The sequence below is a fragment of the Sminthopsis crassicaudata genome, chromosome 2 (genome assembly GCF_048593235.1).
Source record: "Sminthopsis crassicaudata isolate SCR6 chromosome 2, ASM4859323v1, whole genome shotgun sequence".
Classification (NCBI taxonomy): Eukaryota; Metazoa; Chordata; class Mammalia; order Dasyuromorphia; family Dasyuridae; genus Sminthopsis; species Sminthopsis crassicaudata.
The window spans coordinates 625,898,615-625,970,703 of NC_133618.1; the positions used below are offsets into that span (position 1 = coordinate 625,898,615).

Here is a 72,089-nt window from a genome sequence, read left to right on the forward strand (position 1 = left end):
AGTGATATCTTATGTGGAGAGAGAGAAGGAAAAGGAAAGAAGAAAGAAAAGAAAAAGGAGTTGTGTTGCCCAATTGGCCAGTTCCAGTTGGGTCTCCAGTGGGACAGCTCCCATTCTTACTCACAGAGATTGTTGTTTGTCCTTCATTCTCTAAATGACCACGACATCAGGGAAACCATGCTATGATGATATAGCTGGTGTAGACACCAGATGATGGCAGGCACCAAAATTTGGGGTTCTGAAAAGAATTCACAATGGTCATTCTCTTTGGCAAAAGGTAGATTTGGGGGAAGAGTTACCGACAAAATGAAGGGATACAATAGACATCAAGAATGGTAAATATAAAATAGAGTGGGAAAGCATAGAAAGGTATTTTAATAATTCATGATGGAAAGAGCAAGTTCTCAAATGGAACTTGTCACTTACCAGGAGAAAGGAAACACCCCATGAGGTTGTAATTTGCCCTTAGCTGGTAAGCTAAATCCTAAAAGGGACAGAACACCCCAAAAGAGTTAGCTGTAAGGAGGAAGAGTGGGGTCGGGAGAGACATAAAGCGTGGTGGGGTTAGGAGACATACCACATAGCATGGGGTGGGATAAGGAGAAAGACACATGAGCCAGAGTGTGTGGTGGATTGATCCAAAAGAGGACAGCAGCCAGGTGTGGTCTCTAAGTAGATTTCATAGGGAAAATTTAACCTCAGGGACATGACTGGGATTTCTGACAGGACATGGCAAGGTGAGGTTGCTTAAGACTCCTGATGAACCACAGGGATTTAACATAACTTGGATTTCTGACTGGAGAACCTCCCAAAAAGGTGGGACCTAGGATCTAAATTGATCTCTATCAGTGCTTCCTCCCAGCCTACCTCAGGAATTAGTTTTTATCAGTTCCTCTGCTAACCACACCCAATGTTGAAGATCTCATCAATGATATGAAATGAACTGAATTTTAGTTAGGGAGAGCAGTGCAAAGTCACCAACCTCACTTTCTCCTCTGGAGCCATGTGGGTCCAGTGGCAAGATATAGATTAGGGCTGCAGAAGGCTCTGGATGCAGTGGGAGACTGGGCTTTTTCTTTTTTTCTTTTTATTTTTCTGAGATAATTGGGGTTAAGTGACTTGTCCAGGGTCACAAGCTAGTTAAGAGTTTGAACTCAGGTCTTCATGACTTCAGGGCTGGTTCTCTATCCACTATGACACCTAACTAATTGCCTCATAACTGGGCTTTTTTAAGCTAAGGTCTCAACAGGTCTCCTTTATTAGCCAGTTATTGGTGGAGTCAGCCTGAACAAGCATCTAAGCAAAAAACACAAAACAGGAAAAGATTTATTGTTGTGTTGATTGTCAATTTAAAAAAGAGATGGAGAAAATGTTAATAATAGAGTTAACATAAAAATCTATTGTGAGTACATTTTTTTCAGAGAGCCGGTTGTTAAACATTTTTGAAGACATGGAGACAATCTTGATTTGTGAAAGAAAGTGCTAGGAGAGGACTTGCTTTGTGTGGCTGGTTCTGAAAAAGCAGCTAAATGTGGAGATCCCCAACATGCCATATTTTAATCCTTAGCAAGTTCTCATTGCAAGTTTCTGAACAGGGAAATTTTCCTTAGAAAGATTATTTTTTGGCAGCAATATGGAGATCAGTGTAAATGGAGAGATTAGAGGCAAGGGGACTAATTAGGAGGCTATGTTACAATAAACTAGATGAGAGGTACCAGGACCCAGTCTGGAATGGTGGTTGTATAAATGGAGAATCGGAGAATTCCATGGAAGCTGGAAGGGACCCGAGAGACCAGGCAATCTTCCACATAGAAGAAGGAATTTCCACCGTAATAAGTGGACAAGTGGTTATCATACTCCTTGATAGCCACCTAGGAGAGAGATCACACCAATTTTCTAGGCAGTTTCTTTTACTTCTGGACAGCTTTAATTATTAGAGAGGTTTCCTGACATTCAGTCTAAAGTATTTCTTTGTACCTTCCCCCACTTCCCTTGAATTCCAGGTCAAACTGAAGTTAAATTCCACTTACACATACTTAAAGTCAGTTAGCATGGGTCTCCGGAAGTTTTCTTTTCTTTTTCCTAGTTACCTCAGCTGCTGGTTGTTTGTCCTGAGTTCAGTGCTCTTCACCATCCTGGTGCCTCTGGATTTTCCTGTTTATTAATGTTCTTCTCAAACAGTGGTGCTTATTAGCATAGCATATGTGTCCAAGGGCAAAGTCCCTTTTCCTGGAAGTCTCGCTCCTTCTAATGCCTTCCAACATCACATGAGTTGTTTTGGCTCCTGCATTGCTCTGTTGTCCCAGGTCTTTGTCAGAGCAACCACTGTCTGATCAAGCTTCCCTTGCTGTATGCTTGTGCACACACAAATGTGACTTTTTTGTACCTACATATAATTCTTTACATTCGTCCCTATTAAATTTCATCCCAATATTCTTGTCTGTGAAGATTTTTTGTGATTCTATCATCCATTGAGCTAACTCTCCCTCACAGCATTGCACCATCTATAGATTTCATCAGCATGCTGTTTATACCTTTATCCAGGTGACTCTTGCATATTCCCAGCAAGTTCTAATCTATATTTTTGTTGGTTGTTTTCCTTGGATAAGGGGGTCTACTCTCTTTGTCTTATATGTAACCACTTTTTAATAAGAAGGAGAGAAGCTGGTGATTATAAAGTAAGGGTCACATATACTTGTCTTTCCACAGTCAATAAACTCTTCCATTTTAGTCATGATTTTAAGTGTTAACTAATATGTAATAGGAAAGACTCTCTTGGAAAATTGTCAAGAACCATAGTTGTGACAAATGAGGGATCCATTGGGGATCCAATGTCAGGGCAGCTTGTCTAATGGAAAAACATCCATATAAGCCCTCAAAAATATTTGTGTTTTTGTATGTTTTATTTTTTTATTTTTATAGCTTTTTATTTACCAGATATATGTACGGGTAATTTTTCAGCATTGACAATTGCCAAGCCTTTTGTCCCAATTTTTCCCCTCATTCCCCACACCTTCCTCCCCCAGATGGCAGGCAGTCCCATACATGTTAAATATGTTAAAGTATAAGTTAAATACAATATATGTATATATGTCCATACAGTTATTTTGCTGTACAAAAAGAATCAGACTTGAAATAGTGTACCATTAGCCTGTGAAGGAAATCAAAGATGCAGGCAGACAAAAATAGAGGGATTTGGAATTTTTGTAGTGGTTCATAATCATCTCCCAGAGTTCTTTTGGTGGGTGTAGCTGGTTCAGTTCATTACTGCTCTATTGGAACTAATTTGGTTCATCTCATTGTTGAGGAGAGCCACGTCCATCAGAATTGATCATCATATAGTATTGTTGTTGAAGTATACAACGATCTCCTGGTACTGTTCATTTCACTCAGCATCAGTTGATGTCAGTCTCTCCAGGCCTTTCTGAAATCATCCTGTTGGTCATTTCTTACAGAACAATAATATTCTATAACATTCATATACCATAATTTATCTAGCCATTCTCCAACTGATGGGCATCCACTCAGCTTCCGGTTTCTTGCCACTACAAAGAGGCTGCCACAAACATTCTTGCACATACAGGTCCCTTTCCCTTCTTTAAGATCTCTTTGGGATATAAGCCTGGTACTAATACTGCTGGATCAAAGGGTATGCACAATTTGGTAACTTTCTGAGCATAGTTCCAAACTGCTCTCCAGAATGGCTGGATGTTCAATAACTATTTGTTGAATGAATGAGTTAGAAATCTCGTGAGTGAGTTGCCCGTGTTCAGCACACCAAAGGGATGGGCTGTTCTCGTGAAACCCTCAGCAGGCTTCCCCTAAAATTAAAGTTGCCAGGAAGGGGCACTGGGACTCATTTGATACAAAGGTGTCTGACTTGTGGGTTTAAAGTCAAAGGTTTAACACACTGAAGCAGTCTAAAGTAGTATTTCTGAAAAATAATGAATTTACTCACAGGTTAAAAAGAGAAAAAAAATCAACTTTCAAGATGAATTAATAAAAAAAGATTCTTCCCCTCTCATTTTTTCTGACAATCCGAATTTAAACTTGGAGGATATTCAATGTCTCTAAGTTGAAAGGGACTTCATAAGTCATCCTGCTCCATCTGTACCTGAACAGGAACGGGCTATATATAAACATCATTATTTTCTTGCCTCTAGTCTCGAGGAAGCCCATTCCATGTTGGGATAGCTCGAAGTGTTGGCCAAGTTTGCCTTTTTTTTCTGAGGCTGGGGTTAAGTGACTTGCCCAGGGTCACACAGCCAGGAAGTGTTAAGTGTCTGAGACAGATTTGAACTCAGGTCCTCCTGACTTCAAGGCTGGTGCTCTATTCACTGCGCCACCCAGATGCCCCAAGTTTGCCTTTTTTTAGCCTAATTCTGCCTCTCTTAACCTTTTGGTCACAACTCCTAGTTCTGGCATCTGGATATAAGCAGAAAAAGTCTAATCCTTCTTCCTTATGGCATCATATTTCACATACATGAAGTGCCATCATATCCTTCCTTCTTCAGATTAAATACCACCAATTTATTCAGTGGGTCCTTTACATCCCCTTGCCATACAGATCTCAAGAAATCCAGTGAGCTTTGGCCTATTGCTGGTATCTAGCTGGCAAAAGGAACTCCATGTTTGACCACTGACTGATCTGGGAAGATTCTATGTCCCAACAATTGGTTGACTACACTTAGAGTTAGGAATGTGAGGTTAGCAAACTTCATCTAATCCAGGTGTGTAAGGTTAGCAAACTTTCCTAGTCACAGTGTTCTTATTATTGAGAAGGTAGGTCTCAGTCCAGAGTACCCATTGAATGAGAGCTGCTGGGGGGGCCCCTCCCTCAGGCCCTGTGCATTAGCCCAGCAACAACAATCAGCTATAAAGCTGATGTAGGATTCATTGCTGGAGCCCCTGAAGCATATCTAAGATATTGAAGAGTGAGGGAATCATATAACCTTATCTGTGTGTAAAAATTGTTTGAATTGTGCTCTTTCCTTCTTGGTATTTCCTCACAATAACATGATTGACTCTGAACTTAGCTGGAACCTAGGAAAGGAAGCTTGAGGTCGTCATCCACCCTGATGCTGTGGATGTTGGCCCAGTTTTCTCCTGCCTCCAAAACTGTGTTGAGCCTAAAATGCTAAGCTTGACCTATGCCTAACTGTTCGATGACCTCCTTACCCTCCACAACCAGCTGCCTAACTCCCATTCCCTCCACCAATGAGCTGCCCTGGCTTCCTTCAAGGCTCAGTCCAAATCCAAAGGCTTTGTAGGAAGCCTTTCCTGGTCCCCCTAGCTGCTAGGTCCTCCCTTATGGGTTATCTCCAATTTATTCCTCATCTGTCTTGTTTGTATGTAATGGTTTGCATGTTGTCTTCTGTGGCCTGGTCCACCTAATATGAAGAGTGTAGTAATGAAAAGCATGAGCCAGACAGAAACCATCGTGGCAATTCCATTTATTGATCTGAGAGCCAAGGTTCATATACTCTTTAATATGGCAATAACATTAAACTTTTTCAGGCTACTTGTGGCCATTCCAAGGTCACAGCCATGCATCATTTCCAACTTTCCAGCTTGACATTAACATGAAAGAGGAATGAGCAGTAATAATCTGCTTATTTAACAGAGTCATAAATTGCATAGTTCAGGATGCTTTGTTCCTTTTACATGCATTGTTTACTGAGATACCTTAAATTTATCTCAAGCATGTCTTTCAACACTGTCAGGGTGGACAGAGAGCCAATGCTGTGAATTACAAGTAGTCCAGGGAGGACGGAGGGCCAATACTCTGAACTACAAGTGTCCCAGGGAAGATGGAGAGCCAATGCTCTGAACTACAAGTAGCTCTTACAGAGAGCAGATCTCAAGTAATACCTGGACCAGACTCTTCCTGTACATGGACTTATTCAATACTGGCCCTCTAAAATCTTTTCCCTTGTATTGTGAGATGCTTTGTGGGCAGGCCCTGATTTTTACCTTTCTTTGTATCCCTAGAATTTGGCACATTCTAGCTCATAGTAACTGATTATTAAATGCTAATTGACTGACTAACTGACTGACTGATCTGAAACCAAACACAATAATTCTTTTTGGTCCTTATGGTATTAGTCTTATCTGGTAACTGCTTCAAAAAACGACCAGACTCAAGGGAAAATTGGTCTGGGCCACTGGACACCAAAGTGCAAAATTCTGCAAACAATAGGTATAGATTGCAGGCAGCAAGGTAACACAGTTGATTACTTGGAAACAGGAAGACTTGAATTCAAATTCTATTTTTGACAATTATTATCTGTATGTTTTGCTATATATAGCTGTATAGCAAATCATTTAACCTTTGTGACTTCTAAAAATTTCAGTTTTCTCATCTGTTAATGGGCATAATAATAGTACCTGCCTCACAAGGTAATTATGAGAACTAAATGAAATAGCTATCCCATATAAAGTGCTCCTTAAAATGCTATACAAATGTTAGCTGTTATTTTTCTCTTAGAGACATGGTTCTACAAAACCTCTTTTTTTTAAAAGTGGGAAATGGAGCCAAGTTTCTGATCATCAGCAGTGAAAGACAATTTAGGCTGGCTTTGTTGTAGTAAAAAATCTAAGAAAGGACATCCACAATGTCATTTCTGTGGGAAGAGGAAAGAAGAGAAGGCTGGGACTAGAAGTCCTCACAAAGGGTCCTGGAAGTTCTCTAATGCTCCTGGCTGATAGAGGCATTTACATGTGCTTCTAAGATGGAATATTTTTAGACAAAGGGGGCTCAGTCATAAGATAACCTATGATTTAAATGACACTTGTCTCTGACTCCACCCATCAATATAACCTTTCTCTGCTTCCTCTCACTCTCTGAACTGCTTATTTCCCACCTGCTCCCCAGGGAACTCAGCTATTGTGACTCAACTAAAACTACCTCTGGAACTCTCCATAAGTTCTCACAAATGACGAGATCTCAATCTTCCCCCCACAAAGTTAAATGCAGTGGTGGGCTGGTAAACATTTAATAACTAGATGTACCATAAAAATGTACACAGGATATACTTTAAAGTTTAATCTTCATTGTAAACATTTTCCTCATTACTTTCTTAAATCTAGGCAACCAAAAAAACCCAATAAATCAAGCCATGATTTGTGGCATTTACTGAGCTGTAAATTCCTACACTGAAATTTTAACTCTCAGTTCTCACCAGCTGCTTTTCTTAAAAGGGACAAATTCAGCTGAAAAGGTAACTCATCTTTTCTGCAAAGTCATCTGCTCTGGTCCAATATCATTATATAAGAAGACGGGTAGCCAAGCTCCCAGACAGCTAACTCCGTATTCCTGCAGCATGATTGATAGCCCCTGATTCCCACTTCCAGCCCCTGGAAGAAAGAGAAGCAGCAGGCAAAGGATGGGGAGGAAGATAGAGCAGAAGAAATGATTGTCATGACAATAGGGCCTTTGGACCCATGAAGGATCATGATGGCACCATGAACCAGACTACAGCATGAGTCTATTCCACTCCATTCCAGGAAGCTGATGCAAAGCACACACTATTCTAGCCAACTAACAGTACTAGAAATAATGCAAAAAAGTACTGGGCAAGTCATTAAGCAGCTCTTTTTAAAACTATAAAGATGCAAGGACCTATATTGATAGTAGGAGTATCTTCACAGGGATGTCCCTATATAAGTGAAATAATAAGACTAGTTCCAATCCAAGAGGAGGAAAAGTACTAACACAAATAGTACGTTGTAATAAAAATAACCACATTCTTGTACAGCATGATGAATATGGAAATATGTTTAGAAGAATTGCACATGTTTAACATATCAGATTGCTTGCATCTTGGGGAGGGTGAGGGAAAAGGAGTTTTGCAGAGGTAAATGTTGAAGACTATATTTTCAAATGTTTGGAAAAATAAAATACTATTAAAATTAAATATAATAATAATCACTGGCATTTATAAAGCCCTTTAAAATTTGCAAAATGTTTTACACAGATAATTACTTTAAGTTGCTTCCCAATAGGACAAGCCATAAAGAGCAGTCCTCAGTGGAAATGGGGCCAGGTCAAGAAGTTTTTATATCAGAAAGAGTCCCAGAGGTAGTTTTAGTTGAGTCACAACAGCTGAGTTCCCTGGGGAGCAGGTGGGAAATGAGCAGTTCAGAGGTGAGAGGAAGCAGAGAAAGGTTATATTGATGGGTGGAGGCAGAGACAAGTGTCATTTAAATCATAGGTTATCTTATGACTGAGCCCCCTTTGTCTAAAAATATTCCATCTTATCTACCAACAACCAGTCGATAATTGCCATAGTTTTAGGAAGCCACTGGAAGCACATGTAAATACCTCTATCAGCCAGGAGCATTAGAGAACTTCCAGGACCCTTTGTGAGGACTTCTTGTCCCTGCCTTCCCTTCTTTCCTCTTCCCACAGAAATGACATTGTGGATGTCCTTTCTTAGATTTTTTTACTACAGGCCTATACTGCAGGAGCACCTGGCATTTCCTTGAATGATGGACTAGTGGCCTTATGAAAGAGCATATAGCTCAGAATTAAATTAAAGCTCAGAATAGCAGCAAATTAAAGTCCCAAGATATTTTTCTTCAATTTGAATAATTCCAAAAAAGTCTCCTAAACTGATAAATGTTTATATTGCTCATTAACTCCTGTGGGGAACATAAATTCTCTAAATTTAAGGCCTGTTGTTTCTTTGTTATTATTTTTGATTCATTTTTCATTTGTGTCCAGCTCTTTGAGACCCCATTTGGGGTTTTCTTCCCCCTCCTTTTTTAAAATTTAATTTTAATTTTATTTTATAATTATAACTTTTTTTTTGACAGTACATATGCATGGGTAATTTTTTACAATATTATCCCTTGTACTTACTTCTGTTCAGATTTTTTCCCTTCCTCCCCCAACCCCCTCCCCCAGATGGCAGGCAGTCTTATACATGTTAAATATATTACAATATATTCTAGATACAATATATGTGTGTAGAACCGAATTTCTTGTTGCACAGGAAGAATTGGATTCAGAAGGTAAAAATAACAGTTTACACTCATTTCCCAATGTTCCTTTTCTGGATGTAGCTGATTCTGTCCATCATTGATCAATTGGAATTGGATTAGCTCTTCTCTATGTTGAAGATATCCACTTCCATCAGAATACATCCTCATACAGTATCATTGTTGAAGTGTATAATGATCCCCTAGTTCTGCTCGTTTCACTTAGCATCAGTTGATGCAAGTCTCTCCAAACCTCTCTGTATTTCTCCTGTTGGTCATTTCTTACAGAACAATAATATTCCATAATGTTCATATACCATAATTTACCCAACCATTCTCCAATTGATGGACATCCATTCATCTTCCAGCTTCTAGCCACTATGAAAAGGGCTGCCACAAACATTTTGGCACATACAGGTCCCTTTCCCTTTTTTAGTATTTCCTTGGGATATAAGCCCAGTAGTAGCACTGCTGGGTCAAAGGGTATGCACATTTTGATAACTTTTTGGACATAATTCCAGATTGCTCTCCAGAATGGCTGGATTCTTTCACAACTCCACCAACAATGCATCAGTGTCCCAGTTTTCCCACAGTCCCTCCAACATTCATCGTTATTTGTTCCTGTCATCTTAGCCAATCTGACAGGTGTGTAATGATATCTCAGAGTTGTCTTAATTTGCATTTCTCTGATCAATAGTGATTTGGAACACTCATATGAGCGGAAATAGTTTTAATTTCATCATCTGAAAATTGTCTGTTCATATCCTTTGACCATTTATCAGTTGGAGAATGGCTTGATTTCTTATACATTAAAGTCAATTCTCTGTATATTTTGGAGATGAGGCCTTTATCAGAACCTTTAACTGTAAAAATTTTTTCCCAATTTGTTACTTCCCTTCTAATCTTGTTTGCATTGGTTTTGTTTGTGCAGAAACTTTTAAATTTGGTGTAATCAAAATTTTCTATTTTGTGATCAATAATGGTCTCTAGTTCTCCCTTGGACACAAACTCCTTCCTCCTCCACAAGTCTGAGAGGTAAACCATCCCATGTTCCTCCAATTTATTTATGATTTCGTTCTTTATGCCTAAATCTTGAACCCATTTTGATCTAATCTTAGTATGTGGTGTTAAATGTGGGTCCATGCCTAGTTTCTGCCATACTAATTTCCAGTTTTCCCAGCAGTTTTTGTCAAATAATGAATTCTTATCCCAAAATTTGGGATCTTTGGGTTTGTCAAACACTAAATTGCTATTTTTATTCACTATCTTGCCCTGTGAACCTAACCTATGCCACTGATCAACTAGTCTATTTCTTAGCCAATACCAAATGGTTTTGGTGACTGTTGCTTTATAATACAGTTCTAGATCAGGTACAGCTAGATCACCTTCACTTAATTTTTTTTTCATTACTTCCCTTGAAATTCTCCACCTTTTGTTGTTCCATATGAATTCTGTTGTTATTTTTTTCTAGGTTATTAAAATAGTTTCTTGGAAGTCTGATTGGTATAGCACTAAATAAATAGATTAGTTTAGGGAGTATTGTCATCTTAATTATATTCGCTCGGCCTATCCAAGAGCACTGAATGTCTTTCCACTTATTTAAATCTGACTTTATTTTTGTGGCAAGTGTTTTGTAATTTTTCTCATATAATTCCTGACTTTTCTTTGGTAGACATATTCCCAAATACTTTATACTATCGACCGTTATTTTGAATGGAATTTCTCTTTGTATCTCTTGCTGTTGGATTGTGTTGGTAATGTATAAAAATGCTAAGGATTTATGTGGATTTATTTTGTATCCTGCAACTTTGCTAAAATTCTGAATTATTTCTAATAGCTTTTTAGCAGAGTCTTTGGGGTTCTCTAAGTATACCATCATGTCATCTGCGAAAAGTGATAGTTTGATTTCTCATTTCCTACTCCAATTCCTTTAATCTCTTTCTCAGCTCTTATTGCGGAGGCTGGTGTTTCTAGTACTATATTGAATAGTAATGGTGATAGTGGGCAACCTCGTTTCACTCCTGATCTTATAGGGAAAGGTTCTAGTTTATCGCCATTACATATGATGTTTACTGAAGGTTTTAAATATATGCTCCTTATTATTTTAAGGAATAGTCCATTTATTCCTATACTCTCAAGTGTTTTTAGTAGGAATGGATGTTGGATTTATCAAATGCTTTTTCTGCATTGGGGTTTTCTTGACAAAAATACTGGAGTGGTTGCCCATTTCCATTTCCAGCTCATTTTACAGAGGAGAAAACTGAGGCTGAGGATTAAATGACTTGCTCAGGATCACACAGCTAATAAGTGTCTGAGTCCAGAATTGAACTAAGGAAGATGAACTCCCAGACTGACACACTATCTATCCACTATGCTACTTAGCTGGCTTTTGTTACTGAGTAGGTTTAAGGATGTCAGACACAATGATTTTCAGAGGCACTGGGCAAAGAACTTCTCAGATAAAACATTAAAAATTTTCTGTAATAAGGTTTCCCACTTTGATTAATTTTTTAGATTTCAGTTTTACTTTAGTGGAATAAGATCTCATGACTTTGAATGATTAAAAAATAATTTGTATCTCCTTGGTGAATTATCATTAGTAACTATTTTAAAGAATAAAACACTTCATTCAATAATTAACACAGATTTTTTAAAAAGTGTGGATAGTGCAATTCATTATGTAAAGAGAAGTTACTTCTCTCTATTATCTCATGTATTGTAAAACATGAAACAAAACTGGTAATTTGTGTGACATTAATTTAGTTTGATACATTTCAACACTGCTTTATATAAAAGCTTATTCATTTTAGAAATAAAGTAATTCAATAACAACAGACAACAATTATATGTGACAGGCACTATGGTTATGGGAAGAAAAAAAAGTATTGTCTGTCTAAATCCTGTACATGCAAAAAGAACTACACAATGACTAACAAATGAGGAACTCTGCAAAGGTTTCTGGAGTGGAGGGAGAGTCTTAAGAACTTTTAAATGAATGAGGATTTCCAGAAGTTGAGGAGGGAGAACACTTCAGGCATTGGTGATAGTGGTGATTGAGGGAAGTGGGGGAGAGAGAGGGAAAGGTTCTCATACAAAGGCTTGAAGGCAGGAGGTGGGAATCTTTTTTTAGAATGAATGCTGGATTATTATGGTTTGGAATGGTTGGAGAAAAGCCTCATACCATATTGAAGATTATACTATGGAAGATGGTCATGTTCTTATAAAACATCCATTCATAACACATTAAGAGCTAAAAGACTAAAGCTCATGGACCATCACTCTGATCCAATATGGTGATTGTGGTATAGTTATATTTTTCCAGGCATAGGGCAGGGTTATTTAAGTGAGGGTGGAGATCTAATCCAACATACATGAAATCATTCATGCTACACCAATTTTTTTCAATTGGCAGTCTCTATTTATACAATAGTATTTGCCATGTTTCAAATATATTCTATTTTTTCTTGCCTATTATTTCAAAATCTACTATATACTTTAGGCCCGACTTGGATGCTCTAGGGAGCAACACTTCTTTGGAAGAGAGACACTACCAAGAAACAATGGTAAGTAACGAGTTTATCCTGTATATGAAGTAAGGGTTTGATTTCTGCTGAAAGTCGTCAGGCCCTCAATGATTCTGCTCCTATATTTTTCTCATGGGCTCCCTGTAAAGAAGCAGCATGATGTAGTAGTAGATAGGGAGCACAGTAAAGAGTCAAAAATTCAAGGGTCAAATCCTAGCTCTCATCTATAGTAGTTGTCAGTTTCTCACTTAACTTTCTGATTAAAAATGGCAGGGAGTCTATCTGCCTTGGAGACAGTTTTTTCTCTAGAGGTTTCTCCACCCCCAACTAGTAGAATTACAGATGTGATAAAAAAAATGAACTTAAAAAATTCCACATGGTATAGTTATTTCAGATTTATTTTTGCTCTTTCCTCCCAAATCCCACGTCATACTGGCTCTCTCCTGGATTCTGTCTTGTATTTAGTTATCTCCTAATAGGAACCTCCCCTCCTTGTATAATTGTATCTATAATCAAGTGGTACTCTGTGCCAACAAAACATCACTGTCTCTAATACCTTCTCTCCTTTCCTCCACTATGTCCCCAGCTGCCTGTTTTTACAAAGGAATTGTTAATTGTAGGTTACAGGAACTATATATTGAACAGTGATTGTGTAATAAAAAGGGAAGGAAGCTATACAACTTTTGTTTTTGAAAGGGAAATATATTTGCCATTTTTATGTATTTTAACATTCATTTAAAATATTCTTTTTAAAATAATCCTTTATTTTCTCCCAAATGACACATAAGGTCAAATTTTAAATATTCATTTTAGAAAAATTTTGAGTTTGAAATTTTCTCTCTTTCTTCCTCTTATCACCTCTCTCTTCCCTGACATAAGAAGCAATTTCATGTAGAATATACATGTTCAATCATGTAAAACATATCTATATTATCCATGTTGTTAAAAAAGCAAAAAAAAAAATGCTTCAATCAATACTTGTAGTGTTCTGGTTGGTTTTCTGGAGGTCTCTAGACCAGCCTTCATTTCAGCAGAGTTCACAGTCTTCTCTCCTTGTCTGGCTAGCTTTCTGGAGGTCCTCTGGAATGTATCTTGGTTTCTGTGGAAGAGGCAGGAGGACCACTATGATGGTCTCTGTCTTGAAGTGTCCCTGAGCCTGGGAGCTTGTGCTCCAGCCTCCAGGCCTCTGTCTTCTCTGAGTCTGTTCTAGTCCCCTTCTAGGTCTGACTCTGGCCTCTTAAATATTCTATTACAATTAAATCTTTCATCATACTGAGTATAATCCAATCATTATATCACTAGGAAACCATTATTTGTTGTAAGATTAATTCAATCATACTGAACTAGAGAACTATTAATCACCATGCTAAACTAGATAATCATTGTCTTTGTCAATTCCACTGAGCTAGCACCTTGTTTAAATCAATCATACAGAGTTTCAGCCTTCTACAATTCTTACTCTGGAGATGGATAACATTTTTCATCATAAAGACCGAAATTATCCTGGATTGTTGTATTGATCAGAATAGTTAAGGCATTAATTATTGAACTATAAAACTTAATCCTTAACAACAACAATTAAACTTTAGTGTTATGATTCTTACAAGGTACTAAATCAGTGGAATTGATAGAGACAATAATTATCTAATTTAGCATGGTTCAGTGTGATTGATCTGATCCTACAAAGAGATGCTATGGGCCAAAACTTGAAACAAGGTACTAACCAGGAGATCATTATATACTTCAACAACGATACTGTATGAGGATGTATTCTTTTCTTCCCAGGTTATTTTTATCTTCTGAATCCAATTCTTCCTGTGCAACAAGAAATTCGGTTTTGCATACATATATTGTGTCTAGGATATACTATAACACATTTAACATTTATGGGACTGCCTGCTATCTAGGGGAGGAGGAGGAGGGAAGGAGGGAAAAATTCAGAATAGAAGTGAATGCTAGGGATAATGTTGTAAAAAATTACTCATGCATATATACTGTTAAAAAAAGTTATAATTATAAAACTAACAAAAAAAAGTATATATATATATATATATAAAGAAACAAGGTATGAAGTGGAATTGAGGAGACAATGGTTAAATCTAATTTAGCATTAATTTAATCCTACAACAAATAATGGTTTCCTAGTGATGTAATGATTGGAGTATACTCAGTGTACAGCATATAAGCAAGAAGCTCTCAGGGCCAGACAGAGAAGCCCACAAGCCCACTCTTGATGCGGAGTCAAATTCATTCCATTTTCCACCTTTGTGCTGGAGGCTTTGGATTCAGAGGGAGCTAGAGGCAGAAGCTGGAAGAGACAAAGGACTAGCAGCAAGAGCTCTCAGAACCAAGGAGAGAAAGAGGCCTCTAAGAAAGGTAACCGGGCTATTTTGAAGGAGACAATAAAGGATCTGGACTTTAACTCTTGGCTACATTTGGGGTGATTATTGACTGAACTGAAACTAAGGCTGCTCCCAGAAGCTCCCCAAGAAATCTGCTCTCAGAGAACATTACACTTTAGAGAAGAACATTACACTTTAGGAATTCTTTTAATCTTTATTTATTTTTCTTTTTTAAAATAGAAGGTGCTTGTAGATGTTCACTTTACCTCTTTCCCCTCCAAATGAATTTTCCCCTCTTATAAGAATTCATAACCTTGGACTTGGTTTACTAAATTATGGCATAGAATGGTATATTATTGTCCTTTAAGAAATAAATAGTAAGAGATCAGAGAAGCCTGGCAAGACCTTTATGAACTGAGTGAAAAAAAACTCAAAGTGAGCAAAATGAAGTGAATAGGCTCAGGGAAACAATGTACAAAATAAGTATATATTTCCATATGTCTATAATAATTAATAATTAATAGTAAAATGAATATTAAAAAAGTAAATAAATAATAAGAGACATATGGAAAGGAGAAGAAAAGACTCTAAAAATTTTGAATTCATATGAGATTTAGTGATTAATTTTGGTTCCTGAGAATAGAGATCAAAATATATTTTTCTCCTTTTGTCAGAAAGGTGGATGGCTATCGATGCAGAATATTGTACATGATATGGTAGAGTGATTCTAATTAGGATGAGAGTTCTGTGATCTGAACAGCCAGACTCAGGCCAGATGTGTTTCCAGGCCTTTTTCCTTATCTGTAAAATGAGGGTTCTAGACATAATGACCTTTAAGTTCCTTTTTCAGGCCCAAATCTACAATCCTGGGATCCTATGAGACATGTGCTTAATTGTGTGGGTTGGTTTTGCTTAATTATTTTATGTAATAATAGCACTTTTCCAATATTCTCTCATTTGATCCTCAATCCTGAGAGGTTATCATTATCCTGTTTTACAGATAAAGAAACTGAGGCAGACAGATTAATTAATTGACTTGTCCAGAGTCATACAATGTCTGAGGCTAGATCCAAATTCAGGTGTTCCTGGCTCCATGTTCAATGTTCTCTCCACTGTACTCTCTTGTGGACTTTATTATTACAAGGGACAGGTTAATGGCCAGGAAGAGAAACTGTATATTGAGCAATGAGTGAAATAAAAAGGGAAGGCAGATATAAAACTAAAATACCTAAAAAACAAAACCCTAGCCATTCTTCCTCTACCTACCTTCAACCTTTATCTTTTCTTTCTTTCTTTCTTTCTTTCTTTCTTTCTTTCTTTCTTTCTTTCTTTCTTTCTTTCTTTCTTTCTTTCTTTCTTTCTTTCTTTCTTTCTTTCTTTCTTTCTTTCTTTCTTTTTTTTTTTTTTTTTTTTCTTTTTTTTTTTTCCCCCAAATAGAGTACTTTGCGAAGCATCCTCCTTGTTTTGGCTATCTTTGTGACATTATGTGATGCCACATACTACATGATACTCCTGGACATCACTAGCAAGAGTAACCAAAAAGGTAAATCTTTGTTTACAACTGTTTCCTGACTCTAGGAACAGGAGAATTTTTAGCACAAAAATGACTGGGGCAAGTTTGAATGGTCTATGTGTGTCCATTGGAGCCAAGACTCTTGGGATGGGAATAGTGGCAAAAGGTGGGGAAAGTGATTTAATCTAAAGAGGTGCTCAAGATGGAGAAAATATCCATCTAAATAGCTATCTAAAATATACCTTTGCCCTTCTGTGATGAAATTTAGAGGTAGTGTGCTTACTTTCTGCTTTTGATGTTTTCAAATTTTTTTTTAAAATCAAAACTTTTTATTTTCAAAACATATGCACAGATAATTTTCAATGGTCACCCTTGCAAAACCTTGTGTTTCAATTTCTTTTTCCATTCTTCTCCCACCATCTCCTCTATATGGCAAGTAATTCAAGATGTTAAACATGTGCATTTCTTCTATATGTATTTCCACAATTATCATGGTGCACAAGAATATTCAGATCAAAAAGAAAAAAAATGAGAAAGAAAACAAAATTCAAGTATACAACAACAAAAAAGGTGAAAATATTATGTTGTGATCCATACTCAGTCCCCATAGTCCTCTCGTGGGTACAGATGATTCTTTCCAACACAAGACTATTGGAACTAATCTGAATCACCTTACTGTTGAAAAGAATCATGTCCGTCAGAATTAATTATTGTATAATCTTACTGTTGCTGTGTATAATGTTCTCCTGGTTCTACTCACTTCACATAGCATTATGATATGTTTCTAAGGGCATTGTGAGTTAGTGGTTAGAGAATTAGTCTTGATGTTAGGAAGATGTGAGTTTAATCCTGCTTCTGATACTTAATCAGCTTTGGGATGCTGGGCAAACCAGTAGCCTTCTCTATGCCTCAAGCTTTTATCTACTTAGTCCCTCAATTCAACAAGCATCTATTATAATGTTGTAAAAAAATTACCTATGCATATGTACTGTCAAAAATGTTATAATTATAAAATTAATAAAAAAAAACAAGCATCTATTAAACATCTGCTATGTGCAAAAAGTTGTATCTGTAAAGCCTAAATTAACTTTGGAAAGAAAATAAGATGGAAAGAAAAGAAACCTTAAAAACCATTTAAGGTGGGCTTTAAGGAATTGGTAAAAATCTTTTCTAGAGGCATCAACTGCAATTTTACCAAAGATTTGCCACATGTTCTGTCTTAGGTTGCAAGGATAATGACAACATAATGCACGAATTTGACACGAAATGGAAAAGTCATTGTGAGATTTGTTCATATCATCAAGGAATACATTGCTGTAACAAGTGAGTTCAAGGCTGGCCCTAAATAGATAGATGTAAAATGACAGAATCTCTGATTTGGAGGGGACTTCACAGTTATGGAGTAGAACCTATTTGGGAACCAGAAACCCTTCTTCAACAAGTGGCCATTGGGTCTTTGTCTGAAAGCCTTTAGTGAGAGCAGCTCCTTCTCCTGCTGGAGACTTCTGATGGTTCAAAAGCTTTGCTCCATTCCTTTTTTTTTTTCTTCTTTTTAAAATTTAATTTAATTTAAATTTAATTTTTTAAATTTTAATTAAATTTTAAATTTAATTTTTTAAATTTTTATTTTTTTAATTTTAAAATTATAATTTTTTGACAGTATATATGCATGAGTAATTTTTTTATAACATTATCCCTTGTATTCATTTTTCCAAATTTTCCCCTCCCTTCCTTTATTCCCTCCCCTAGATGACAGGCAATCCCATACATTTTACATGTGTTACAGTATAACCTAGATACAATATATGTGTGTAAATCCAATGCTTTCCTCCATTCCTGGTGAAATTCAATATAACATTTATTAAATACTTGTTTTGTACAAGACACTACACAAAGTTTTAGAGAAAGATGAAAAATGACAGTCATTGCCCTTAGTATTTTACATTCATTTAGGGAGGATTGGATATCACAGAATGAAGTAGAAGACCATACTTCACAAAAGTGTTGAAGACAAAGGATTTCTAGACAAAGAATTCTGGGAAAATTTGAGGAACAGCAGAGCAGTTTTAGTTGCTGAGAGAGGAATGAGCCCTTGATCTAAGCCTTAAAGAGAGTCTGAAAATAGGGATGAGAAAGGAGTTGATCCTAAAGCTAAAGGAGTGTGACCTGCACAAGTTCGTAGATATGCATGATGACATAATTAAATTTCTCAGTTCCTGTGAAATTCAGTTTATTCATATGGATGAGGTAAAGTTATATATTCTCATGTATAAATCTTGAAAGAGGGAATATGAGCTGAGAACCACTCAATGCTCAAAGCACTTACACAATGTGGCTTTTGGTGCCCTGCCAGGCCTTCCTTTAAGGCTTGTGGGTAGTTTGAGAGTAGTCATTACATGGATTGTTCATCTTCCAAGGGTATATGGGAAAAGGGTAAGCTTCTCAATGAATTACAGGTCACCTTCATCCTATTCATTCATTCACAAGGGATAAGGAGCACATCTGTGATTTAATTAGTATAGAGAATCACCAGGTGAGGAAACTCCCTCAAGCCATGTGGTATCACCTTGTCTGTCCAGAGTCATATGATCACTATGTGTCAGACATGACTTGAACCCTAATATCCTTGTTTCTATGGCCAACTCTCTACTACTCTTTATCCATGCTACCATGCTGCCTCTCCTGAGCAAGTTTACAAGAACCCTCCTAATACTTGCTCTTTCTTCTACCAACAGAGCTCACGTTCCCTTGTCTTATGACAAAATCAGATGTAAGGAAATTTTCGATTATATGTTGTTGCTATAAGGTTGTGAAGAAAGCCAACCCCAAAATATCCTGCATAGTCTCCGAGTATATGGACTAACTCTACCTCCTCCAGTGTTGCTGCCAAAGTTACCACAATCCAATGGAACTAATCCACATTTGAGCAATGGCCTGTAATATTCTCTCTAAAATGTAATGTTCTCTGTTGAGGTTTTCTGGGGGTCTCTGGAGGCAGCCTTCATTTCACTTCAGTAATCACCACATGAGTAGCCAGGGGTTAAAGTCCAAATCCTTTATTATCTCCTTCAAAGTCTCGGGGCTCAGCTAGTTTTTCTGGAAGCCTTCCAGATCTTGGTTTCAGTGGAGAAGTGAAGGAGGACAGCTTGCCACCACTTCTCCGTCTTCCCTCGTTCTGATTCTGGCTGAGTTTGTCAGTGCTTATGTGGTCTCTTATCAAAGGTGTGAATCTTGTGGAACTATAGTAAGTACTAAGTACCTGTACTGAACTAGAGAACTGGTAAGCACCATGCTAAATAACCATTGTCTCTATCAATTCCACTGACTTAGCACCTTGTTTCAAGTTCTGGCCTATAACAATGGGCCTTTCCTGAGAATTCAGAGCAGAATGGGGCTGGGAACCAAATGGGCATGACTTTGGGTCTTCATTGTCTCAAAAGCCTTGCAAGCCAGACATACTGATTTAGAACACAGAGTGCCAACTGTGTGCCTTCTAAGATCTTCTAGGAGTTTAGGCTGTGCCCATACTTCCTATAATCGGCCATCTGTTGAATGTTCAAAGAAAATACAACTTATAATAGCATAAAATCGATCTGTCCTTTTCCTTTTTAAAAATCAGTGTCCAAACTCTGATTAGACCTTGGTTTCCTGGTGGGTATCTAGATAAGATAAAACTTGGTCTAACCTGGCTAGATAGAATGCATTAGGAGGGTTTTCACTCACTCATCTAGCGCTCAGGGCATCTCATCTCCTAGAATGCCAGAATTAAATGAACTTCCCTGGTGAGTTTGGGGTAGAGGATAATCTCTGGAAGTCTAGTCTGGAGGTGCACTGTTCCTGGTTGGGTGTAAGATGCACACACTGGAGGGATCCTGCTTGCTATGTTCTTGTTTAGCTGGGATGAATTTTGTTTTGTTCAATTTTTCCAACTCTATGACCTCATGACCGTTATGTCCATTGGGTTTTCTTGGCAAAGATACTGCAGTCGTTTGTTGTTTCCTTCTCTCATGCATCCCCATTTTACAGATGAGGAGCTGAGACAAATAGGGGTTAAGTGGCTTGTCCAGGGTCATATAGCTAGTAAGTGTCTGAGGCTGGATTTCAACTCTCAGTTTCCTGACTCCAGGCACAGGACTCTGTCCTCTATGCCTACCCTTGACATGTCTTTATATGATATCAAATTATCTCTCTTTCAACCTTTAGGATCTATGCAAGAAAACTATCTGTACCTGATACCTCTTACATATTTCTTATATGGTTTTTTCATGTGGATGAGGTAAAGTTACCAGCATAGTGCAGAACAATTTATCATCATTTTATTATTCCTTTATTGGACTAATCATTATTATTACCATGATTGTTATTATATTTTTGGTTTGACCTTGGGACCCACTATAAGAAATTCATTTCGCATGATTTCTTTGAATAACCTTATCAGGAATTTACAGGGATGTTAAAGCCTGGTTATTATGGCAAATGAACAAAATTGAAAGCCTGCTGATATTGTTCATGAATGCAATCAATAATGAATGCTACTTGCAATGTATATTATTACATGGATGGAGTATGACTCAAGTTGTTCACAGATAAACCTTCCTGGCAATTGAGCCAATTATGGGAGAGAGTGAGCTCAATAACAGGGAACAGCAGAAGAATTAGCACTTATTGGAGTGATACAGTCTCACTCATTGAGAAATCAGCTAGCTCAGCTATGCTACTAATAGCTAGGTGGTACACTGGCAAGAGCTTTGGATATTCCTGAGTTCAAACCCAGCCTCAGATTCTTAGTAGCTGTGTGATCCTAGACAAGTCATTTATCTTCTATTTGCCTCAGTTTCCTCATCTGTAAAATAGGGATAAAATACAACCTGCTTCCCAGAATTGTGAGGATCAAATGAGATATTTATAAAGTTCTTAGCCCAGCACAAAGTAAACATTAAATAAATGATTATTCCCTTCCTTCTCTTCTCTACCCCCCCCCCCAACTCTAACCCCAGTTACTTGCCAGGAAAAAGGGAATTCTACAAAACCCCATAGTAATACCTAGATTTGTAATCAGAAAACCGGGATTAAATCAAACCCATTCCAGACATTTATAACATTATAATCTGTGTATGATCAGATTCCCTAAGATGGAGGCATCCACAATGGGACATAGCAGAGATTTACATTTGGGAAATGTCTTGTGTTTCCCCAATCCATGTGTGGGTTCAGGCTATATTCTTTGACTATCTTGAAAAGACTTCATCTTTATTTATTTTTAAAAAAAATGACTTTTATTTTTCCAAATACATGCAAAGATAGTTTTCAGCATTCATCTTTGCAAAACCTTGTTTTCCAAATTTTTCTCCCTCACTCTCTCCCATTCCCTCCCATAGATAGCAAACAATTCAATGTAGGTTAAATGTGCAGTTCTTCTAAACATATTTCCATATTTGTCATGTTGAACAAGAAAAATCAGATCAAAATGGAGCGCGGGGGGGGGGGGGGAAACACAATTGAAAAAAACAAGCAAATAAATAACCTCAAAAAAGGTAAAAATACTATACTTTGATCTACATTCAGTCTCCATAGTTCTCTCTATGTCTGTGGATGGCTCTTTCCATCGCAAGTCTATTGGAATTGAGGCTGTATTTTTAGGTCTCAGGCTGGGAGAGTCTTGCTTTCTCTTTCTGGTGGAACTGAGAGAGTTAAAAACACCTAAAGAATGGGAACCATGAAGCAAGCTGAGTGTGGATTTAGGTCTACTTAACTCTCCCTGCTAGGTCCTGGTACCTTATCAGGCTTGGGATGTGTGGATCTCTTTCATTTATCTTTTTCAGTTCTGAGCACAAGTCAGGAATTCTTAGACCTGGGAGTCTAGTTATGGCAAGCTTGGAGCCAGGAACCTAGGCTAGATGCCCTGAGATGCCAGAGTGCTAGGAAGCTATCCCAGAGCACCTTGGTCTTGGAACTTAGTGGAACTTAGTCAGTCTATAAACTTATTTTTCTCTCCCTTCCTAGACACTGAGATCTTGTTAAAAGAATAGTTGTATATTTGTTCTTGATATACATTTGAAATAAATATTCTTTTGTAATAGAACTGGGGTGCTGGGGAGGCTTTGAAAATAGATACAATTTGTGGGAACTCTAACCTTTAAGGATACCAGAATACCCTGGGTGTGGAGAGGGGTGAAATGCAACATAATGGGCCATTAAACAATGGGGTTGGGGTCACTGTTACCCATAGATGAGTTGAGTAACTTTATGTAAGTCACAACTTCTCAGAGCTTTAGCTGCCTCATCTGTTAAATGGGGATGGTAGGAATAATACTTCTATTACCTACTGTACAAGATGGTAGTGAGGTAAATGTTTTATCAACCTTATAGCACTATAGAAATGTGTAATTATTACTAGTATTAAAACTCAACTTAGTTTATGTCTTTTCTTCAGAGAGGAATGAGAGTTTTTCATAAGGAATTGCCAGCAAAACTTCCAAATAGGCTGGAGACATTAATTTCCACAATCCTCAGGCTAGCAGGATGCTATCATGCAGGCTTGGTTTCCCAGGGATATTCACCACTTAATATCTCAAGAGGCCCTATTTTCAAGAAAATAAAAATGCCTTTCAGCATTAAATCTGTGAACCATTGATCCTTGACTTATCCCTTTTTCCAATTCACATTTAGGGCTCATGACCAATAGAACCAATCATCATTAACACAGAAGCATGATTTTACAAGCTACTCTTTCTTGCCTAGTTTGCTAAGTCATGTTTGAGATTGAGGGAATAGGATTCCCACCCATCTCACCCACATGCAACTCTCTTAGGATCTCCTTTGTGAAATATATGAACTCTTTGACAATTTTATCTCACCCAGAGAATGAAAAGTCCTAAATAAAACTCCTTTGCCATAGTCATGCCCTCTCACCCTCAAGCCCATCCAGTACATGGAGGAGTCAAAGAGAATTAAGGGTTTATTCCTCTATTGGATAATTTTTCATGTGGATGACTAGAAGTACATATAAGATGGAGTAACTCTTCAGTTCACTGTTCATTCAAAAACATGATGAACATGATGGCGAGAAAGCCTTGACTTAGGATTTCATTGTTCCTGGGAGTTCTCTCTACAATAATTTTTAAGAATGTAAAGAGGCCTTAAGACTGAAAAGTTTTGAGAATCATTGGAGTATGGATAGGGATAAATGACTTGATGGGCATTATGCAACCAGTATGTTTTTTTCCCTTCTATAGTCTTTAGGTGTGACATTTCATTTTTTTCTCCTTATTCTCCTCTGGTAATATGGTTATTTTATTCTCTAAATTTTCCCAGCAGGGCAGTTTTGACTATGAAAGTTTTCTAGATGGTATCAACATCCAGTTTTTCAATAGTTGATTTTCTTGATTTTCTTCTATATCTATATCTAACTATAATTTAAGTTTTTTTTTTATTTTCACATAAAAATGAGGCTCCTTTTAAAACAGATGTTCTCACATTTTTCAGTCTCCATACCCTGTGGCTTTCTTTCCACAATCCCTGTTCAGCATGAAAGGAAATAAATTCTAAAGTTTAGCATGTACAGTCCCATAAAAATCTTTTTTTCCCAATTATTTTGTGAAAGGAAATACATTCTAGCATTTATTTTGCATGCATATGTACCTAAGACATAAAGGGATTAGTCAAATTCAGTAGGACAATATAGTTAATTGTAAGCCATCCCTGGTACCTCTTGATAATTTTCTCATGTGAACCCCTGTTTTAGGTAATTTACATAATTCTGTGAAAGGGTCCTTATGTACTTAAAAGGAAAAAAAGTATATGCCCTGCTTTTCTTTTTCCCCTGTTCTCTTATAATCATGAATTTTTTTGAGAGGGAAGGAGCTTTAGATAACTAGTCCAAGTCCTTTATATTTCAAAAAAGAAAAAAAGGAAACTGATTCTCAAACTCAGGGAGACATGAGGGAGTTAGCAGCAGAAAGAGGATGTTAGGTTTAGCTTAAAGGTACTTAATAATAAGAACATAAGGATTGAGAAGTATATCTGGGTTAATTCTACTTGTGAGTTGATTATTTCAAGATTGTAATTTCTTTGCTGTTGTCCTCTTATGTTTGATCTGTCCCATTATCTGTCCTAGATAACAGAGGGTTACAAACTCCTATAACTAGGTTTCTGTATATTGGACCTTATAGCCATCTTAGTTTTTCTTTGATTATATTTAGTAATTTACATTATTTAGCATATATACATTCAGTATTATTGTTTCTCTTACTTGTTTTGCCTTTCAGTAATATAAAAGCCCCAATTTATCTCTGAACAAAAATCTATTTTTATTTGAAATTATCACTATTCCTACCTCTGTTAGCACTTGTAAGATGTCTTAGTCTTACTTTTTATTTTTTAGTCTTTTAGTATCATTCAATTAAAAATATTTTCATATTCACTTTATCTTTTCTCCTTAATACTTCCCACCATTCCCAAATGAATAATAAAAGAAGAAGAAAAAGCAAGTTTTCATAATAAAATCAAAGAAGATGAATTATTAGCTGTGTCCAAAAAGTGTATCTCATTCTATATTTTATATCTATCATGTGAGTATTATTTTAAATGTTCTAGTAGATAACATAATTTTGGATTTTATTTATGAATCCACTTCCAACTATATTTCTTTTAATAATAAAATTACATAATTCACATTTTTTCATGCTCATAGTTTGAAAGGAGTCTTCAGATGTCATCTAGCATCAATGGAACAGGATAAAAATATCTTCTAGAACATCTTCAACAAATGGTCATCAAGCCAATGATTGAAGACTGCTAGCTAGGAGGAAACCACAAACTTTCTAGGCATGCCATCCTGCATTTGGAAAGCTCTAATTATTAGGAAGATTTTTCCTTATCCTGAGTTTAGAGTTGCTTCTTTGAAATTTCCAGTCACTGCTATTGGTTCTGTGCTTTGGGACCACCAGAATCAACAAACATTATTTGTTATACTATGGTTTTGTTTATCTTCTTATCTATCTATCCTGCCTATCATCTCCATCTCTCTCTCTCTTCTCTCTCTCTCTCTCTCTCTCTCTCTCTCTCTCTCTCTCTCTCTCTCTCTCTCTCTCTCTCTCTCTCTCTCTCTCTCTCTCTCTCTCTGTCTCTGTGTCTCTGTCTCTCTCTCTCTCTCTGTCTCTCTGTCTCTGTCTCTCTCTCTCTCTCTCTCTCTCTCTCTCTCTCTCTCTCTCTCTCTCTCTCTCTCCTGTCTATGTATCTATATATGTATGTATGTACCTATATTTGTATCAATCCTGTCTATCTAGGTAACTATATATCTTGTCTATTTAAATAGTACATATCCATGTATCTGTCCTGCCTATGTATCTATATATGTATCTGTAAACCTATGTATGTATCTGTGTATTCTATGTATCTATCTATCCTGTCTATCTATATCTATTTATCTATATATATGTATGTGTATATATATATATGTATATATGTATGTATCTAGTCTATCTATATATCTATCCATCTACCTGCCTATGTATATATTTATTTACCTATGTCTGTCTGTCTGTTGTCCTTTCAGTCTATATTTTGTATCTATCAATCTGTACCTAAATATCTGAAACATTCTTTCAAATCCACCATGCATATTGCCTTGGAGGGCAATGAGTCGGGCAGAACAGCTTCAGCTGAGATTAATTTAAAGGAGGTGGAAAGTGAGCATCCACATAACACTGAGTGCTTTAAGTTGGTAGAACTATCCCCAAAACTCAACCTCTCATTGCTCACCTTGGTATTAATCCTTTGAATTACCACTGGAGACTTTACCTTTTTGTTGTATCTCTGACTTTGCAGAACATGGGTTTGCCCATATTTCTGCTGTAGATGTTTCTCTTATTCTTTAGTCTATTACTGACTTTGACAATATAAATCTTTAGCCTTTCCCTTTATTTGCTCAAGAATTTCCCAACTGGGTCATTGCCATATTCCTCAAAACTTGAAAAGTTTGAACTAGCACCATAAACCCTCTGAACACACAACTCAGTGAAACAGAAATATTGAAGTCTAGGATGCTCCAGCAATGATGAGGTTCCCGGATTGCTGTAGCAGGTATGGTCAAATAATTTGCAAGCCTAATTTGTCTACAAGTTAAGGGGAAAATTATGTTGCTAACAACTATATGATCTCTAAAAGAAATTAACAAAGGATCAAGAGCAAGAAGGTACATTTATAAGAAAAAGTTAGAAACCAGGTGTTTCATGTCACTGATATGCTAATTTTATGGCTTAGAGGTGGAGTTAAAAAGTGGTTCTCACTTTGTGAGCAGGTGCAGTACCCATGATTACCTGGGCAGAGCTTCCGGTAGGCTGGTGTAGAGTGAGGAAACATTCCAGAAGTGTCTTTTTAGGTCTGAAACATCACTAGGTCAAGTGGTGGGTATCCAATTTTGTTCTCTACCTGTGCTAACTTAAATAGCTAGTTATTATTGCTCATTAGTCTCAATGATCAGCAGGTTGTTATCTGACAACCAGCAATATTTGTGGTCACAGCTTCCTGGTAAGATAAAATAAATTGGGGCAAGATAGCCTAAGGGAAGAAATATATCAGTTCTAAGTATTGTAAGATGTCTTAGTCTTACTTTTTATTTTTAGTCTTTTAGTATCATTCAATTAAAATATTTTCATATTCACTTTATCTTTTCTCCTTAATACTTCCCACCATTCCCAAATGAATAATAAAAGAAAAAGAAAAAGCAAGTTCTCATAATAAAATCAAAGAGCCAGGTGCTCTTGGGGTTATTGCTACATACTCTATAAGAACTAATTGCACCATATCAGAAAGTCTTAAGTTTCTATATTAGATTGCTTAGCATTTCAGGGAAAGAGGAAGTATAGAATGTGAAATTAAAAACTTAATAAAGTTAATGTTATAATGATTTAAAAGTAATTCGGGGAAAATAAAATATTAAAGAAAAAAGAATTATCTTGGATCTTTGTGTTGCTGGGAATAACTAAGTTATTCATAGTAGATTATTATATAATATTGCTATTACTGCACAAGATATTCTGTTTTTTACCTTCATTTTGCATCAATTCATTTAATTCTTTCCATATTTTCTGAAAGTATCATTTCTTATAGCACAACAATATTCCATCACAATCATATGCCACAAGTTGCTTAGTCATTCCCTAAATGATGGGCATCCCTCAATGTCCAATTCTTTGCCACCACAAAAAGCTGCTATAAATGTTTTTGTACATATAAGTCCTTTTCCTTTTCTTTTTTTCTCCTCTTTGAATCTCTTGAAATAAAAACCTAGCAATGGTTTTGCAGGATCAAAGAGTTTGCACAGTTTTATATCTCTTTGGGCATAGTACCAAATTATTCTCCAGAATGGTTGGACCAGTTTAGAACTCAATCAAGCGTGTACTAGTGTCCCAATTTTTCTTCTTTTTTTTAATTAAAGCTTTTTATTTTCAAAATATATACATGGATAATTTTCAATATTCACTCTTAAAAACTCTATGTTCTAACTTTTTGCCCTTTCCTCTCACTCCCTCCCCTTAGACAGCAACTGATTCATATATGTTAATTTTTTTACATATTTTTACATATTCCCACAAATATCATGCTGCTCAATGGAAAATTGAAAAAAAATGAGAAAGAAAACAAAATGCAAGCAAACAACAAAAGAAGTGAAAATACTATGTTGTGAATCATACTCAGTCCCCACAGTCTCTCTCTGGGTGCAGATGGTTTTCTTCATCACAAGACCATTAGAACTGGCCTGAATTGTCTCCTTGTTGAGAAAAGCTATGTTCATTAGAATTGATCATTGTATAATGTTGTTGTTGCCATATATAATGATCTACACTCTTCACTCAGTATCAGTTCATATAAGTCTTTCCAGGTCTCTCTGAATCATTTCTGCTGATCATTTCTTACAGAGCAGTAATATTCCAGAACCGTCATATGACATAACTCATTCAGTCACTCTCCAACTGATGGGCATCCACTCAGTGGCCAGTTCCTTGCCCCTATAAAAAGGTCTGCCACAAACATTTCTGCACATGTGGGTCCCTTTCCCTCCTTTAAGATCTCTTTGGAATATAAGCCCAGTAGAAACAAGACTGGATCAAAGAGTGTGCACAGTTTGATAGTGCTTTGGGCATAGTTCCCAATTGCTCTCCAGAATGGTTGAATTGGTTTACAATTCCACCAACAATGCATCAGTGTCCCAGTTTTCCCACATCCCCTCCAACATTCACCATTATTTGTTCCTGTCATCTTAGCCAATCTGAAAGGTGTGTAGTGGTATCTCAGAGTTGTCTTAATTTGCATTTCTCTGATCAATAGTGATTTAGAGCATCTTTTCATATGAGTAGAAATCCTTCATCTGAAAATTGCCGGTTCATATTTTTTGTAGTATTCCAATTTTTCCAGATCCCATCAAGCATTTGTTATTTTCCTTTTCTATCATGTCAGCTAAATTGATAGGTGTGAGGTGATACTTCAAAGTTACTTTAATTTGCATTTCTGGTCAATAATGATTTAGGGAATTTTTCATATCAATATACATAACTGATTTCTGCATTTGAAAATGGTCTATTCATTTCCTTTAACTATTAATTGGAAAATGGCTCATTTTAATAAAAACATGTCTCAGTTCTCTATATTTGAAAGATGAAGCCTTTATCAGAGACAGTAGCTGTAAAAAACTCTATCCCAGTTTTCTGTTTTTTTTTTTTCTAATTTTGACTGCATTGCTTTTCTTTTAAATTTAATATAATAAAAATGCATTTTACATTCTATAATGCTCTCTACCTTTTGTTTCATAATAAAATCTTTTTTTATCCATCCAAATAATCTATTTCACACTCCCCTAATTTGCTCATGTCATCATCTTTTATGTCCAATCCATTTTAACCTTGTCTTGTTAAATGGTGTGAAATGTTGTTTGAACCCTAGTTTCTGCCATATTGTTTTTCAGTTTTCACAATGTTTTTTTTTTTTCAAATAGTGAATTCTTGTCTCCAAAGTTTGGATTTTTTGTATTTATCAAACACAAGATTGCCATGATTATTTCCTACTGTATATTGTGTACCCAATCTATTCCACTCTATTTCTTAGTCTATACCAGATTATTTTTGTTGATTATTGCTTTGTAATATAGGTTGAGATTTAATAGAGCTAGGCTGCTTTCCTTTACATTTTTTCCCATTAACTCCCTTCATATTTTTGATTTTTTGTTCTTCCAGATGAATTTTGTTATTCCTTTTTCCTAGCACTATGCAATATTTTTGGTAGTTTGATATGGCATTGAATAAGTTTATCAATTTGGGTAAAATTGTCATTTTTATGGTATTGGCTTTGGCTACTCATTAACAATTGATATTTCCCCAATTGCTTAATTCTGACTTTATTTGTGTGAAAGGTGTTTTGTAAGTGTGTCCATATAATCCCTGAGTTTGTTTTGGCAGGTGGATCCCAAAGAATTTGATATTGTCTATAGTTATTTTAAATGGAATTTCTTTTTCTATTTCTCTGTGGGTATGTCTGTAAATTCTGATGATTTATGTGGGCTTATTTCAAATCCTATAACTTTGTTCAAGTTAACTATTTCAACTAGTTTTAGGTGATTCTCTGTGATTCTCCAATTACATTGTCATATTATCTATAAAGAGCAATAGTTTTGTTTCCTCATTATCATGTCTAATTCCTTCAATTTTTTGCTCTTGTATTATTGCTCTATCTACAGCAGTTCTGTAATGATATTGGATAGTAGTGGTGCTAACAGGAATCCTTGTTTCATCCCTGATCTTATTGGGAGGACTTCTAGCTTATATCCATTTCAGATAATATGTATTATTGGTTTTTGTTAAATACTACTTATCACTGGTATAATGTTTTGTTACCTGTTCTTGTTACCATATCTTCTCAAAAAATGTTTTTCTATAAGCTGATAATACTACTGGTTGATCGATATTGGAGGACACACTAGATAGGGGCTCATGAATAATAATAGAAACTACTACTCTTTAAACAACCTTGGGATCTTTAGGGAAGAACTGATGTTTTTTCCCCTGGAACACAAGTTTCAATGCCAAGTGAGTTTGGAGAGTGAGCCCCAGAGGTAATGCTACAGATTTTTGCCTTTATATTCCCAGAACTTTGGACAATACCTTGCTCTTAATATGAGTTTAATATGTGCTTATTGATTGATTAATAGCAAGTACTTAAGAAATGGTGTTGATTAATTGATTATTGAAAGAAGATTTGATCTGAAGTTCTCTGAATCTAAATACATCACATTTTATATTCTCTTGGTAGGAATCTTATGGAAACTCTCCCTGCTGCAAGGCTGCCCTGAGCTTAGAGTGGGAAGGACAATACATTCTCATTCAATTATTTCAAGAATATCAATGAAATGCTTATGCTGCCCATCAGTTATCTCTCATTCTCCCTATTGTGACCCTATATGTCCCTTTTCTCTCCTACATATGCTTAATGTATTTTATGATACTACTCAACTGAATGTTATCAACCCTGGTAAATAAGCCGCCTTGCACCTGTTAAATATCTCTCCATTATTAATTGGTTTACTTCTTCCAGGAATGAAGTCCCAGGAGTCTCTAATATAGACGTGAGAGTGAGTAGAAGCAAAATACCATAGTGTGTTTGAGCCCCAAAGACCCCACTGATAAATGCTGAATTTCTTTAAAAGAAAAAGAACAGATCCATTTCATGCTATAGGATAATATATTTTCTTGGAATATTCATTAGGCAGCAGGCTACAAGAGGCATGAGGATCTCAGAGGCCAGAGAACTGGTACTTTATCATTTACATAGAACTGGCATTTTGTCATTTAAATCAGCATGCTACTTATTAAAATCACAATGCTTTCAATAAAATGAAGATCTGAGATCTGAATTCCAAGGGAAGAACCATTGATTCAAGAGTGAATGAGTTCCACTGGGATGTAATGACTTTGGTAGAAACTTTGTGAGGAGGAGGCAGAGTTATTAAAACATATAACTTTTGACTTCACAAGCTTTTGAGGGATTGTCTTTCTCTACAACACTGTAACTACAGGTCTCTGCATGGAAAATTTTCTTGCACTTGACTTGGTCATATTCCACAGGCATCTTTATCCTGTTGAAAAAAAAATTGGGCAAAGATTAGGGTGATGCTTGAGAATGGATGAATAATTTATTAACACACCCTTATTCCAGAGAGCCTCTGATCTTGACCTATCTGTCTTCTCTAACCTCCTAATGAGCCATCTCAAGCCACCCGCAATATGCTAGTTAGCATGCACTAAAGCTCAGGGTCACATAGCTAAAAAGTCTCTGACCTTGAATTTAAATAGAAAAGAATAACAGATTCTAGATTTCGAACTGGAAGGTACCTTAGAAATCACCAAAGTTAAACCCCTCTTTCTTTTTTAATAGATGAGGAAACTGAGGCTGAGACTGGTCCAGTGAGGTGTTCAGGATCACACAATCAGGTTATGGGCTGAGTTTTTAATATAAAAATATCCTAGATCTTAGATTTCAACCTGGAAGGTATTTTAGTAGTCATCAAGGAAAATTCCCTCTGTCAAAATCCTTTCTTTTTCTTTTAATGGTTGAGGAAATAGAGGTTTACAAAAACCAAATTTCTTGCCTAGTATCACAGAGACAGCATGTATATGTCTGAGGAAGGTTTTAAACTCAGATCTTCTCAACACCAATTTCAAGGCTCCATGCAATGTTTCCACTGCAGAGATTAAAGTCTTGCTTTACTCTTTCCTGATTGGATCACATCCAGAATATCATGTTCAGTTCAGGGAGTAACCTTTCAAGAAGGAAAGGTTCCTTCATCTGGGGTACATTCACAGGGTAACAAAAATGGAGAGAAATAGGGTTATAAAAGATTATATAAGAATCATAGCCTGAAGAAGGGAAACTTCTGTCATGGTGAACAGGGTATACTCTTGCTCAGCTTGCTTGGTCTCAGGGAGAATTGAGAACTGGAAATGGAGACTGAGAAGAGGCTGGGGTTAAGTGACTTGCCCAGGGTCACACAGCTAGGAAGTGTTAAGTGTCTGAGACCAGATTTGAATTTGGGTCCTTCCTGAATTCAGGGCTGGTGCTCTATCCACTGTGCCATGTAGCTGCTCTGAAGAGTGTGTTTTTAAGTGCAATGAAAGCTTTCTAACCATGAGAAGTGCCCAACAGGGAAAGGAGCTGCCCTCACTAATGGCCTTTAAACAAAGGCCCAATGACCACTTCTTAAATAGGTATTTCTGGTTTCCAGATCAGAGATGCTTTCATTTTACTGTTTTCTATTAAGAGCTATCCTTGAACTTACTTGCTGCAGCAATTTATTCCTTCTGGATCACAATTACATTCATTACAACCATCTTTCCATTCACTATTGAAGTCATGAATTTTGCCATTAGCATCCTTGCAACCTAAGACAGAACATATGAAAATCTTTTAAATTGCAATTGATGCTTCTAGGAAAGATTTTTACCATGTCTGAAGGCTATCTGGAATGGTACCACACTAACAATGGAAAATTTGGACCAATTTTTAAGATTTCCAAAGGAGATGCTACAATTCCCCTTGTTTAATCTCTTCCAAGGTTTAACAAGCCATTCAATCAAGAGCCGCCTTTAAATCATCCTCTAAGCTTTTCTAGTGATAATTGGAAATGTCCAATAGGCTATTTTGGAAGATATGTGTTAGCAGGGATTTTTTTTTCTGTTTTTTTTCTTTCATCTTAATTTTCTGTGATTAATTTGAATTTTGTAGTTGCAAGTTTTTGCATACAATAGATATTTAATAGATGCTTGTTGCATGGAGTGACTTCATAAGTAAGTGCCTGAGAAACAGAGGAGGCTATTGCTTTGCTCAGCATCACAAGCTGATTAAGCGTCAGAAGTGAGATTTAAATCCAGATCTTCTTCATTTCAATCCTAACTCTCTGACCACTAACTCATGCTCCCCCTTAGAAATATGTCATATGGAGACATTAAGTAATTAAATACTGCTCCTTAATTCATGGAGATGGTGGGGAAAGGAGAGTGAATTTTTAGACAGCTGCCTATTTTTTCCATCTCAGGCATATCTTTAGATTAAATCCACTTTTTCTCCTTTTTGCCCATACTCCTATACCACGAATCTTGCCTCTAATGAACACAGATCATTCAAGCTTGACCCAGTTACTTTTCTTTCTAAACAAATTGTCCCTAGAATCAGGAAAAAGTTGTAAACCAAGATTTACCTTGCAATTCATCTGAATCTTTATTCAAGGGCAATGAAAAGCACTGAGCATCACACGATGTCACAAAGATAGCCAAGGCAAGGAGAACACTTAGCAATGTATTCTATTTTAAAAAAGAAAAGATTAACATTAAAGGAGAGTTAGGAGGGCAAATGGCTAGAATTTTTTTTTAAGTTTTATAGTTACCCTCCCATTTTGTCCCACTATTTCTGCCCAATATATAGTTCCTCTTCCCAATAAAAGACTCTTCCTTTGTAATAACACAGATCATTAATTGTAGCACTCTCATTTTACAAAAGAGGAAACTGAATCCTTGACATGACCCTAATAAGATTCTGCCTTCTTCAGAGTCCCCAAACTAGTGACAGATACATGGTTGAAGCCTTCATCATACTGATTCCAAATAGCCATTGTATATATCCATAAATACACCTCTGTATATTTTACCTTTTGTGTCCACAGTCACCCACTTTTCTGACAAGAGGAGACAAATAATTTGTGGCCAGACTCAAGTCACCTTTTGACTCTAACTGCCTTAGTTTCCTGCATTGGAAAATGGAGATAATAACACCTACTTCCCAAGGTAGTTTTGAGATAAAAATTGTAAAACACTTAGCACAATGCCTAGCATATAGTAGATATAAAATAAATTCTAGGTATTATTGCTTCATATACCATACCGAATAATAGCATATGGATGCTATTATTATTATCAATAAATACATTTTGTCTTCTATTCTTTGGAAACAAAATTGGTCATTGCATTTCATCTGAGTTCATAAGACAAGGTTTTTCTTTCCATTTATATCATTATACTACTTTGGACATTTCCTGAGCCTACTTTTTTCAATCTGCATCAGTTCATTTAGATCATCTCATATTTCTCTGGTTTCTTCATATTTTTCTTTCTTAAAGAACAATGTTCCATTCTTTTCACATGCCAACATTTGTTAAGCCAGATTCAAGATTCTGAATTCTTGTATTAGGGATAAATTCATTAGTAAGGGGAAGAGATTTGGGAGAGAAGTAGGGAAAGTAACAGGGGATGGTGATGTTGGCACAGAGTACTGCCTGAGTATGGGTACAGTCATATTGAGAGAGGGGATAGCCTGTTTCCCAGGAATAGGACATGATGACAACAGAATTTATGGAAGCAATTGACATATTACAATTGAGATATAAAAAAATAATGTATCCGTTATTTAATGGACAATGGAGGCTCCAGAGAAGAAACTATCTCTACTAAGGCAGAGAATTGACTCTTGTCCTCCTTTCAGACCTAGGGAGATAAGTGAAAAACAACTAGGATATATGAGAGTTAAAATTTGAACCCTGAACTTCCTGATTTGTAGGCCTATTTCCTCTCTACTACATCATACAGCCTTTCTACAGGGAGCCCATGAGAAAATTTTCCAACCAGTCCCACTAAGGACTTGACAACTTTCAGGAGAAACCCCAATCCCTACCTCACAAAAACCCAATAATAATATCTTTACTTCCCTTCAAAGATGAACCCTGTTACTTACCATTGTGACTTAGAAGTCTCTCTCTTCCAACAAACTGTTGCTTCTGAAGGAAACCAGGTCACAGCTTTTATATATACTTCTATATATGTACTAGAAGGAGATTACAATGATTTTGCAATAGCCAAGAGGAAGTAAAACACGTCAAAAATTTGACAAATAGAATTATAAAAACAGAGGGCAGGCTGCCAACTGGAGTGATTGGTGTAATATGAATTATTAGCTTTATGTTGCATTAGATCTTGCACTCAAGTAATCCTGCCCAATACCTGCAATAATATTAAAATATAAAAATCACCATATTGGATCAAAGAGATAGTCTCATGTGGTGCAAGATTCTGACTTTCTCAATGCCATGAAAGGATGTTTTGTAAGAACTTGGTTTCCTCCATGATATTTCTCTCCATAAGTTAGGGACAACTTCTCAAACATTCTGTACTTCTCCATGATAATCCACCATTGGGTTTAAGGAAAAGATTCCTTAGATCCACCCTTCCAGCCTTTGAATGAGGTTCTTGTTCTCCACTAAGGCATGAAATACTCTTCCTTCTCACCTTGATCTCTGGAAATCCTTTTCTTATTTCAAGTCTCAGAAGTGTCCCTTTCATCTAGAAGCATTTCATGATTCCCTTTTATATTTAGTAGGGATATATCAATTTTGTATATATTCTGTATTTCTCTTAATAAAATATGACTGTCTTGAAGGGAGTAACTTTTGTCTCATGTTAAGTTACGGCTGTTACAACTGCATTTAAGGCAGTTAGTGATACATGGATAAAGTGTTAAGTCTGAAAAATCTGAGTTCAAGTTCTAGATTACCAACAAAACAATAAATCCAATGCTGCTTTATACTTTCTGTGATTTCCAAAGTGCATTACTGTTGGCTATTGCAGTAGAAAACTGGGCTGATATCCATAGCATCAGGGTCGATGATGACCTCAACCTTCCTTTCCTGGGTTTCAGCTAAATTCAGAGTCAATCATGTTATTGTGAGGAAATACCAAGAAGGAAAGATCACAATTCAAGGAGTTTTTTCCCCACAAGTAAGACTGTAGGAATCCCTTACTCTTCAATATCTTAGATATACTTCAGGGATTCCAGAAATGACTCCTACATCACCTGGGTGACTGTCTTTATAGCTGATTGTTGTTGCTGGGCTAATGCACAGGGCCTGAGTGGGAGGGGCCCCCCAGTAGCTCTCATTCAGTGGGTACACTGAACTGAGACCTACCTTCTCAATAATAAGAACACTGTGACTAGGAAAGTTTGCTAATCTTACACACCTGGATTAGATGAAGTTTGCTAACCTCACATTCCTAACTCTAAGTGTAGTCAACCAAAGCAATTGTTGGAACATAGAATCTTTACAGATCAATCAGTGGCCAAACATGAAGTCCCTTTTGCCAGCTAGATACCAGCAAAATGCCAAAGCTTACTGGATTTCTTGAGATCTCTATGGTAAGGGGATGTAAAGGACCCACTGAAGGAATTGACAGTGTTAAATCTGAAGGCAGAAGGAAGGATGTGATGGTACTTCATGTATGCGAATATGGTGCCATAAGGAAAAAAGATTGGACTTTTTCTGCTTTTCCCCATTCACCAGAAATAGGATCTGTGAGCAGAAGATTCAGAGAGGCAGAGTTAGGCTCAAAAAAAGTACATTTGACTAATACTTTGGGTTCTGTCAACTTGAAATGGGATCCTTGGAGACCGGAGGTAAGAGAGAAGATGGTTAGACTCATTTCTGTTCAGGGACAGATGGTAGAGGATGGCTTCTGAGATCCTTTTCAGCTCATTGACTTTGAATACCCTCCAACTTAAAAGTTGGATTGTCTGAAAAATGAGAGCAGAAGAATCTTTTTCTACTAATTCATCTTTTAAGTTGATTTTTTTCTCTTTTTAACCTGAGTAAATTCATCATTTTTCAGACTTCTCTAGTATGTTAAAGATATGACTTTAAATGCACAAGTCAGATAGATTTTTTATCTAGTAAATATAGATCTCCCTTCCTGAGGAGCTTTAACTTTAAGGTAAGCCTGAGGATGGTTTCATGAGAATATCCAGTTCTTTTGATATGCTGAATATTCCCTCACACTCACAAGCTTTCTGACTCATTCCTTTTCTCAGCAAATATTTATTGAGTACCTTTATGGCTGTTTTCCCATTAGGTAGGCTATTCTTCTATCACATACTGGTGACTGACTTTATATTTATTCTCTATTATTTATAATTTCTTAAGTCTAGATTATCATATCAACAAACAACAAATCCAATTCTGCTTTATACTTTTTGTGATTACCAAAGTGCAAGTGTTCACAATGAAAACTAGCAATCAGCTCTTAGGAGTTGGTTCAAACTGACTCCAACACACCTTTACCCCCATGCCCCAGTGAGGCATTAGAGTTAAATTTCTGTAAGGGCCCTCCCTTAGTCAATAAGACTCCAGTAAGTCTAATCCATGCATCTAGAAAGCATTGCATTAAGATGGAATATGGGAAAGGGGACAGGAACTGATTTTATTGGTAAGGAGAGCTCTCCTGTAAGGACTTTCTCTTTATCAAGTAGGCAAGCCCCTATATAGTCTTTTTTTTTTAAAATAAAGCTTTTATTTACAAAACATATGTATAGATAATTTTCAATGTTTACCCTTGCAAAACCTTGTGTTCCAAATTTTTTCCCTCCATCCCCTCCCCTAGATGGCAAATAATAAAATATATCCTACATATCTTACATAGTCTTAATTTAATAAAGTGCCTAAAATTCTGACAGATTGCAAAGCCATTGTGTCTTAGACCAGGACCCAGAGAGTGAAGGATGTATCACTATTAGATATGGTCCTTACTAATCTTCTAGGGAGAGAAACAAGAATCATCATTACATTTATCTATTCATAATTGCAAGGCACTTGAGGCTTGGCTTCAGTGAAGGGCCATAGATAGAGCACTGGGGCAAGATTTACTAAGATGTCATACCCCAATCACATCATTTCCTTTGTATAGCATTCCTAGCCTGGTGTGGCAGGGAAATATGGCAGACCCAGTGCATCTGGATTTCAGGAACACACTGACAAAATCTATTAGATTTACAATCAATCAAAAATAAATAAATAATTATAGCCTCAGGGTTTATGGAGCAGACTACACGTTTTGTAGATGTTCAAGAGGAAGGGAGCAGATTGCTAGAGGAGGAGGGATTTAATTGGGGCCTTGAGCACTAGATAGAATGAACTTAGCAGAGGAGAAAATGACAGTGATTCCATTCAAAAACAAGGCAGGAGCTTACAAAAGTAGACTTGACTGTGTTCTGGATGAGGCAGAGAGAAAATCATGCTGTCAGAGGGTAAATGTTGAGAATTAAAAGGAAATAAACTGGAAAGGGCAGAGTAGAGCTAGACTTTACAGGGCCTAGAAAGACAGGCAGAGGCATTTGGATTTTATGTTTAGACTTCAAAGGAAAGTTAGAGAAGCTTGCTGAGCATAGTACTGTCCTGATGAAAGATGAGGTGTAAGATTAATCTGGTAGGTAAGATTGATTGGAGGACATAGAAAATGAAGGTAAGGGGGGCAGCAGTGGATAGAGCACCAGCCCTGAATTCAGGAGGACCCGAGTTAAAATCTGATCTCAGACATTTAACACTTCCTAGCTGTATGACCCTGGGCAAGTCACTTAACCCCAAGCCTCAGAAAAGGAAAAAAAAAAAAAAAAGAAAGTGAAGATAAGGGGTATGGGTAGGAGGCTATTGAGATCATCCAGGTACAAGTAGAAGTAGGGTAACCAATAGAATGCATCATTTAAGTCAGAAATCTGTTCCTGCAAAGCTGCATAATAAGGTAGAGATTCAGAAGATGCCCTTATGCCTTCCTTCTATTACCTCTTAACCTTATTTCTAGGTTTATTTGCCAGCCAATCAGGGAGCATTATGGAAGTTGATGGCAACCTTGTTGCCCCAATTTCCACACAGCTGTTGGGGATTAAGTTGGATAGAGTCCCCACCAAGACTCTTGTGAATAGAGATGAGGGAAGAAATGAGGTTCATACCAGCAGAAGTGTTCATTAGGAGGCTGGACAATCATTTGTGTGGGATGTTGCAGAAACCTTTCCTGAATGAGTTTAGAAGTTGAACCTGATAATATCCATGGATTCCTTCCATCACTAGCTCTAAATACCACTTTACTGAGTGGTCAGACGGAGATAATGAAGGGGAGGAGAAAGTAGAAAAGGACCAATCACCGTGGGTGAAGTTGAAAAAGAAATACTTTAGGCTGAATGTAAGGAAACCCTCATAGTAATTGAGCTGTCCAGAAGTGAAAGAGGCTGCCAGAATAGGTCCTATGGTCTCCTTTCCCTGGAGATCATCAAAGAGAACCTGGACTACTACTTGCTTGTTTGTTGCAGTAGGAATTCCTTCTTTTTATGTGGGAGATTGCCTGGTCCCTGAGTCACTTCCAGCTTCCGTGGAATTCTCTCATTCTCCATTTAAACAATTACCATCCCAGTCTGAGTTCTGGTTACCTTTCATCTAGTTTATTATTTACCTCTAATTAACTCTAATCTCTCCATCTACTGTGGTCTTAACATTGCTGCCAAAAAAAATAGCCTTTCTAAGGAGACTTTCAGAAACCTGCAATTAGCCTCCCCTTCCCAAGATTAAAACAAGCTTCCTGGCATGTTGGGCTCACCACATCCTGCCACTTTCTTAGATTCTGACACACAAGATGTGTCCTACCCTGGTACGTCCTTCTATCACTCAAAATTACTTCTGGGCATACCTGCTCTGGGAAATTTTTAATATTTGACTCTCCAGGAGGAAAAAAGCTATCCCAGCAATTTTGAAGTTTAATTAATTAGCAAGATTAACATTTTTTTTTTCTGTGTCACTTTCTTAAGTCTTGGCAATGAATGAAACAATAAAACAAGCCCTGATCTGTTTTCCAATTTCTAAGGCGTAAATAAATATTCACATAGAACCTTAACACCTGGATCTTGGTTATGGTCCTAATTCTAAAACATTCTTGACTGTTTTTATGAGTCTTACTAATAACATTTGTCTTTCTTTACATCCATATGACAATGATAACTGTATAATGATGAGGTAGTTTGTTTATTTATACCATGTAGACATTGTGTTGTGATTTAGTATCATGGCTAATAGTCAACTGCTACTGACCAACCATGACTTTTTTATAAATTTGCTCTATAATACCACCTTAATTATCTGAGCCTCAGTTTTTGTCATCTGTAAAATGGGGGTGAAAATAACCTGCCTATTCGTAATTTGATTGTATTAAATGGGGTGATAAATATTAAATCATTTGGAAAAGGATAAAAGATTGTTCAAATATATGTCATAAGTAATATACTACTTTGAGGCGTTAGGGTCCTTCTATCTTCTTTTTTCTCCCTACCTTGTTTCAGGGAAAAGAAAAGCTTGGGTCACTTCCTTCCTTCCAAAAATATTAAGTTTTTAGATTTCTATGACTTATTTATGGATGTCACAAATGGTAGCAAGACTCAGAAAAAAATTCAGAAAATTCATCCAAGTTCTTGAAGTATTTAAAAAACAAAACAAATTTAGTAGAAAACAGGTTTGTGGCCTGAAGAGGCAAATTTCTTCAAACTCTGGAGCTGGAGTTAGGGTTGATTCCTCAAAATGAGTAACCTGCTGGAAGAGAGATTGAGGCAGGAAGATGGGAGCTGAATGTAACTGGGACCTTTTCTCCAATCTCCAAGCTGTATGTCTATCTGAAAGTGAATCAGTTTTCCATTCAGCTGGCTAGGAATAATGTTGGGTTCATTTTTTTCAGTTTTTTCAGCATCATTTTTTTTTTTCCAGTTGGGGTTTGATGTGTTCATTATATAGTCATTCCAGGATTTGGGTGATAGATTGGGTGTTGGCATGAAATCGGACAAAAAGGATTCAGTTATATACCCTAAGGGCAGATGAGTAATCTCATCATTCAGAGAAATCCAAAAGTCAACAACAGCACATGAAGAGAAACAACAAACTTTGGGGATAGTGGGCAGTAGATTGCCTCAGGATACTACATCTTACTGTTGGTGCCTTCTGTCAGTTACCTAGCTTCTACCCAGACTCCTACCCTGCTGGTACTTCCAGTCATTTACCTGTTTGTCATTGGTTCTTGATACATTGAACTTTCTGGATCCCAGAACCTCTCTCCCTATGGGATGAAATAAAGGCTGTTACTCTGAGTGCTTGTATGAAAGCTCTTCTCAGAATCAATTACCCTCATTCAGGGAGACTCAGACATTAACTCTACAGAACCCAATTTGGATATTTTATCAGAGAAAATCCCAAGTGGAGACAATGATCAAAATGAGCCTTTTGTCAGCTTCCTTTTTTGGACTTCTTTTTTTCAGAGTAAAAGGAAAAAAAAGGCTGAATCTGGCCATGGCCCATGGCAGCAATGATAGTCACCCTACTTATGGAAATAGAAAAATTGAAAGGCTTAGTTAATTTGAAATGAGGAAGAAAATAATGACCTGGATTTTAGACATGGTGGATGTTCCAGGTCTGGTACTCATGGGAGAGTCAAAGATTTGATTTGTATCTGCTTAAATGATAGTTATTTTTGTTAAATCCTTATAATGCATTTATATGCCATGAAAAATGCTTCTCTTCCTGAGAAGGTCATAGGATCACAAAGCTAGAGCTGAAAGGGACCTCAAAGGCTATCTAGTCCAACTCTTTAATTTTATAAAAGAAAACTGAGGGCTGAAGAAGGCCCCTATACCAGAGCCACCTAGAGGAAGAATCTTGAATTCAGCTCTTTAAGAAGCACCACAAGAAATATGCTCTTTTTGTGGTCCTTATGAGTAAATACTCTGGACACCTGGCTCCTGTTTTATGTGTAATGCTGGAGAAACTGAGGCAAGACAGAGATTAGGGCTTTTAATATTTTAATAGTGGAGAATTTAGACTAGTGTAGCTATATTAGCCATAGCCAGCCAGCTGGATCAGACTCTTGTCTCAAAGCATCCAGCAATGAGCAAGTAATTCCAGACACTTTTATAGGGCTCCATCGATCAGGGAAATAAAGGCAAGGCAGCGGGACAGAGCACTGGACAAGTGGAAAGGACCATAATTTTTTAATTCTGACAAGTTAGGGGTCAAGAAGATGGACTAGCTGGAGACAGGAGGTCTGGGCCCAGATGATACCCAAGTATTTGAGATAAGATATCTGAAGTTTTATGACCCTTTGAAATGCCAGTGGCCAGAGCTCTATAACCCTAATTATCTCAATTTAATGACCAGGGAAACTGAAGTAGAACAAGTAAGGGGAACTGAGGCAGGGAAATTGAGGCATAATATTTGCCCTCTAACTTCTAAGCTTCCAGACATGTCTTAAAGAATAAAGTGGGACCAAAAAGTGTGATTGGCACAGAGCTTGTGACATAAAGTTATCACTGCTCAACACTTGGTGTTTTCTGTGACTAAATCCTCAGCATTTCATAGCATTATCCAATGCATCTCACTTTCTATAGAGACAAGCCACACAGGGTAATACAATTGTGGGGAAAGTCCCTAGGTAGCAGCCTCCTTAGAATTGCAATGCTCTACTCTCTTCAATAAATGTACTACATTTTAAAAAAATCACAATATAAATGCCACTGAATGGAATATATGCACAGGTGTGCATACAATGTAGGCTCTGTATATCGTATACACTCTGTACGCTAGTGAATAAAAGCCAAAAATCTATATTTGCGACTCTTTTCTTTGCTGCCAACAGAAATTCTCATCATAGGAGAGAGAATACTGTTCCTGCTTCTCTGATTTTAATAGCATACAGGTATGTGCTGACCAATATAGGGGTCCAAAGTAGGGAAGAGGGGAATGGAAGAAACTCTATATTTCCCTTTGTAGAAAAGGGAGCCTCCAGCTCAGTGTGTGACCTTAGAAAAATATTCCCTCCTCCTCTTCCTCTTCTTAATCTATGTTATCATTATTCACGTTTTTTCAGTTATCAGACTCTTTGTGACCCCCTAATGAGATTTTTCTTGGCAGAGATTCTGCAGTGGTTTGGCATTTCCTTCTTCAGCTCATTTTATGGATGAGGAAACTAAGGCAAATGGAATTAAGTGACTTGCCTAGGATCACATCACTAGTAGGTCTCTGAAGCTAGATTTGAAGTCAGAAAGATGCATCTTCCTGATTCCTGAGGCAGGTCCTCTATTCATTTCCCCTCCTATCATCATATCATCATCATAGCAAACATTTATATAGTGCTTACTATGTGCCAGACACAGTGCTAACTAAGCACTTTAAAATGACTTCATCCTTACAGCCACCCTGGGAGGCAGATACTATTATTATTCCCATTTTATAGATAAGGACATTGAGGCAAATATCTTTCTGAAAGTCACACAGCCTGTAAGTGTGATAGATTGGTTTTGAACTCAGATCTTCCTGATTCCAGGCCTAACACTCCAAATACTTGACCCACCTACCTGTCCTCCTAAGATGTCAGTGTGCATTTTTACTCAGAAAGATTATGAGAAATGATGCAAAGCTATGATATGCTTTGAACTCTTTAGAAGAATTAATGATCTAAGCTGCAATTTTTCAATGATTCCTCAGAGGCTAATACAATGACAGTGAGAGAAGACTATTTGAGATCCTTCCCTGGCAAGATTAAAAAATTAAAAAATGGAAAATCAATCCATGTTAATATCCTAAATCCAATGTATGCTATAAAGAAGAATTCTATCTCTAGCATAATTGAGGAAATTCAACCTTCACTTAAAGCTTAACATCCTTATAGTGAAAGAGATGGTCATTATTTCCTAACACAACCTAACTAACTAACAACTCTTGGACATCTCTACATTCTTAGGCAGTTATTTCTTTTAGTAAAGGGCTATAGTGTCCCCCTTTTCAACTATCAATTGGATCCACTTCTGCAGAGAGGGGTCTAAACAGAGTCTAAAGAAATTATTCATGGAGCAACTGGGATGGCTCAATTGCGTTGATTTGAGCATACAGGTGGCAGTTTTGGCCCATTTTGGATGGCTCATACTCCAAAATAGCTATCCTGTAGCCAGAGTGAAATTTATATATATATATATGTATATATGTATATTCCTCCCCTCCGAGGCAATTGGGGTTAAGTGACTTGCCCAGGGTCACACAGCTAGGAAATGTTAAGTGTCTGAGATCAGATTTGAACTCGGGTCCTCCTGAATTCAGGGCTGGTGCTCTATCCACTGTGCCACATAGCTGCCCCAATTTATATATATTTTTTAAAATTTATACTTTTTTTACCAATAAAGTCACTTTTGCATATTTTTTCTTTTTCCATTTTCCTCCAACAGTGAAAAAAACTGTTAAGAAACAAAGATTAATACAGATTGAGTCTGATACTGTATGTAGTATTCTATACTCTTATCAGGAAGGAAGGAAATATGCATTTATTAAGCACCTACTTTGTACCAGGTACTTTGCTAAGTGCTTTACAAATATTATCTCATAAAAAAAGAAAAGGACCCATATGGGCAAAAATATGTAGTGTCAAGGAATTGAAATTGAATAAATGCCCATCAATGGGATGCCCATCAGTTAGAGAATGGCTGAATAAGTTATGGTATATGAATGTAATGGAATATTATTATTCCACAAGAAATGATCAGCAGTATAATTTCAGAAAGACCTGGAGAAAATTATATGAATTATGCTAAGTGAAGTGAGCAGAACCAGCATTGTACATGACAACAGCAAGATTATACAATGATCAAATGTGATGGATGTGATGGATAGACCTATAGCTAGCATTATATATAATAATATGATACATAGACACTTTATATGTTCATGTAATAGCTAGCATTTACACAGAGGTTTAAGGTTTCCAAAGCATTGGTTTTCATAATAACTCTGGGAGATAGAGGCTATTATTATCTTCTTATTATGGTTGAGGAAAATTGAGCTCACTGATCTGCCCAAAGTCACACAGCTAGGAAGTGTCTGAAGCATAATTTGAGCACAGGTGTTCTTGACTCTATCCACTGTGCATCAAACTGAATTTGGTTGCTTGCCAATTTCCAGAAATTCACATCTATATTTTGATTCTTGCCACTTATCAAAACCTCTGAGATCCACAAATCCTATTAGCATGACTTTTCTCAAATAGATTTTATTCCTATCTATTATTTCAGGGAGAAATATTATTCATCAGAGGCAAAAATTTGTCACAATCTTTAAAATCACTTTATCTGATATCATAATTCTTATTGGGTTCCTTCAATGGACAGCAGAACTGATTTTGATTGGGAAAGAATGACCATAATTTTAGGTTCTATTTATCTCTTTCCACATTCTTGTTGCTACAATTTGTTCTGGCTGAATGCTCACCTTTTTCAAGGTCTCCAACATTAGATTTGATATCTTCCCAGTTTGTTCCATTTAGTATTGTAATGCAATTATTCTTCACTTCCAGACTGGCATTTGCCCTTCTGACAAATAATGATATATATGATGCCTTTGAGGTCTAGAGTCTCAGCCCTAGTTAGGCTGGCAAGTGCAGAAGTATCCAATATTCCTCTAGTGATTTTTCAGGGAGCTCTGAGAGAGTTCATAGGTTCTTAGGATTTTAGGATCTAAGATTTTAAAACTTTAAAGGTCACTAAGTTATAGTACCAGAGGGAGAGATTAAAGAGAGCAGAGAGGGAAAGTGAAGGAGTCAGGAGCAAGACAAGCACTAAAAGTGAGGTTCTAAACCTTTTTGTGTCATGATTCTTTGGGCTATCTGATTAAGTCTGCATATACTCTTTCTTGGAATCTGTTTTTGAGTGCATAAATGTAGAGGAAACCTTAAGTATAATTGGTACACATTCAATTATGTATAATTGAAATATATTTTAACAGATTTTTTTCATTTAGTATTTTATTTCCCCCCCAGGTACATATAAAAATAATTTTTAACATTTATTTTAAAATTTTGAGTTTCAGACTTTCTCCTTTTCATCCTTCCCATTCCCTCTCATTGAGAAAATAAGTAACTCAATGTAAGTTATACATATGTAGCAATGTAAAATTTTCCATATTAGTCATGTTGTGAAAGAAAACATAAGCCAAAAACAATCTTCAAAAAATAAAGTTGGAAAAGTATGTTACAATCTCTATTCAGACACCATCAGTTCTTTTTCTGGGTACAGAAAACATTTTTCATCATAAGTCTTTCAGAGTGGTCTTGGATCATTGTTTTCCTGAGAATTATAATGCCATTTAGCTGATAACTTTACAATATTGCTGTTACTTTGTATACAGTACCTTTCATGTAGCATCAGCTTATAGTAGTCTTTCCTGTTTTTTTTTTTTCTGATAGTACCCTACTCACCATTTCTTACAGCACAATATCTTCTATCACAATCACATACCACAATTTATTTGACATGTTATGAAAGAAAAATCAGACCAAAATGGGGAAAAAAATGAGAAAGAAAAAAACAACCCCCAAAGGGTCAAAATTGTATACTTTGATCTGCATTCAGATACCATAGTTCTATCTCTAGATGCAGATGACATTTTCCATCCTGAAATCTGTTGAAGTCTATTGAAGTTGTCTTGAATCACCATATTGCTGAGAAGAGCTAAGACTATTATAGTTGTTATTACATAATGTTCTCCTAATTCTGTTCACTTCACTCAACATCAGCTCATGTAAGTTTTTCCAGATTTTGCTGAAATCAGCCTGCTGATCACCTCTTATAGAATAACAATATTCCATTACATTCAAATACCTTAACTTGTAGCCATTTATTCAATTTCCAATTCCTTGCCACTATAAAAAGAGCTACTACAAACATTTTTGCATGTGTAGGTCCTTTTCTTCTTTAATTATCTTTTTGAGATGCAGATCCAATAGTGACACTGCTGGAACAAAGGATAAGTACAGTTTTATAGCTCTTTGGGCATTGTTACAAATTGTTCCCCAGAATGGTGGGATCATTCACAAGTTGATCAAAAAGGCCAGTCAAGAAGCCCAGAAATCTCATTCTAAATATCATCAGGCTGCCTGAGCTTTACGTTTACAATTTGGAATAACAAGAGAAGAAGCTGCATTGCAACCAAAATTCTGCAGCAAAAGATAAAAAGTAAAATTCCATTTAAAATAACTGTAGATAATATCAAATGCTTGGGAATCTACCGTCCAAGACAAACCCAAGAACTATATAAACACAACTAGAAAACACTTTTCATACAAATAAGGTCAGATCTAAACAATTGAAAAAATACTAATTGCTCATGCGTAGGTTGAGCCAATATAATAAAAATAACAATTCTGATTAATTAATCTATTTATTCAGTGTCATAACAATAAAACTATTGAATAATTATTTTATGGAGCTAAAATAATAATCAAATTCATCTGAGTGAACAAAAGCTTAAGAATATCAAAGGAATCAATGAAAGAAAAATGCAAAGCAAAACCAATAGAGCCAAAATTATTTTTGTAACAAATATATTTGATAAAGGGTTCATTTTTCACATAAACAGAGAAATGAGTCAAATTTATAAAAATCTAAGTTCTTCCCCAGTTGACAAATGGCCAAAAGATATGAATAGGCACTTTTCAGATAAAGAAATCAAAGCTATAGTTATATGAAAATATCCTCTAAATCACTATTACATAGAGGAATTCAAATTAAAACTACTCTGAGATATCACCTCACATATAAGAAATTGGCTAATATGACAAGAAAGGAAAATGTTGGATGGAAGGAGATGTGGGAAAACTGGGACACCAGTTTAGTGAAGTTGTGAATCAATCTAACTATTCTGAAGAACAATTTGGAACTACGCCCCAAAAGTTTTAAATCTATGCATACCCTATATCCCAAAAGCATACAAAGAAGGGGGGGGAAGGCCTATTTGTTAAAAAAAATTTGCTTCCATAAATATTTTTACATGTGGGGTTTTCCTCACTTTTCTCTAATCTCCTTGGGGTATTTTCCTTAAAATGGAAGCTTGCGGAGGAACTGGCCTATCAGAGGAAAGAGACATAGAAGAAAAAGTATCTTCCAGGATGCAAAGGCAGCTGGAGTGGAGTGAATTCCAGGTTGAGAAGACTATTGGTTATCCTGGAGAAAGAATTATGGAGAGCCAGGAGTGGAGGAATAAACAAATGAATAGAGACAAAGCCTATTATTGAGTCTACCCCCTCTCACTCTACAAATAAGGAAACTGAGGTTTACAAGAATTAAGTGACCTTCTTAGGGTGATATTATTAAGTATTTGGTTAATAGATTACAGATATTTTGCAGCTCTCCTTAGCTCAGACATTGTTTCTACTTTGAACAGGGCCCCTTGGTATATTTATCTAAGACCCAAATCTCTAGCTCATTCTTAGATGAATCTGTCCTTGCTAATTTATCTAAGAGATTGTATTTCTTTGCAAATGTGCTTTGTCATCTTTTCTTGCACAAATATTCTTTTCCCTTCCTTTTAATAGCAAAACTATCCACATACCAAAAAGATAATTCCTTATAATTCCATCCCTTCTTTTATCTTTTGACTCCTCATCTTGTACTTAACCCATACCAGGACCTTCAATCTCTCTACCCTTCAACACTTTTGCAAACTTTCAAATCTAAATAGGCAGCATCTTCCCTCCTTCATAATTTCAGCTCTAGGACCTTCAATCTCTCTACCCTTCAATATTTTTGCAAACCTTCAAATCTATATAGGCAGCATCTTTCCTCTTTCATACTTTCAGCTCCTTCAAAGTAATCTTGGTATCCTTTGCCTCTTTGTTGTATTATAAATACCTTGCCAGACCTCAGACTTGGATTACTCCTATCATTTAACTCCTTTGCTATTCAACAGAGTTGAAAGAACAGAGCTAAAAGAAGTCATAATGTCATGCTATTTGGGCAACATATAAGTTTTCTATTATTTTCTCTCACCTGAACCATCAGAGTAGCAGGGCAATCTTTCTCACCTTCTCTTATTCATTTTCTATTCCCTTGAGTTTGTTCCATCCCTTTGATGCTCCCTCAAGCCTTTTATGACACTCCTTACCTACCTGAATATATTGCCTTAGAAGTCACCCAAAATGACTTCCGGCCAAGATGGCGGCGTGGAAGCAGACAGCTGCTTGAGCTCCATGTTTTCTCTCAGGACTTACTTCATGACAGACCTCAGAGTTAATGCTTGACCAGAAAAGAAACCCACAAATAATCACCAAGAGAAGACATCCTTGAAATTCACCAGAGAAGGTCTGTGTTTGCTCGGGAGAGGGTCGAACAGACTGGGCACAGATTGAGGGCAGGCAAGCCAGAGCAAGACAGGCAGCTCACACAGCTCAGACCAGAGGGGGAGGGGTACGATCTCTGCCGTTTCTGCAAAAAGACTTTTACCCCAGTGCGGATACTCTGTCTTGGCAGCAAGGCTGGAGCAGTGGAGAGGGTGTAAACACCAGAGGTGAAGAATAAAACCCCAGAAAGCTAGTGTCTCTCCAAACCCGGCCACTCCCAACCCCCACCTGGACTGACTCAGTGCGTTCTCAGAGCCTCAGAGTGCAGCCCAGCGCAGCCATCACTGTCCTGTTAGTGCCTCACTGCTGCCCTCCCCCCCAGTCTGTAGAGGAAGCCCATTAACACCATCCAGCCCCATCCCCCCAAAAACAGACTGATTGTTTCTCTTGTCAATTTGTTTTCTTCAATTCCTGCTCTGACAAAATGAACAAAAAATTCAAAAGGGCTCTAACCATTGACAGCTTCTATATGGAGAGAGAACAGACTTCAAATACTGAGGAGACTAAAAACAGACTGTCCCCAGAGGAATCCCCTAAGGGGGATATGATCTGCTCCTCAATACAAAAGAATCTCATAGAGGAAATCAAAAAGGCTTTCAAAAGAGAGCTAGAAGAGAAATGGGAAGCTTGGCAAGAGAGCCTGGAGAAGTCATTCCACACATTTAAAGACAGAGTGGATAAAGAAAACAAATCATTGAGAACAAAATTAGTGAATTGGAAAAGGTAAACAACTCCAAGGAAAACAGGGTTAGTGAATTGAAAAAGGCAAAAAACTCCAAGGAAAACAGGATTAGTGAGCTGGAAAAAGAAAACAGCTCTCTAAAAAATAAAATGGATAAAATGGAAAAAAATTCCATAGAAGAAAAAAACTCACTTAAAAACACAATTGGACAATTACAAAAAGATATAAAAAAGTGAATGAAGAAAATACATCATTGAAAATTAGACTCGAACAAGTAGAAATGAATGAATCAAGAAGAAACCAAGAAGTAGTCAAGCAAAACCAGAGAAATGAAACAATTGAAAAGAATGTCAAGTACCTTATTAGAAAGACAACAGACCTGGAAAACAGATCCAGGAGAGACAATTTGAGCATAATCGGACTCCCTGAAAAATGTGAGGAAAAAAAGAGCTTGGACACTATTTTCGAGGAAATTATCAAAGAGAACTGCCCAGATGTTTTGGAAACAGAGGGTAAAATAGACATTGAAAAAATTCATCGATCACCTACTGAAAGGGACCCTAAAATCAAAACGCCAAGAAATATAGTGGCCAAGTTCAAGAACCATCAGACAAAGGAAAAAATACTGGAAGCTGCTAGAAAAAAGCAGATATGGAGAAGCCACAATAAGGATAACCCAGGATCTAGCAGCGTCCACATTAAAAGAATGAAGGACCTGGAACATGATATTCTGAAAGGCTAAGGAACTTGGGATGCAGCCAAGAATAACTTACCCAGCAAAAATGAGCATCTTTTTTCAGGGAAGAAGATGGACATTTAATGAAATAAATGAATTCCATCTATTCTTAATGAAAAAAACCAGACCTACATAAAATGTTTGATCTTCAAATACAGAACTGAAGAGATTTCTAAAAAGGTAAAAAGAAATCTTGAGAACTATACTTCTGCCATAAAAATGTGTAAAGAACATATGTATAATTTGTCCTAGAAACTAGAGGTGGAAAGGAAATTATATCATTAAAAAAAGAGTAAAGTGGTGGTACTACATCTCATAAAGAGGCAAAGGTAACCTATTATATCTGAGAGAAAGAAAGGAGGGAGATGAACATAGTGTGTATCAACAGACATATTCGATTTATGGTGAAACTTCTTCCATTTCATTGAAAAGTGAGAGGGAAGGAGTAAGCTAAGGGGAAGGGAAAACAGAAATTGTGAGGAAAAGGGGTAAAATAAGGGGAGGAACTTTAAGGTAAGGGAGGGATCCTAAAAAGGGAGGGCTGTGAAAAGCAAGTGGTGTTCACAAGTTGAATACTGGGTAGGGGGGTAAGAGGGAAGGAAAGGAGAAAAGCATAAGCAGGGGTTAACAGGATGGCAAGCAATATAGAATTAGTTATTCTAACCATAAATGTGAATGGGGTAAAACTCCCTCATAAAGAGGAAGCAGTTAGCAGACTGGATTAAAAGTCAGAATCCTACTATATGTTGTTTACAGGAAACACACCTGAAACAGGGTGAGACATTCAAACTAAAAGTAAAAGGGTGGAGCAGAATCTATTATGCTTCAGGCAAAGCCAAAAAAGCAGGGGTAGCCATCCTCATCTCAGATCAAGCAAAAACAAAAATTGATCTAATTAAAAGAGATAAGGAAGGGCATTATATCCTGCTAAAACATCAATAATGAAGCAGTATCAATATTAAACATATATGCACCAAGTGGTGCAGCATCTAAATTCTTAAAAGAGAAATTAAGAGAGCTTCAAGAAAAAATAGACAGCAAAACTTTAATAGTGGGAGATCTCAACCTTGTACTCTCAGAATTATATAAATCAAACCACAAAATAAATAAGAAAGAAGTCAAAGAGGTAAATAGAATACTAGAAAAGTTTGATATGATAGATCTTTGACAAAAGCTAAATGGAGACAGAAAGGAGTATACTTTCTTCTCAGCAGTTCATGGAATCTATACAAAAATTGATCATATACTAGGGCATAAAAACCTCAAAATCAAATGCAGTAAGGCAGAAATAGTATATGCATCCTTTTCAGACCACAATGCAATCAAAATTACATTTAATAAAAAGCCAGGGGAAAATAGACCAAAAAATAATTGGAAACTAAATAATCTTATACTAAAGAATGATTGGATAAAACAGCAAATCATAGACATAATTCATAACTTCACCCAAGAAAATGACAATAATGAGACATCATACCAAAATGTGTGGGATACAGCCAAAGCAGTAATAAGGGGAAGTTTTATATCTCTACAGGCCTACTTGCATAAAATAGAGAAAGAGAGGGCCAACGAATTGGGCTTACAACTCAAATTGCTAGAAAAGGAACAAATTAAAAACTCCCAGACAAACACAAAACTTGAAATTTAAAAAATAAAAGGTGAGATTAATAAAATTGAAAGTAAAAAAAAAACGATTGAATTAATTAATAAAACTAAGAGTTGGTTCTATGAAAAAACCAACAAAATAGACATACCCTTAGTAAATCTGATTAAAAAAAGGAAAGAGAAAAAGCAAATTGTTAGTCTTGAAAATGAAAAGGGAGAACTCACCACTAATCAAGAGGAAATTAGAACAATAGTTAGGAGCTACTTTGCTCAACTTTATGCCAATAAATTCGATAACTTAAATGAAATGGAAGAATACCTTCAAAAATATAGCTTGCCTAGATTAACAGAGGAAGAAGTAAGTAGTCTAAATAGTCCCATCTCAGAAAAAGAAATAGGACAAGCTATTAACCAACTCCCTAAGAAAAAATCCCCAGGATCAGATGGATTTACATGTGAATTCTACCAAACATTTAAAGAACAATTAACTCCAATGCTATATAAACTATTTGAAAAAATAGGGATTGAAGGAGTCCTACCAAATTCCTTCTATGACACAGACATGGTACTGATACCTAAACCAGGTAGATCGAAAACTGAGAAAGAAAACTATAGACCAATTTCCTTAATGAATATTGATGCTAAAATCTTAAATAAGATATTAGCAAATAGACTTCAGAAAATCATCCCCAGGATAATACACTATGACCAAGTGGGATTTATACCAGGAATGCAGGGCTGGTTGTATATTAGGAAAACTATTAGTATAATTGACCATATTAATAATCAAATTAAGAAAAACCATATGATCATCTCAATAGATGCAGAAAAGGCATTTGATAAAATCCAACATCCATTCCTACTAAAAACGCTTGAGAGTATAGGAATAAATGGACTATTCCTTAAAATAATAATGAGCATATATTTAAAACCGTCAGTAAACATCATATGTAATGGCGATAAACTAGAACCTTTCCCTATAAGATCAGGAATGAAACAAGGTTGCCCACTATCACCATTACTATTCAATATAGTACTAGAAATGCTAGCCTTGGCAATAAGAGCTGAGAAAGAGATTCAACAATTAGAGTAGGAAATGAGGAAATCAAACTATCATTCTTTGCAGATGACATGATGGTATACTTAAAGAACCCCAAAGACTCTGCTAAAAAGCTATTAGAAATAATTCAGAATTTTAGCAAAGTTGCAGGATACAAAATAAATCCACATAAATCCTCAGCATTTTTATACATTACCAACACAATCCAACAGCAAGAGATACAAAGAGAAATTCCATTCAAAATAACGGTTGATAGTATAACATATTTGGGAATATATCTACCAAAGGAAAGTCAGGAATTATATGAGCAAAATTACGAAACACTTGCCACAAAAATAAAGTCAGATTTAAATAATTGGAAAGACATTCAGTGCTCTTGGATAGGCTGAGTGAATATAATTAAGATGACAATACTCCCTAAACTAATCTATTTATTTAGTGCTATACCAATCAGACTCCCAAGAAACTATTTTAATGACCTAGAAAAAATAACAACAAAATTCATATGGAACAACAAAAGGTCAAGAATTTCAAGGGAAGTAATGAAAAAAAAATTAAATGAAGGTGGTCTAACTGTACCTGATCTAGAACTATATTATAAAGCAACAGTCACCAAAACCATTTGGTATTGGCTAAGAAATAGACTAGTTGATCAGTGGCATAGGTTAGGTTCACAGGGCAAAATAGTGAATAAAAATAGCAATCTAGTGTTTGACAAACCCAAAGATCCCAACTTTTGGGATAAGAATTCATTATTTGACAAAAACTGCTGGGAAAACTGGAAATTAGTATGGCAGAAACTAGGCATGGACCCACATTTAACACCACATACTAAGATAAGATCAAAATGTGTCCAAGATTTAGGCATAAAGAATGAAATCATAAATAAATTAGAGGAACATGGGATGGTTTACCTCTCAGACTTGTGGAGGAGGAAGGAGTTTGTGTCCAAGGGAGAACTAGAGACCATTATTGATCACAAAATAGAAAATTTTGATTACATCAAATTAAAAAGTTTCTGCACAAACAAAACTAATGCAAACAAGATTAGAAGGGAAGTAACAAATTGGGAAAACATTTTTACAGTTAAAGGTTCTGATAAAGACCTCATCTCCAAAATATACAGAGAATTGACTTTAATGTATAAGAAATCAAGCCATTCTCCAGTTGATAAATGGTCAAAGGATATGAACAGACAATTTTCAGATGATGAAATTAAAACTATTTCCACTCATTTGAAAGAGTGTTCCAAATCACTGTTGATCAGAGAAATGCAAATTAAGATAACTCTGAGATATCATTACACACCTGTCAGATTGGCTAAGATGACAGTTACAAATAACGATGAATGTTGGAGGGGCTGTGGGAAAACTGGGACACTGATGTATTGTTGGTGAGTTGTGAAAGAATCCAACCATTGTGGAGAGCAATCGGGAATTATGCCCAAAAAGTTATCAAAATGTGCATACCCTTTGACCCAGCCGTACTACTACTGGACTACTGGGCTTATATCCCAAGGAAATACTAAAAAAGGGAAAGGGACCTGTATGTGCCAAAATGTTTGTGGCAGCCCTTTTTGTAGTGGCTAGAAACTGGAAAATGAATGGATGTCCATCAATTGGAGAATCATTGGGTAAATTATGGTATATGAATGTTATGGAATATTATTGTTCTGTAAGAAATGACCAACAGGAGGAATACAGAGAGGCTTGGAGAGACATACATCAACTGATGCTGAGTGAAACGAGCAGAACTAGGGGATCATTATACACTTCATCAATGATACTGTATGAGGATGTATTCTGATGGAAGTGGATATCTTCAACATAGAGAAGAGCTAATCCAATTCCAATTGATCAATGATGGACAGAATCAGCTACATCCAGAAAAGAAACACTGGGAAATGAGTGTAAACTGTGAGCATTTTTGTTTTGTTTCTCTTCCCAGATTATTTTTACCTTCCGAATACAATCCTTCCTTTGCAACAGCTACAACAACAACAACAACAACACCCAAAAGTCACCCAAAAATTGATGTCATAGGTCAAGAGTTTGATCTTTTCGCTTTCTCCTTTTTTCTTTTTCCCATATCCTCTCTTATATGATCCTTGATCACTTTTTTCAATCTAATCTCTGATGAAAGCCAGAGTGAAAACCAAAAATGCCCCATAACTTGCCAATCCTCTCTCTCTTGACTTCCACCTCTGACCAACCTTGACTTCTTTCAAGATTCAGTGCAAATAATATTTTCTTTCTTTTTTTGTGAGGCAGTTGTGGTTAAGTGATTGCCCAGAGTCACACTAGTAGGTATTAAGTGTCTGAGGCCAAATTTGAACTCAGATCCTCCTTACTCTAGGGTTGGTGCTCTATCTACTGCACTACTTAACTGTCCCTCAAATACCACTTTCTATACATGCCCAGTCTCCATAATCACTCAAGCCTTCTCTTTTGAGGTTACTTTTCTTCTACTCTGTATCTATCTTGTACACACTTACATATTACATATATATATGTAAGTTATATATATATATATGTATATACATATACATACATACACATAATAATCATCCCCATTAATATATAAGCTCTTTGAGACTCATTTTTTGAATAATGCAGAATATACTTGAATTTTTCTTTCTTGGTATGTTATGCAGACCATGGACAGATATTCCTTGCTTCTATTTCTTTCCTGATTTTAGGTGAATTAATAATGTCTGAGATGGGAATGCCAAGCAGAGTGAAAACAGAAGTTTGATCAGAACCATATAAAGGTCTCCCTTATAGTTAGAGTCAGCTGAAGTATATATGGCTTGCAACAAAAAAAAACTTTGAGCCTGCTCTCCCTAAGAACCTTATATTGATACAAAGGAAGAATATTTCTGGATTTGTGATAGAACATTTTATTTTTATTTTTTGAATTTTAATATTTTATTTTTTCTAATTACAAAAATTAGAAAATAATTTATCCTTTATTTTTTTTTAAGATTTTGAGTTCCAAATTGTGTTCCAGTCTCCCTCCCTGTCACTCCTGCTTCAGTTGGAGAGCATGAGACCAGCTTAGTCTCAGGAATGGATTGATGGGATGGAAGCCAATGATGGTAGGAAAAGACTCAAGTTTATTGAACAGCACAGCCTTTGTTTGATACTTTAGCAAGCCTAATCAGTGAGCATTCTCCAATCACTGTGAAAAGAGCAAGCATGAGCACTCTGTGGACACTTCATGGTCAATGAGGGAATACCAACTGGAGGAGAGCCTATCTAGTGGGTCAACTGCTGATAACCAAGTGGATGGTTCATGAGAACATCCTTGCACAGTCAGCAACTTACTGTGACTCTCAGCTGTATCTCTCCATTCCCAGGGAAATGTGGTAACTTTTTTATCATGTCCTGAGAACAAAGAGTGCCTTTTACTCCCATGGATTCCCTTCATACGTCCCCTCCCAAATAATTGAAAAGGCAAGCAATTTGATAAAGGTTTTATATGTGACTTCATGTAAAATACATTTCCACATTAGTCATGCTCTGAAAAAATAAATCACAGACTAAAAACCCCAAGAAAAAAAAGTTTAAAAAGAAATAGTCTGCTTTGATCTTCATTCACATTTTATCAGTTCTTCTGTGTACTGAATAGCATTTTTCATCAAAGGTTCTTTATCTTAGAGCACTATTCTATAGATTCATTTGGAACTCTGTCAAAAAGCTATAAAACTCTGCACACTCTTTGACTTAGCAATACCACTATGGTCTTATAACAAAGGACTAAATAAAAAAATGAATTTTTGTGTGTATTTAAAAATGTATTTATTTCTGCCCCAAATTATTTATGACCACCCTTTTGGTGGTCACAAAAATGTGTTAATTGAAGGGATATTCATCTATTGGAGAAGGACTGAACAAGTTGTAATAGAATACTATTGTGCTCATCAAGAAATGACACAGGATGCTTTCAAAAAAACCTGAAAAGACTTACATGAACTGATGCAAAGTGAAGTGAGCAGAATTAGGGAAACACTGTAGAAAGTAACATCAATATTAATGTTTATTAATGATTAGCTGTAAATAATAACTATTCTCAGTAATGCAATCATTCATGATAATTCCAAAAAACTTATGATGAAAAATGCAGTCTGCCTCCAGAGAAAGAACTGATGAAAGTATGAATACAGATTGAAGCATATTGTTTCTCTCTTTCTCTCTCTTCCTCCCTCTCTCCCTTCCCCCTTCTTCCCTCTTCCACTTCTTCTCCCTTTTCCTCTCCTTCTTTTCTTCTTTCCCTCCCTCCTTCTCTTTCCCTCCCTCCTTTTCTCTCTCTCTCTCTCTCTCTCTCTCTCTCTCTCTCTCTCTCTCTCTCTCTCTCTCTCTCTCTCTCTCTCTCTCACACACACACACACACACACACACACACACACACACACTTTTCCCTTCCCTGCTCCATTTTTTCTTTTGTATTCTTCTAAAAAGCAATTACTATGGAATTGTTTTTCTATAAGTCACATGCATATCCTATATCAGATTGGTTACTGTCTCAAGGAGAGGGGAAAGATAGGGTGTGAAACTTAAAACATAATAAAGTTAATGCTAAAATTATTTTAAACATAATTTGGGGAAAATAAAATATTAAGGAAAAAAAAGAATTGTCTTAAATCTTTTTATTGCTGAGAATAGCTAAATAATTCACAGTTGATTATTACAACATATTGCTATTATGTATAGTGTGCTGCTGATTCTGCTTACTTCATTTGCACCAGTTCATGTAAGTCTTTTCAGATTTTTTTGAAAGTGTTCTGCTCATCATTTTCTATAATGTAGTAGTATCCCATGACAATCATATGCTATGACTCTTTTTAGCCATTTCCTAACTGATGAGCATCCCTTCAATTTCCAATTCCTTGCCACCATGAAAAGAGCTGCTATAAATGTTTTTATAAATATAAATCCCTCTTCTCCCCCCCCCCCTTTTTGCATCTCTTTGGGATAAAAACCTAGTAGTGGGATTTCAGGATCAGTTTTATATCCTTTTTGGTTATAGTTCTAAATTGTTATCCAGGATGGTTAGACTAGTTCATAACTCTACCAATAGTGCACTAATACCCCAATTTTCCCACATTCCCTCAAGCATTTTTCCTTTTCTTTTTCCATCATGTTAGCTAAATTGATAGGTGCGAGATGGTATCAGAGTTGTTTCAATTTGCATTCCTCTGATCAGTAGTCATTTAGAACAAATTTAAATGATTTATGATTTTTAAATGATTATATATATTGTATTTCTTCATTTAAAAAGTCATGTCCATATCCCTTGAACATTTAGAAATTGGGGAATGACTCATATTAATAAAAATGTCACTCAGTTCTCCATATTTGAGAGATGAAGCTTTTATCAGAGACACTTGCTATAAGCAATTTTCCTTGTTTTTTTAAAAATTTCTTTTAATCTTGGCTACATTGGTATTTTGGGGCAAATCACTTTAATATAATAAAAAAACCATTTTATGTTCTGTAGTCTTCTCTGTTTCTTTTTTGGTTTCTCTCTTGCTCTCTAGCTCTTGTTTGGTAATAAATTCTTCATTTATCCATAGTTGTCACAGGTTAACTATTTCATACTCTTCTAATTTGCTCATGGTGTGAGATATATACCTAGTTTCTGTCATACTCTTTTTCAGTTTTTCCAACAATTTTTCTCAGAATGATTTCTTCTCCCAAAGTTTGTGTTTTGAATTTATCAAATACAGGATTACTATGGTCATTTTAACCTACTCTATTCCACTGATCTACCACTCTATTTCTTAGCCTGTACCAGATTGTTGTGATGATTACTGCTCTGTAATACAGGTTGAGATTTTGCATGTCTAGGCTGCCTTCCTTCACATTTTTTTTCATTGATTCCCTTGATATTATTGATCTTTTGTTTTTTTTTTCAGATGAATTTTATTATTACTTTTTCTAGTATCATACAATAGTTATTCATAGCTTGATTTATATAGCATTTAATAAGCATATTAGGCAGAATTGTCATTTTTATTATATTTAATTTGTCTACTCATGAATAATTGATATTTCCCCAATTGTTTAGATCTAATTTTATTTGTGTGAAAAGTGTAATTGTGTTCATATAGTTACTGGGTTTGTCTTGGCAGGAAACTCCCAAATATTTGATATTGTTTAGTTGTTTTAAGTGGAATTTCTCATTTTATCTCTTGTTTGCTGGTCTTTATTGGTAATAAATACAAATGCTGATGATTTATGTAGGTTTATTTTGCATCCTGAACTTTACTAAAGTTATTAACTATTTCAACCAGTTTTTTTATTTGTTTTTCTGATATTCTCCAAGCATACAATATTATTATCTGCAAAGAGTGATAGTTTTCTTTCAACATTGCATATTCGAATTCCTTCCATTTCTTATTCTTCTCTTATCGACAAAGTTAGTATTTCTAGAACAATATTGAATGACATTGGTGATAATGGGCATCATTGCTTCACTCCTGATGTTATTGTGAGAACTTCTAACTTATCACCATTTCAGATAATAATTGCTATTGGTTTTAGATGGATACTATTTATCATTGGTAGAATATTTTGATAATTATTGTTATTAATGTATTAGCTTATAGTTCTACTGATTGAGTAATAAGAAAGGACATATTTGATAGGGGCTCATGAACAATGATCAAAATTATAATCTAGAAATATGAGGGAAGAAGTAAGGTTCTTTTCTCTGAAAAACAAACCTGTCAGTGCCAAGTGAACTTGGTGAGTGAGCTGCAGAGGAAACACTAGTTATTTTTGTCTTTCTTTGCCCAGAAGTTAGGACAGTACCTGACTAAAAGTAACAGTTTAACACATGCTTGATTGAGTGAGAGTAAGTTCTTAAGAAATAGTGTTGATTGATTGATTGCTGAAAGAGAATGTGAACTCAAGTTCTCTCCATCTAAATACATCACATTTTATGTAATATCATGCTCTCTTGGTAGGAGTCTTATAGAAACTTTCCTTTCTGTAAGACTTCATTAGGCTTAAAGTGAGAGAAGCAATATACACTAAATCAGTTACTTCAAGGATATCGGTAAAATGCTTAAGCTGCCCGTCTATTATTCCTCATTCTCTCTATATGACTGAGCAACCTCATTTTTCTGTTGACATATGTTTGATGTATTTTAATTATACCACTCATCATCATTGGTAAAAATGCTATCTTGCATCTGTTGGGTATCTTTCCATTATTCCTTGCCTTATTCCAAGATTGAAGTTCCAGGATTCTCAAATGTAGATTTGGGAGATGAGTAGAAGCAAAAAAGCATATAGTGTTTGAGCCCTAAAGTGTATATCCTAGGAATTGTTCAAGAGAAAGACCCATGTGCTATACAGATTCTTTAAATTGATTCTTTAAATATTGATTCTTTAAAAGGAAAACAACAGATCCATTTCATGCTATAGGACAATATATTTTTTTTGGGAATTCATCAGACTACAAATTACAGGAGATAGGAGCAAAAGATAGGTGTCTAGAAGATCTCACAGGCCAGAGAGGTGGTGCTTTGTGATTTAAATCACTGTGCCTAAGACTTGCAAATGCTTTTAATATAATGAAGATTCAAGCTAATTCCAACATGGTTCCCAGCATCCGATGCTCTGAATTCCAAGGAAAGGGCCATTGCTTCCAGCACGGACAAGTTCCATTGGGATGACTTTGTCAGCAACATCTTTGAGGAGGAGACAGAGTTCTTAACCCACATAGTATGAGACTTCACAGAGTTCAGAAGGATTATTTTTGTTTACAGCTTCATAAGAACACTTCTTCTTGTTGAAAACTTCTGTGCATTTCGTTCTATCATATAGCTTAGGCCTTATTATCCTAGTGGTGAAGAAAATTAGGCAAAGATTAGAGTGATGCTTGGAAACTGATGAATCATGTAACAAGTCACATATCCTTATTCCGGTGAACCTCTGATCCCCAACCGCCTGTCCTCCCTAACCACCTAATGAGTCAATTCATTCTACGCACAAGCACAGAGGGAGAACAATCAGGTTCTGGGTGGTAGTTAGCATGCACTAAAACCTAGGGTCACAGATCTAGTAAGTTTCTGATCTTAGATTTAAGCAGAAAACAATAAACTATCTTAGATTTCAAACTGGAAGTGATCTTAGAAATCAGCAAGTCCAAACACTTCTTTTTTTATTTTTTAATGGATGAGGAAACTAAGGCTGAGACTGATCCAGTGAATTGTTCAGGGTTCTGCAGACAATCAGGTTATGAACTAAGATTTCAATAGAAAAGTATAATATATCCTAGATTTCAAACTTGAAAGGACTTTAGAACCATCAAACTTAAAGCCCTCTCTTTTTCTAGTAATATTATATGACTTGCCCAGGATCACAGAGATACCAGGTATGTATCTGAGGTGTCTTCCCAAGCCCAAGCCCAATACTACATGTGGTGTTTCCACTGTTCAGTTCAGGGAGTAACATTTTATGAAGGAAATTGGTTATCTGAGGTATATCCACAGGATAACAAAAATAGAAAAAATTAAAAAGTGTTATAAAAGGATCAATATATTAATCATAGCTTGAAGAAAGGAAACTTCTATCACAGGGAAGAAAGAATAGACTTGCTCAGTTTGCTTGACTTCAGGGCACAGAATTGAGAGCTAGGGATAGAAGTTGAACAGAGTTTGTTTTTAATTGTAATGAAAGCTTCTTAACTATGAGAAGTCTCCAGCAGGGGAAGAAGCTTCTTTCACCGAAAGCCTTCAAACAAAGACCCAATGGCCACCTATTTGAATGAGGATTTCTGGTTCCCAGATTAGTTCTACTCCATAGCCCCTGAAATACCTTCTAACTCAGAGATTACATAGTTTTACATCTGTCTATTTTGGATCAGCCTTGAACTCACATGTTACAGCAGATTATTCCAATATCTTCACGACATAGACAATGCACACAATCATTGTCCCATTGAGTGTTAAATTTGTGTATTTTGCCTGTGTCATCCTGGCAACCTAAGAGAAAACATATGTCAAATCTTCTGTTTAATTGCAATTGATGCTTTACAAAAATTTTTACCAAGTTCTTAAGTCCACTTTGAATAATGCCTCATGAAATCATCCTCACAATAGAAAATCTGGGCCACTTTTAAAATATCTACAAAAAGGCTCTACAATTTCCTTTGACAACCTGACCTATTCAGTCAATCATTCTCTAAACCTTCAGAGTGACAATTGGAAACGTCCAATATGCTACTTTGGAAGATGTGTTAGCAGATCAACAGTAAGACATTAAGACAGGGATTTTTAAAATAGATTCTTTTTTAAATTTTAATTTTCTTTCTATGATAAAGTTTGCCTTTGTAACTGTTAGCTTTTATACACAGTGGATGTTTAATAGATGCTTGTGTCATGGAGTGATTAAGTAAATAGATGCTTGAGGAACGGGGACTATTGCTTTGCTCAGCATCACAAAGCTGATAGTAGGATGTATCCCCATGTCTTCTTTACTTCAATCCTAGCTCTCTAACCCGTAACTCATGCTACCCCTTAGAAACTGATCATATATATAAAGTAAGTATTCCCTCTTAATTATGTAATAGCAGGGATATGGTAGACCTTACATTTATTTTTAGACAGCTACCTATTTTCTTCCTCCCAGGTGCATCTTTAAATTAAATCCACTTTTTACCACTTTTTGCCCACTATTCCCATCCCATGGGTTTTGGTTCCAATGGACACAGATTGGCCATTCAAGCTTGTCTCAGTCATTTTTCCTGCCAAATAAATCCTCCTGTCCCCAATGACAGGAAGAAGTTTAAACAAAGATTTACCTAATGATGTAGCTCCTAAAATGATCTCCAAGGGAATATATGTGCAAAAAGCATCACATAATGTTACAAAGCTAGCCAAGGCAAGGAGGACAATCAGCATAGTATTCTGTTAAAAAAGGGTAAAGATTAAAGATACATCAGTAGGATAAACAGCTAGAGTTTTTATTTTTTTAAAGTTTTATAGCTGCCTTCCCATTTTATTCCAGTTATACTTATATACAGTCCCTTTTCCCCAAAATGAATCCTTCCAATAAGGAATGTATAAGGGGCATAATGGTTAAAGCAATGGACTTTATCCATTATGGATAAAGTTGGGAATACTTGAGTTTAATCTAGCCTCAGAAACTATGTGACCTGGAGCTAGGAACTTAGGCTGTCTGCCTCAGTTTTCTCATGTGTAAAATGGGGACAATGATAACCTCTCAAGGGTGTTCTGAGGATCAAATCAGAGATTATTTGAAAAGTGCTATTATTACATAAATATTAAAAAATATACAGCACAGTAAAATAATTACATCTCACAGGATTCCAGGATCATAGATTTAGAGTTGAAAAAAGAACTTAAAGTTCATTAAGTATAGCACCCTTATTTTACAGATGAGGAAACTGAGACCTTGACAATAACAAGACTCTGCCTTGTTCAGAGTCTCCCAGATAGTGGGAGATACATGGTTCAAGCCTTCGTCATACTGATGTCAATTATCCACCTCATCACTGCATATTTTACCTTCTGCATCCATAGTTCATCACTTTCCTGAAGAGGAGACAAATACTGTGTGGCCGTAACATGTCACTTTTTGCCATTGCTTTTCTCAATTTTCTGCATTTTAAAATGTAGATGATAACACTACTTCCCAGAGTGCTTGTAGGAATTAAATTAAATAATAAATGTAATGTTCTATTTCTCTAAAATGTAATCTTTTTCTTGGTGCAGGTTTCTTGGGGAGTTTCTGGGAGCATCCTTAGTTTCAGTTCAGTTCCATAATCCCAAAATGCAGCCAGGAGTTAGGGTCCGGACCCTTTATTGTGTCCTTCAGAATCCTGAATATTTTTCTAGGCCTATCTCTCTCTTTGGTTCCCGAGAGTTCTTGTCTGAATGTTTCTAGCCAGCACGAAGGTTGAAGTAGGAATGAATCTTCATTCTGAATCTCCCAAGATGTTTTCCCAAAGTCCTCCTTGGCCCTGAGAGCTTCCTGCTTATATGGTACACACTGAGTATACACCAATCATTTCATCACTAGGAAACCATTATTTGTTGTAGGATTAAATCAATGCTAAATTAGATTTAATCATTGTCTCCTCAATTCCACTCAGTACGTTGTTTCAAGTTCTGGGCCACAACATCTTCTTGTAGGGTCAGATCAATCATACTGAACCATTAGATAATTATATCTATTCCAGTGACTTAGCACCTTGTAAGAATCCCAATATCTCCCCCTTTCTTTTGATTTAGAACATAGGGTGGTCATGACCCCCCTGACTTTTCAAGGAGGTGAGAACCCCTCAAAAGAAGGTGATCACACCTTCTTTGACTGCTTCAAAAAAGAAGTGAAAAACATCATAAAAAGGGGTGGTCACATCTTCCCTGACTTCTCAGGGAGATGAAAACATCAAAGGAAATGGGAAATCAAATCAGATTAGCTGGTTTCTGAAGGGGCTCACTTGAAACAGGTATACATAAATCCATCAATATGGGAGTTATTACACATAATTACATAAATTACATAAGCACATAGCAATATAACACAGGTTAGAAGTGCTGTAATAAATATCATGAATCAACATGAAGAATTTATACATGTCCATAAGTCCTAGAAATGGTCAAAAAGGAATCCATTGTCCATTAGATTATGTGCCAGGAATCCAATAACTCCTGTAAGCTTTGAAGTCCTGCAATAGTCTCATCAACAATTTTTCATCTCAAGGAATCCAATGATCTCTGCTGGTTTTCAAGTCCTTTAACAATCTTATCTTGTGTTAGGGAATCCAATGATTCCTACAGATTTTGTTCTTAGGTCTTCTCCTTTGTTTCTAGATTTTTCTCTTTTTCTGTCTCTCTCTGATGGACAAGGCAAATACGATTCATTGACACCTATCTGATTCCTTCTCTATCTGAAGAAATACAAGCAAACCCTCTCCCCCAAGCAGTTAACCTATCTGGTCCCTTCCATTCACCACTTTCTGGGTCTCTCCACATCACCTGGCAATTATCTAAAGATAGTGGAGCTAATTGTACTGGACACTGCCCTTCTGGTGAGTTATAAAATCTGTCAGCCGGAGCTAGTGCATCTTTGTCAAAAATTTAAAAATTAATGATATAGAGAACTAAATTTAGAAGTTCTCTAGGATTACTCATGGCTCCTCCTTTCTTTTGTTTTTGGAGGAGTCTTAATATCTCTGTTTTTTCTCTCTACTATTGCCTGACCTTGAGGATTAAAAGGTATGCCAGTGCTGTGTAAAATCTTATACTGTGCACAAAAGTGTGCAAAATGTTTAGAAGTATATGCAGGTCCATTGTCTATTTTTATTGCTTGTGGAACACCCATAATTACAAATGCTTGGAAAAGGAATTCAGTGACCACTTGGGCTGTCTCTTTTGCTGTTGGCATTGCAAAAGCGAATCCTGAAAAGGTATCTACCACAACGTGGATAAAAGACAGACAACCAAAAGATTTATAATGGGTCACATCCATTTGCCAGATTTCATTGGGTCTTAAACCATGAGGGTTCTTCCCTGGAGGGAGTGTAGGAGCATAGAAAGGAAGGCAAAGAACTTAGCACAGTGTCTGGCATGTAGTAGATGCAAAATAATGCTGGTTATTATTACTACAAATATTATAATGTTAATGCTATTATTATTATCACAAAATACATTCTTGTCCTATTCTTTGGGAACAAAACTAGTCATTGAATTTCATCTCAGTTCAGAAGACTTTTAGGGTTCTTTTCTTTCTATTTACATCATTATACTAATTTTGCAAGTTTTTTTCCTGAACCTGCCTTTTTCACTCTGCATCAGTTCATTCAGATCTTTCCGTGTTTTTCTAAATTTTTAGTATTTATCTTTTCTTAAAAGAAAATAATATTCCATCATTTTCATATGCCATGATTTGTTAAGATCCAAGACTTTTGTACCTGAGACAAATTCATTTGGAAGTGGAAGAGGTTTTGGAAAGAAGCAGGAAAGTGATAGGGATGGTGATGTTGGCACAGAGTTCTGCCTAATTATGGGTACAGTAATATTGAAAGAGGGGGCAGCCTGTTTCTCAGGAGAAGAGCATGTTAATATACCCTTGATAACAATGATATATATGTGTTGTATCTGTGATTTAATGGACAGTGGAGGTTCCAGGCAAGGAACTATCTCTACCAAGACAGATAGATGAATCCTGTGCCATTTTTAGACCTAGAGAGGTAAGTGAAAGTCAGACAACTAAGATATATGAAAGGCAGAACTTGAACCCTGAACTTACTTACTCATAGGTCTGTTCTCTGTCCAATATGATGTAGTACAGTGTGATCTATACAGGGAACCAATGGGGAAATTTGCCAAGCTGTTTCATTGAAGACTTTAGAATTTTAAAAAAGAAAACCAAATCCCTACCTCACAAAAACCCAGTAATATGTTTTTCACTTCCCTTCAATGATGAACCCTGTTACTTACCATTGTTTTAGCAGTTAGGTCTCTGTGTCTCTGCTTCTATCTCTCTGTGTCTCTCTTCTTCCCTCCTTCTATCAATCACTTATGGAAAGAGATGCCACAAGGAACAATGTTGCAAAATTCCCAAACTACAATCTCAAAGAAAAAATACTGCAAGCTGCCAGACAAAAACAATTCAGATATCAAGGAGCAACAGTCAAGATTACCAGGATCTGGTGCTTCTACAATAATTATTTACTTCTCTAGATGGGAAAACTATATCTATAACTGTTGAGAACTGTATTTATCACTGGGGCAGACAGAGGTGGGCATCACATGGATAGAGGGTATGGTTGTGAATAAACTTTGATGTAATGAATCAAAGAAAAAGACATTAAGAGGTGGGAAAAGGTTCCTATTGGAAAAAGAGGAAAGGGAAGTTATAATGGAACAATTATATTACATGAAGAGGCACAAAAGATCTATTACAATCAAGGGAAAGAAGGGAGGGGGATGATCATTGTCTGAAGCTTGATCTCATCAGTTTTGACTCAAAGAGGGAATACCTTAATCATTTAGCTGGAAATAGAAATTTATCTAATCCTATAAAGAAGTAGGAGAAGAGGAAAGAAAAGGGAATGACAGGATAGAATGGAAGGCAGAAACATAGGGGAAAAGGTAAGAAAAGAGGGAAAAGGATGGGTAGGGCAGGTTAAAAAAATATTATTAAGAGAAGGGGAAGGGGTAATAGATAAGATAATAGGTGGAGTGGAAAGAAAGAACAAAAGTATATACAGAGGAGAAAATAGGATGGAGGGAAATATAGAGCTGGTGATCATAATTGATTGTGAATGGGATGAACTATCTCATTAAATGGAGATGAATAGCAGAATTGATTAAAATAGAATCCAACAATATGTTGTGTACAAGAAACACATTTGACACAGAGAGACATAATACAGAGTAAAGGTAAAAGGCTAGAATAGAATTTATTCATTTCAGCTGAGGTAAAAAAAATATAGGCAGGGGTAGCAATTCTGGTCTCAAATAAATAAAAGTAAAAATAGATCTTATTAAAAGAGATAAGGAGGAAGTACATCTTGATAAAGGGTATTATGAATAATGAAATGGTAATGATAATAAATATATATGCACCAAATAGTAGAGCAGCCAAATTTCTAGAGAAGATTTTAAGCCAGGTACAGGAAGAAATAGACAGCAAAACTATACTAGTGAGGGTCCTCAAATTTCCTCTTTCAGAATCAGACAAATTTAACCACAAAATAAGTAAGAAATGAGGGAGGCTAATAGAATCCTAGAAAACCTAGATATGATAGACCTCTGGAGAAAATTAAATAGAGAAAGAAAGGAATACACCTTTTTCTTAGCAGTGCATAGTACCTACCCCAAAATTGACCATGTATTAGGGCATAAAAACCTCACAATCAAATGTAGAAAGGCAGAAATAGTAAATGTTTCCTTTCTGAACCACAATATAATAAATATTATATTCAATAAAAGGACAGGGAAATATAGACTAAAAACCAATTGAAAATTAAATAATTTAATTCTAAAAAATAAGTGGATCAAACAACAAATCACAGAAATTATTCATAATTTCAACAAAGAGAATAATAATGAGACAACATACCAAAACCTGTGGATTGCACCCAAACATTTCTCAGGGGATATTTTATATCTCTAAATAGCTACATGAATAAAACAGAGAAAGATGAGATAATGATTTGTGCATGAAACTAAAAAAACTAGAAAAAGAATAAATTAAAGCTCCCAAATTAAATACCAAATTAGAAATTCTGAAGGAAAAGGAAAGATTAATAAAATTGAAGCCAAGGAAATTATTGAACTAATAAATAAAACTAAGAGTTGGTTTATGAAAAAATCAACAAATAAATAAACCTTTGGTTAATTTGATTTGAAAAAGGAAAAAAAAAGCAAATCACCGGCATCAAAAATTCAAAAATTAAAAGGGTGAATTTACTACCAAAGAAAAAAAAATAAAGCAACAATTAGGAGCTATTTTGCCCAACTGTGTGGCAGCAAATATGACAATATAGCTGAAAAGGATGAATATTTACAAAAATACAAATTGCCCAGATTAATAGAAGATGAAATAAATTACTTAAATAGTCTCATTTTAGAAAAAAAATTGAAGGAACCATTAATGAACTCCTTAAGAAAAAAATATTCAGGGCCAGATGAATTCAGAAGTAAATTCTACCAAACATTTAAAGAACAATTAATTCTAATACTATGTAAACTATTTGGAAAAATAGGTAAAGAGGGAATCCTGCCCGATTCCTTCTATGACACATATATGGTACTTATACATAAATCAGGAAGAGCTAAAACAGAGAAAAAAAATTATCTCCCTATCTCCCTAATGAATATTGATGCAAACATTTAAAGTAAAATATTAGCAAAGAGATTGCAGCAACTTATCAGTAGGATAATACACTATGACCAAGTGGGAATCAGGAATGCAGACCTGGTTCAACATCAAGAAAACTATTACTATAATTGATCATATCAATAAAAAAACCAACTGAAATATTAATACAGCATCCATTCCTATTAAAAAATTAGAGAGCATAAGATAAAGGGAACTTTCCTTAAAATAATAAGCAATATCTATCTAAAATCAATAGAAGTGAAATAAGGATGCCCATTATCAACATTATTACTCAACATTGTACAAGAAATGTTAGCTTTAGCAATAAGAAAAGAAAAAGAAATTAAAGGAATTAGAATATGCAATGAGGAAATAAAGCTATTACTCTTTGCAGATGATATGATGATATACTTAGAGAATCTTAGAAAATCATCCAAAAATTTACTCAAAACAATTTGCAGCTTTAGCAAAGTTGCAGGATATAAAATAGACCCACACAAATCAGTATTTCTATATATTACTGACAAAGCCCATCAGCAAAAGATAGAGAAATTCCATTTAAAATAACTGTAGACAACATAAAATATTTGGGGGTCTTCTACCAAGACAAATCCAAGAACTATATGAACACAATTACAAAACACTTCTCCTACAAATAGATTTAAATAATTGGAAAAATATCAACTGCTCATGGGCAGGCCAAGCTAATCTAATAAAAATGACAATTCTGCCTAAATTTGTGTACTTATTTGGTGCTATACCAATCAAACTGCCAAAAATTATTTTGTAGAGCTAGAAAAAATAATAACAAAATTCATCTGGAAGAACTAAAAGTCAAGAATATCAAGGGAATTAATGAAAAAAATTATAAAGCATGGTGACTTAGCAGTACCAAACTTAAAATTATATTAAGAAGCAGCAGTCATCAAAACCAAATGATATTGACTAAGAAATAGAATAGTGGATCAGTGGAATAGATTAGATACACACAACACAGTAATCAAGGCCTATAGTAATCTAATATTTGATAAAACCACAAATTCCACCTTCTAAAATAAGAACTCACTATTTGACAAAAATTGCTGGAAAAACTGGAAATTATGTCAACAACTTAGTAGACCCACATCTCACACCCCATACCAAAATAAGGTCAAAATGGGTTACATAATTTGGGCATAAAGGATGATACCATAAACAAATTAGGAGAAGGGAGGAATTTATGACCCCAAACTAGAGACCCTTATGAGAGGCAAAATGACAAACTTTGACTACAAAATGAAAAGGGACTGACAAAGCTGGGAAAAATCTTTACAGCCAGTGTTTCTGATAAAGTTCTCATTTCTAAAATACATAAAGACTTGAATCAAATTTATAAGAATACAAGTCATTCCCCAATTAATAAATAGTCAAAGGATATAAACAGACAATTTTCAAATGAATAAATTAAAGCTATTTCTTGTTATACAAAAATATGCTTAAAGACAACTTTGAGGTACTACTTTCTATCTCTCAGATTGGCTGAGGACAGGAGAAAATCATGATAAATGTTGCAGGGGATATAGGAAAACTGGAATACTAATGCATTGTTGGTGGAATTGTGAAATGATCCAACCATTCTGGAGAGCAATCAGGAACTATGCCCAAAGGGCTATCAAACTGTGACCCAACAGTGTCACTACTGGTCTGTTTCCCAAGGAAATCATAAAGGAAAGAAAAGGACCTATATGTACAAAAATGTTTGTAGTAGCTCTTTTTGTGGTAGCAAAGAATTGGAAAATGAATAGATGTCCATCAGTTGGGGAATGGCTGAATAATTTTTGGTATATAAAGATAATGGAATATTTTTGTTCTACCAAAAAATGATGAACAAGTTCATTTTAGAAAGATCTGGAAATATTTACATGAACTGATGCTGAACAAAACAAATAGAACCAGGAATATATTGTACACAGAAACAGCAAGAATATGCAATGTTCAAATTTGAAAGACTTGGTTCTTCTCGATGGTTCAATGATCCAAAGTGATCCCAATAGACTGTGGACAGAAAATCCCATTTGCATCTAGAAAAAGAACTATGGATATTGAATGTAAATCAACATAAGCTATGTTCATTTTTTTTTGTTGTTTTTCTTTTTCCTCTCCTATGATTTTCCCTTTTACTCTGATTTTTCTATCCCAACATGTTTCATAGAGCTATATGTATTAACTATAAATAAATTATAAAAAAGAAAAGTCCAGTAATATTGGGTTGTATTTACAGAAGAAATAGTAAAGAATTGCAAACAATAAGGGGGAAATCTCTTTGAGGGAGTATCCACATTAATGAGATAAACAATCTATTTAATCATGAATGTATATTCAGAATGAACAGATGATCAAGAGTATAGAGACCTGTTCAGTATGAGACTATATTTGAGAAAACTACTATTTTACATCATGGAAAAATTGTACTTAATTGTGATAGTAGGAAAATTTTGGTTAAGCATTTAATAGTATTTGTTGCCTTTTATCAAGATTTGATAGATGAGAGACAGGATCACTATTTCTCTTCCAGAATAAGGTTTCTTCAAAGGATTCTTAGTCATCAAAATACTGATACCACTATCCTCATATTTTCTTTTTAAAAAAAAGTTTCTAGAGTTTCCTTTGATCTCCAATTTATCTTGCAGCTTTGCTCTGGCACATTAATTCTATCACCTCCACTAACTTTTCATCAAGTACCTTCTCTTGCTTGTTTC

The 72,089-nt window shown here is 35.9% G+C and overlaps 3 long non-coding RNA genes across 3 annotated transcripts in view; 1 reads left to right on the forward strand and 2 right to left on the reverse strand.

The window, feature by feature from the left end:
• The window catches only part of LOC141553801 (uncharacterized), a 15,918-nt gene extending 13,779 nt beyond the window's left edge, over positions 1-2,139 (reverse strand). The window contains exons 1-2 of the long non-coding RNA XR_012485647.1: positions 2,031-2,139; positions 125-238 (exon numbers count right to left, since the gene is read on the reverse strand). This is a non-coding gene — a long non-coding RNA (uncharacterized LOC141553801). The remainder of the gene's footprint in view (positions 1-124; positions 239-2,030) is intronic.
• Positions 2,140-12,474: 10,335 nt separating this feature from the next.
• Positions 12,475-58,100, forward strand: LOC141558729 (uncharacterized). The gene is made up of 3 exons (XR_012487129.1): positions 12,475-12,545; positions 16,286-16,391; positions 56,469-58,100. It is a non-coding gene; the product is annotated as an uncharacterized LOC141558729 (long non-coding RNA).
• LOC141558728 (uncharacterized) lies at positions 31,076-35,253 on the reverse strand. The gene is made up of 4 exons (XR_012487128.1): positions 35,133-35,253; positions 33,607-33,709; positions 32,689-32,791; positions 31,076-31,488 (listed from the first exon to the last, which is right to left on the reverse strand). It is a non-coding gene; the product is annotated as an uncharacterized LOC141558728 (long non-coding RNA).
• Positions 58,101-72,089: the final 13,989 nt, after the last annotated feature.